The sequence below is a fragment of the Bufo gargarizans genome, chromosome 3 (genome assembly GCF_014858855.1).
Source record: "Bufo gargarizans isolate SCDJY-AF-19 chromosome 3, ASM1485885v1, whole genome shotgun sequence".
NCBI classification, from domain to species: domain Eukaryota; kingdom Metazoa; phylum Chordata; class Amphibia; order Anura; family Bufonidae; genus Bufo; species Bufo gargarizans.
The window spans coordinates 205,453,308-205,525,396 of NC_058082.1; the positions used below are offsets into that span (position 1 = coordinate 205,453,308).

Below are 72,089 nucleotides of genomic sequence, written 5' to 3' on the forward strand. Positions count from 1 at the left end.
TCCTCCTCAGAGGGGATAGAGACAGACTGAGACCCCTACGCACTGAATGAGACAGCCCCACTGTCCTTGGGCTGAATATGACAGTAAAGAGTAGTCTCCTCTCTTTCTCTAAGACGCCTGTCAATACGAACAGCTAGAGACATGGCAGACTCTAAGGACGCTGGTCTCTCATGAAAAGCAAATGCATATTTCAATCTTTCTGAAAGACCATGGCAAAAGTGCAGCATCATTCCAACCAGTATCAGCTGCCCATCTCCGAAATTCAGAACAATATATCTCTGCGGACTGTTTGCCCTGGCATAAAAGACGCAGTTTAGATTCAGCCAGAGCAATACGATCCGGGTCATCATATATCTGCCCCAGGGCTACAAAAAATTCATTCACCGATCGGAGGGGCCGTGCCCCCACCGGCAGCGAAAAGGCCCAAGACTGAGCGTTATCCGTGAGCAGCGAGATGATGATCCTCACCCTCTGCTCCTCATCACCAGAGGAATGGGGAAGTAGGTGAAAATGGAGTTTGCAAGCCTCTCTAAAGCAAACAAAATTCTCACTACCCCCAGAGAACGTATCCAAAAGCGAGATCTTAGGCTTGGAACAAACTCCATGAATGCCAGCAGAACCGGTCACCTGAAACTGAGACACAGTTTTACGAAGATCTGCTACCTTTAGCGAAAGACCTTGCATGCGGTCAATCAAGGCTGAAACCGGATCCATGCTAAAGACTTTTTGGCGGTTTATAATGTCACGGGTGAAGTTGCAGATAGCTGGAACTTATAAATAAATGACTGACTGGCTTGATCCCAAACTAAGGAGCATATAGGTGAGCCCTTTAAAACCCCAAGAGCTCTCCCTGACTGCTATGCACATGCAAGGGTCTCAATGGTAGATGATTGCATGCCCACGTACCTAAGACTGTGTGACACCTGAAAACCCTATAATAGTGAGGGGACACGACCACCGGCTCCCTGCACTTAATATGGACGGAGTCAGGGTCATGTAGAATCAAGCCAGCAGGGAAACACAATAAAGGAAAAGACTTATCTGAGCAAACAGCAGCAGCAGCCTCCATCAGTGAACACTTCATCCAGGAACTAGTATAAACCGCAAAGTGAGGCAGTATGGCAGGGAATATAAAGGAAGACGACTAGTCTAAATAAGTGACACCTGGCAGAAGGAAAGGAGATGACAAAGTGAAACCAAAACAAAGAACGTCATACAAGAGGTAGAGAAGAAGGTCTGTCAGACCTTCTCACAGAACTGGCGGTGACATCATCCTTCTTTTTCCTCCAAACACAAGTGAAGTTTAGACCAAAAAGTTTTACTTTGGTCTCATCTGACCACATGACTTTCTCCCATGCCACCTCTGGATCATCCAGATGGTCATTGGCAAAATGGCAAACTTCATACGGGCCTGGAAATGTGATGACTTGAGCAGGGGAACCTTCCGTGCAATGCATGATTTGAAACCATGATGGCGGTGTTCTACCGACAGTGACCTTTGAAACTGTGGTTCTAGCTCTCTTCATGTCATTGACCAGCTCCTCCCTTGTAGTTCTGGGCTGATTCCTCACCTTTCTTATCATCAGTGATACCCCACAAGGTGAGATCTTGCATGGAGCCCCAGTCCGAGCGAGACTAACAATTGTCTTTAGCCTCTTCCATTTTCTAACAATTGCCCCAACAGTTGATCTATTTTCACCAAGCTGCTTGGCAATTGCCCCGTAGCCCTTTCCAGCCTTGTGGAGGTCCATAATTTTGTCTCTGGTGTCTTTTGACAGCTCTTTAGTCTTGCCCATGGTAGTAGTTGGCGTCTGTTTGACTGTGGTGTGGACAGGTGTCTTTAAAGAGCTCAGACAGGTGCTACTAAGTTAGATTAATGAGTGGAGTAGAGGTAGACTTTTTAAAGGTACAGTAACATACACAGCAGCATGAGAGACTTGGCTCCAATTCCGAACCTCTTCACGCTTCTCGGCCTGGTTAAGAGACGGCTCTCTTTCCTGATCCTTTGTGCTTCTTGGACGTTATCATCTTTGATATGGCATATCTTGTCTCGCCGTATCCCCCCCCCCCCCCCGGTACCCCTGTTTCTTACCTAGTGTCTGAGTCCTGTCTCCCCCTCTGTTCTTCCTGTTTTCTTACTTCTCTCTTTTTAGTTCTTCTTATTATAATTATATTTTCTGATGTTTCATATACGGATACTAGACGATGTCACACGTGTCTTACATTATTTAAAAATCATACAATGTGATTTCCTGAATTTCTTTTTTTAATTCTGTCTCTCAGAGTGGGAATGCACCTACAATGTGAATTTTAGACCCCTCCATGATTTCTAAGTGGGAGAACTTGAAATATTGCAGGGTGTTCAAATACTTCTGTTCCTCACTGTATGAAAATACCACATGATCTACTGTGGTCAAGTGAACTGTGTAAAAAATAAAATAGAAAAATGACACCAAACAGCTTTATTTGTGACTTAACCTCCCAAAAAAGAGATAAAAAGCAACCATAAAGCCAAATGTACACCAAAAAGGGCCCAATAAAAACTACAGCTTGTCACGCACAAAATAAGCCCTCACGCAGCTCATTCAACAAAAAAAAAGTATTGCTCTTAAAAACCATGACAGAAAATTCCATGTTAGAAAATCCAGATGCCGCTCCTTCCCTTCTGAGCCCTGGCGTATCCCCAAATAACAGTTTACGGCCACAATCGGGGTGTTACTGTATTCAGGAGAAAGTGGGTAGCAAATTGGGAGGGGGGAAATATTCTCCTGTTATCTTTTGTGAAAAGGACAGTTTGGGCCTAAAGCACCATTTTCTGGTAAAAACAAAAAGTAATTTTCCATTTTCACACCCAAGTATTAAAAATTCTATGAAACAGCTGTTGAGTGAAGTGCTCGCTACACCCCTAAAATTCCTTGGGTGGTGTAGTTTTCAAAATGTGGTCACTTTTTGGGGGTTTTCACTGTGGGGTTACCACAGGGCCTCTTCAAATGCAACATGGTGCCCAAAGACCATTCCAGTAAAATCTGCCCTCCAAAAACCATATGGCGCTCCTTGCCTTCTGTGCCCTGCTGTGTGCCCAAACAGCGGTATACGACGACATATGGGGTGTTTCTGCAAACTGCAGAGTCAAGGTAATAAATATTGAGGTTTGTTTTGTTGTTAACCCTTGATGTGTTCCAGGAAAAAAAATTATTGAAATGAAAAATCTGAAAAAAATGAGACATTTTGAAATTTCACCTCTATTTTGCTTTAATTCCTGTGGATACCTAAAGGGTTAACAACATTTCTAAAACCATTTCTAAAATGGGGTCATTTATGGGTTGGTTCTATTATGTAATCCCCACAAAGTGACTTCAGAACTGAACTGGTCCTTAAAAAAGTTGACTTTGGAAATTTTCTTAAAAATTTCAAAAATTGCTTTTAAAAGTCTAAACCTTCTAGGGTGCTAAAAAATAAAATTACATTAATAAAAATGATGCCAACATAAAATAGACATATGGGATATGTTAATTAATAAATGTTTTATGAGGCATCACTATCTGTCTTAAAAGCAGAGAGATTTAAATTTAGAAAGTTAACTTTTGGATTTTTTTTTTTATAAATAAAAGGTAAAACATATTGACTCAAATTTACCATTAATATAAAGTACAATGTGTCACGAGAAAACAATTTCTGAATAGCTTGGATAAGTAAAAGCGTTCCAAAGTTATTACCATATAAAGTGACACATGTCAAATTTGCTAAATTAGGCCTGGTCAGGAAGGGGGTAAATTGCCCGGTCTGGAAGTGGTTAAAGAGGACCTTTCATGGATTTTTTTTTTTTAGTTTAAGTAAATACCTTTCCTTGCAGGGAACCCCCCGCTGATGCTGCCACCCTGCCTGTTTTGCTGTGCTCCCCTGCAGTTTTCGCTGAGCATCGGTACGAGGAGGAGGAGATGCCAGGGTTTTTCAATGCGCGTCTTCTTCTCCCTGGCTGTGCCGCGATCCAATCACATCGGAGAACGTCTAAGCCAGGGAGAAGGTGAAAAGTTTTTTCTCCCTGGCTGTACTTATCTAAACTAAAAAAATATACATGAAAGGTCCTCTTTAAAGGTGGAATCTGATTGGTTGCTATGAAAAAATAAGTCAGTTTTTCCGTACACCAGTTTTGATAAGTCTCCCCCTTTATCTACAAAATGTGGATCATGAAACCTTTGAACACAATGAGTCTGTTAATAAAATGTGGACGGCACACGGACAGTCACGTGAATAGGCCTTATTTAATCCATGGAATTTAATACATTAAAAACATTAGTGGCCACTTACACGTTTCAAGCACCCCCTGTGCTCTTAGGCTACATTCACACGACCTTATGTATTTTGTCGAACAGATGAAATCCGTGTGACATTCGTGTCGCATCCGTTTTTGGGGGGATTTATTGTAACAATGCTTATCCTTGTCCACAAAACGGACAAGAATAGGACATGCTCTATATTTTTTGCAGTGCTACGGATTGGAAATACAGATGCTGATAGTACACAGTGTGTTGTTCGCATTTTTGCGGACCCATTCAAAAAAAATGGGTCCTCATCCAATCCGCAAAAAAAAACCTGAATGGACACGGCAAATTTTTTTTTTTTGCGTGAATGAAAATTAGCTATGAAGGTTGTTGTTTAACAGCCGACAGACAACCCTTTTCAGAGCAAGGTCACCACCCTCGTTGCACCCAAGGGCTAATTGGTATAAAATAAAAAGCCAATTTTCTATACCACAGAGCCACCAATGGTTATAGAACAAAGACCATTAGGATCTTCTGACCAGTACATATCTAGCATGTAATGGCCCTTTTAAAAACACTGCTAAACTGAGCAGACAATTGTTGGGAAGGAAGCGTTCCTTCCTGACAATCGCCTGCACGTCAGTGGAGGAGACCGCTGCTATTACATGCAGTGATCTCCTCTACAGTATGGGGAGGAGTGATCACTAATGCCACCGCTCGTTCCCGGCAGAGGAGGCTGTTTAGACTCCACTATCTGCTTCCGGCAAACGATGATTGAGGTGACCACATGAAAGATCTAATTACCTAACGAAAGAGTGTTTCTATGAACGCCCGTTAGGGATGATCTGCCCGATGTTCAGGCAGTGTAAAGGGGCCTTAAGAAGGATTCATCACCAGATATGTGGCAACAGATTCCCGTTAAGGCTAGGGTTACACTGCGATCTTCAGAGCGATTTGGGGGTGCAGCAAACATGTGAAGATCTGTGGTTAGTTCTCCACAATGTTTGTTTCCAAGATGCCACGTTCCTTCAAAATCTGTGTGAAAGTGTACCTAGAACGGAGGATGTGATGAAGGCAAAGGGCGGTCACACCAAATATTGATGAGATTTAGATTTCTCTTTTGTTCATTCACTTTGCTTTTTTTAATTGATAAACATAAACTATTAACACTTCTATTTTTAAAAGTATTCTTAGGCTACTTTCACACTTGCGCTTTCTCTTTCTGCTATTGAGATCTGTCATAGGATCTCAATAGCGGGGGAAAATGCTTCAGTTTTATTCCGATTCATTGTCAATTGGGACAAGACTGAACTGAACCAAATGGAATGCACCAGAATGAATTCCGTTCATGATGGATTTGTCTTAGCTATGTTACAGATAATACAACCAGATCCGTTCATAACGGATGCAGACGGTTGTATTATCAGTAACGGAAGCGTTTTTGCTGATCCATGACGAATCCAGTAAAAACTCTGGTGTAAAAGTATCCTTACTTTGCAGCAGTGTTTCCACGCCTGCCTAAAACTTTTGCCCAGCACTGCCTCTGTAAACTGCTTATTTGATTTAAATTCTACAACACTATCTAAAATTAAATAGTAATTTGAAATTAGTTCAAATAAAAAATCCAAACGAGAACATCGGCGATGGTTGAAATTGAAACTTAGTGGAACAGGAGTCGCATCCTAAAGTAAAATCTGAGAATATCTTTACAGAAAAAAACAGGCAATACACACTAAAAAACAAAAAAACAATAATAATTTGCGCTGCTGATAAGGGAGGCTGTGGTTATTTTAGATATTCGGGTTTATGCTGATGGAATCTTGGAAGTATTAAATGATGAAACTATCTACCGTAAATTAGAAAGCAATCCCATTGCTGTTTTTTTTTTAAACATCCTTAAATGCACTTCTAATTCAAAGGGAAGTTAAAAGGGTTGTGTCCTCTCATACATTGGAGGCATATCACTAAGTTATGCCACCAAGGTCTGAAAGGCACAGATCCCACTTTTTCGGACCTGCACCTATCTCTAAAATGGAGGCAGCAAAGAGAAGGAGAGCGGACCGTCCATGTGTGGCTGTCCACCATTTATTTCTATAGGAGTGCTGAAACTAGCCGAGAAACGTATTTTCGGCTCCATTCATTTCTATGGGGCTGATGGAAATAGTGAAGCCAGTGCTCCGCTATTTTCGGCACTCCCATAGATATGAATGGAGGGCAACCGCACATGTGCCGTCCGCTCTCCTCTTTGCGGGCTCCGTTTTAGAGATAGCTGCAGGTTCCAGAGGTGGGATCTGCACCTATAAGATATTGGGAGCATATCCTTGCCATATGAGCCCAATGTATGAAGTGACACAACCCCTCTAAGTTGATTTTCCAATGGTCGCCATTAAATATAGACTTCCTAAAACGTACCCGATTTCCTTTAGACCCATTGTATCAGGAGTAAATTCTATATGAGCTGCCAAGTGCACTTTTAACAGGTCAGCCAGTATCATAGGTACAAATCTGCTGACAGATAACCTTTGAAACAATATATTTTGGTTGTCACATTTTTTATGTTATAACAATTATTTTTCTTTTGATCTCACTTTTTTTTTATTACTCATTTTATTGAACAAGTAAAGTAAATATGACATACATTATAATCTCAAGTACAAAAAGGCGACAGATGTTACCATAATACAATACAATATAGTCTCGTACAACATATTTGAGAGGAGTACAATGTCCCAACTGTCTCTCGTTGCAGATTATTGAGTCAGAATACAATACAAATATTTGCAGCCGTATAAGCATGTAACATACAGGCTGGGTATTTACCTATATATAAGGAAACAAAGGGTAAATGACAACATCCAGCAATTTAAGCGTCTGATAAAAATTACCCAGATACTAAGATTTAGGAACTGAAAGATAGATGGGTCCGTAGAAAGGACGGTGAGTATAGCGTGAAGGGAGATGAACACCAAATCCCCCACACCTTCTCAAACTTAGGGTCACATTTCCTATGTTTATAAACAATATGTTCATAGAGGATAATTGGGTTAATAAGTCCCTTCCATTGCGAGACGGACAGGATTACATCGCCCATCCATCTCAGAGCTATGGCTTTTCTTGCCAAAAAATAAGGTTTCCTGAAAGAAAATGCTTGTGTAGTAGGTGTATATATCATCATCCAGTATCCCAAATATACACACCTTAGGGTCTAGGAACCAGAATGTGGATCAATTCTGAAAGAAATCTAGTAACCTCTGTCCAGAACGTTTCAATATAAGGGCACATCCAAATGAGGTGCCAGAAATCAGAATTGTCTCTGGCACATCTGTGGCATCTAGCATGACTCAGCCTCCCCACCCTGTTCAATTTAACCGGCGAAAGATAGCTTTGATGAATAATACAGAGTTGTATGAATCTATTATTAATTGCCGGCGAAACATATATAGGAGACTCCAAGACCTCACCAATATCATCTTCTGTCAGGTCAGGAATCAAACTTCGCCACCTATGCATCACAGGCAATTGAGTAGATTTGATTTGGGTATTTAGGAGATGGGTGTATATAAAGGAAATTATTCCTCGAGGTCCCTGTGACTTCAGTACACCTATGAGGGGGAATTTGCATATGGATGGCAATTCCAGGAATTGGGTGTTGAGGGCATGTCTAAGCTGTGGGTAGGTAGCGGTAAAAAGTAGTGTGTGGGAGCTGGAGTTTAGATTGGAGACAGGTAAACAACATAACTACAAACCGGATTCCCAAAAAGTTGGGACACTATACAAATCGTGAATAAAAACTGAATGCAATGATGTGGAGGTGCCAACTTCTAATATTTTATTCAGAATAGAACATAAATCACGGAACAAAAGTTTAAACTGAGAAAATGTACAATTTTAAGGGAAAAATATGTTGAATCAGAATTTCATGGTGTCAACAAATCCCCAAAAAGTTGGGACAAGGCCATTTTCACCACTGTGTGGCATCTCCCCTTCTTCTTACAACACTCAACAGACGTCTGGGGACCGAGGAGACCAGTTTCTCAAGTTTAGAAATAGGAATGCTCTCCCATTCTTGTCTAATACAGGCCTCTAACTGTTCAATCGTCTTGGGCCTTCTTTGTTGCACCTTCCTTTATGATGCACCAATTGTTCTCTATAGGTGAAAGATCTGGACTGCAGACGGGCCATTTCAGTACCCGGATCCTTCTCCTACGCAGCCATGATGTTGTGATTGATGCAGAATGTGGTCTGGCATTATCTTGTTGAAAAATGCAGGGTCTTTCCTGAAAGAGATGACGTCTGGATGGGAGCATATGTTGTTCTAGAACCTGAATATATTTTTCTGCATTGATGGTGCCTTTCCAGACATGCAAGCTGCCCATGCCACACGCACTCATGCAACCCCATACCATCAGAGATGCAGGTTTCTGAACTGAGCGTTGATAACAACTTGGGTTGTCCTTGTCCTCTTTGGTCCGGATGACATGGCGTCCCAGATTTCCAAAAAGGACTTTGAATCGTGACTCGTCTGACCACAGAACAGTCTTCCATTTTGCCACACTCCATTTTAAATGATCCCTGGCCCAGTGAAAATGCCTGAGCTTGTGGATCTTGCTTAGAAATGGCTTCTTCTTTGCACTGTAGAGTTTCAGCTGGCAACGGTGGATGGCACAGTGGATTGTGTTCACTGACAATGGTTTCTGGAAGTATTCCTGAGCCCATTCTGTGATTTCCTTTACAGTAGCATTCCTGTTTGTGGTGCAGTGTCGTTTAAGGGCCCGGAGATCACGGGCATCCAGTATGGTTTTACGGCCTTGATCCTTACGCACAGAGATTGTTCCAGATTCTCTGAATCTTCGGATGATGTTATGCACAGTTGATGATGATAGATGCAAAGTCTTTCCAATTTTTTGCTGGGTAACACCTTTCTGATATTGCTCCACTATCTTTCTGCGCAACATTGTGGGAATTGGTGATCCTCTACCCATCTTGGCTTCTGATAGACACTGCCACTCTGAGAAGCTCTGTTTATACCCAATCATGTTGCCAATTGACCTAATTAGTGTTAATTGGTCTTCCAGCTCTTCGTTATGCTCAAATTTACTTTTTCCAGCCTCTTATTGCGACTTGTCCCAACTTTTTGGGGATTTGTTGACACTGTGAAAATTTGAATCAACGTATTTTTCCTTTAAAATGATACATTTAATCGGATTAAACGTTTGATCTGTCATCTACGTTCTATTACAAATACAATATTGACATTTGCCATCTCCACATCATTGCATTCAGTTTTTATTCACAAATTGTTTAGTGTCCCAACTTTTTGGGAATCCGGTTTGTACTCTGTCTTGGTATATGTCTCCTAAATAACGACTATCATGATTTTCCCAAAAGTGAGAATCATGAAAGGACAGCAAATCAGGAAACATAGGGTTATTCCATAGTGGAAGTTCCTCCATTATGTCCACAAATGCATGTATTTTCTTTATAGCCGTCCATACCTGAACAGCTATTTTATGAATGGGTAATAGTTGGCGCTGAAACAGTTGAGTCTCTCTAATACCGGCCACAAGTAATGTAAATTCAAATAAAATGCCAAATGGGCCTCCGAAATTGGCATCTGGTTTCTCGGCAGTAACCAGGACCTTAAGTATCTCGTCTGACCTGCCAAATAATATAAATGCATATCAGGTAAGGACATTCCCTCTTGTGCTCTAGGGCGAGTCAAAGTAGGTAAAGATAATTTGGATCTGTTGGAATCCCAAATAAATGGTGAGAACAGAGAGTTTAGCTGTTTAAAAAATCCATTAGAGACAGTATAGGGAGAATGTTCCAGGATATACCATATATCATCTTAATAGGATTTATGCGACCCGCTGCTGACAAAGGAAGTGAGCCCCAGAGTTTGAACTTATCTCTACAATATGCCAATAAGAGGAGTGTATTCAGTGAGTGAAAAGTCCCAGAGTCCTTAGTAATTATTATCCCTGAATATTTAAATTGTTGAACAATGGGCAACTCAAAAAAACTGTAGTTCTGTCTGGTATATCATAAAGTGGGAAGAAGAAGGATTTCGACCAATTTATACATAAACCAGAGTATCTACCGAAGTCATTGATAAGTAGCATTGCCCGAGGAAAAGTATCGTCCACATTAGACATAAACAGTACCATATCGTCTGCGTATAAACCCAGTCTGCCTTCCCTGTCACCCAGAATAATGTCAGCAGCGGGTCGCATAAATCTGATTAAGATGATAGTGCTGCCTAAATGCCTTGGTACATATCATCCTGCCTTATGCTGACCGCTAGGGGTTCAATGGCCAACGCAAATAATAAAGGTGACAATGGGCATCCTTGTCTAGTACCCCTACCTAGGGTGAAATAAGGAGAGGAGATGCCATTTACACTAACATTGGATCTAGGCTTTTTATACAAAATAGATATCCACCTGGTAAAGATCGGGCCAAAGCCAAATCATCTAAGGGTTTTTAGTAGGTATGGCCATTCGACAGAGTCGAAGGCCTTAGCCGCGTCAAGGAACGCGAAAGCCCACCGCCGTTGCTGTCTGATACCGATTTGTGCAAGAACCTGGACCCTCCTAATGTTTTCCGTGGTCGATTTCCCCGGCATAAAACCGGACTGATCAGAGTGAATAACACTCAGAACACATTTATTCAGTCTGTTCGCTAGGATTTTAGTTAAAATCTTATAGTCAAGATTAAGCAGGGAGATCGGTCTATACAATCCACATTCTAACAGGTTTTTATCTGGCTTAAAAATAACTACAATAGTAGCGTCATATAAGGACAAGGGTAGGGTGTCCTCAGCAAGCGCCCTGGTATACATTTGATTATGAGGTTCTAAAAGGGAGTCTATATATTTGGCATACACTTCTAAAGGAATGCCATCTGGGCCTGGTGATTTCCCATTAGACATAGAAGCAATCGCTAGTTTAAGTTCCTTAGTTGTAATTGGGGCATCCAGGAGATCCACATCCTGGGGGGAGAGTTGAGGCAAAGCCAAATTAGAGAGGTAGGCATCTATATCAACCAAGGGGACCTGTAGGTTAGAACTATAAAGCTCCTGGTAGAATTCATGAAAGCGAGTAACATCCCGTGATATCATTAATTTTCTGAACCGCAGGGGGACCGCTGGTGCTGAAGTGGAGATAACTAAATATAGGAGGGAGTGATCTGAGATACCTCTAACCCCATATTCAACTTGGACCATATGGGAACATAATATTGGAGTACTGAATGCATAGTCAATGCGAGAGAGAGTCTGGTGAGAAGAGGAATGACAGGAGTAGGTGTGATCATGCGGGTACTTGTGTCTCCAGACATCTACCCACCCCATTTCCTGCACCAAGCCAGCAAGCAAGGTAGGAGCAACACTGAGGGTATCTGACGACGTGCCCGCATTAAATCTATCCAGTGAGGGGTTTAGTACCATATTACAATCCTCTATACATAGGGTTTAAGCTTGTGGGTGTGCGGCAGCGAATGCCGCTGCTAGGTTAAGTGTCACCGCCAGCTCTGTGAAAAGATCTGGCAGACGTTCTTCTCTACCTGTTGTATGATGTTCTTTTTGTTTTGGTTTCACTTTCTCATCTCTTTTCCTTCTCCCAGCTGTCACCTATTTGCACTGATTGTCTCCCTTTATATTCCCTCCCATACTGCCTCACTTTGCGATTTATACTTCTTCCTGGATTGTGTTCACTGCTGGATCCTGCTTCTCCTGATTCCTCAGATAAGTCTGTTTCCTTTATTTGTGTTTCCTTCCTGGCTTGATTGTAGGTGACCCTGACTCCGTCCGTATTAAGTGCTGGGAGCCGGTGGTCGTGTCCCCTCACTATTATAGGGTTTTCAGGTGTCACATAGTAAAAGGTACGAGGGCATACAATCGTCTACCATTAAGACCTTTGCATGGGCATAGCAGTCAGGGAGAGCTCTAGGGGTTTTATAGGGCTCACCCATATGCTCCTTAGTTTGGGATCAAGCCAGTCGGATGTTTATTTATAAGTTCCAGCTTTCTGAAACACCATCCGTGACAGTTAAGTCCTGCCAAATTTGCAGGCAGAGAAATATAAACACCCATGATAACATATTGAATACAGTTAATAAAAGCTGAAACAAAGATGTACCATCCTTACGGGTCTATGACCAGATTCTCCACTTCCCATCTTAAAGACTTGTGAACCAATAAGGACACCCCTCTGGAATGTGTAGTGTGACAGGCATGACGTTCCTATTGGACCCATGGTTTTTGCAACCTACTGGAGAAATCAGGAATGAGATGGGTCTCTTGGATACATGAGATATGTGGGTTATAGCGCGTGATGTGTGAAAAAAAACATTGCTCTCTTTCCCAGGGAGCCCAATCCCCGGAAGTTTCAGGAGAGGATACGGATTTCAGCCATGACATTAGCTAAAAAAGACTCTCAGAATAATTAACCCATCCAGTTTTTTCATAATGGACAGTATTTCTTGTAGTAAAGACTGATATACATAAAAGTACATATCACAAGATAGTAACATCTGTATGTCAAATATACGTTGCCCTATTTGCAAAGAACTGCAATAAACATACAAACTTTCGCACATAAGTGCAGAGTAAGGTGAAAAAACTAAACAAATGCTGACTGATGTTAAGCTAGGAACTTAACAATCGTGGCTTCAAAGTATGTGGGGACTGCAGATAACCAACTTCAGTGTCTGCACTAACAGTGCCACGAGATAGGACAAAGGTCTATAATGCGGCTCCAGCTCTATATAGATCGTACGCCGCTCCAGGACCTAGTGGTATATCACATCATAATTTTATTACATTATGAGATCCGACCAAGTGAAGACCCCGTGAGGCCAGACAAATGGATAAAAGGGATAGGAAAGGAAAGGTAAACAGGAGGGAAGAGGTAGGGGAAGGAGAGAACAAAACACTGATCGAAAGAAAGAGGATAGAGACAAGCAATGTTAAATAACCTATCTCTAGGTACACAAACGTCCATAAGATAGCCTATAAAAGCATAGCCAAGTAGTCGGTTGCTGAGCAAACAGGTAATCCTAAAATAGCTTAGGAAGGAGGAGACTAAATAGTCTGCCGCTGAGTACACCTATGATCATAGAGTAGCTTAGAAGAGCAAAATTAGATAGCCTACTGCTGAGGACACATATAGACAAACGAGATTAAATATCCTACGGCTGAATACACAAAAGGTTCTAGAACAGAATAAGTAGCTAAACTTAATAATCTTCCGCCTGAGCATAAAGGAGCTCACACATTATCTCAGAAAAGCGACACTACAAAGTCAGATATTAAACGTGCTAGTGCCCTCAGGGGAGCACAACATAGCGATGCCTCACATATTTACGCAATACTGATGCAATGTCCCGACAGATCAAAACAGGCTCAGCTAACCGGCGTGCGTAGAGCTCAGGGTCTGATCTGTCATCTTCTGCCATCCAGTCAGGTAGTCGCCTCGGTAGGAGTATTGAATAACCTGGTGTGCTCTCCATTAACAACGCGTGACCTAGCGCGGTACGCCATGGAATATGGAGGTTTAATTTCACTGAGTCTTCTTTAAACCCCGGTAAAGGTGGCTCTTCTTTTCTGAAGTTCTGCAGAAAAATTGCGGAGCAACATGACAGTAGCATTGTCAAAGCGAATTTCCTGCTTCTTCCTGGCCAGTTGTAGAACAAGGTCCCGATCATTAGAATTCAGAAGCCTGGCAAGCAAGGGTCTAGGTGGAGCACCCGGAGGAGGCATTTTGGCAGGGACCCGATGTGCGCGCTCGATTGCAAACGCTGAGGAGAATGTCCATCAGCCACTTAAATACAAATTTGCCTGGGCTTGGGCCTTCCGCCCGCTCAGGTAACCCGATTATTCGCAGGTTATTGCGTCTCAGGAGATTCTCATAGTCATCGCACTTTTGATGCCAAAAGTCTACCTTAGCTTCCAGGTTAGTAATTTGTGTGGGCAGGGGAGCAGTACGATCTTCCAGCTCTGAAACCCTCGTCTCCACCTCTTTAACCCTGTCCCTCAAAGTGTGCATGTCCTGTCGGAGCAGTCCCAGGTCCACCCTGACCTCCTCCAGCTTACCCGACAGCGTGGACTTGCATATGGTAATGGCCTGCAGGAGTTTATTGGTAACTTGAGTCAGTGTGGGCTCTTCCTTATGTTCAGGATCTCCCGATGTTTCCACTCCGGCATCCGGAGATGAGGGTCTAGAGGGGAGGTCAGCGCCATCTTGGTCACTTGTTCGGGCAAAGACTTTCAGCTTGTCCGCGGCGCTAAGCGCTTTGTTCCTCGCCATACTGCGCCCCCGGGGTCTCCCCGATCTTTTCTCCTTGGGCTGAGGAATTATGGTGGTAAATAATACTCAGGATAATAGAATGAGAGCTAAACTGGAGCAGAGCTCACTCAGGCACGTCCGAGCATATCCGCGGCTGGCCACGCCCCCCATTGATCGCACTTTTTATTTGCAGTTGTCCAATGGGGGCCTGCTCCTCACTCACCTTGCCATACTATATATGTTCTAGTGTGAGGAAGCATACATATTTTCTACTGATGATTCTTTTTAGTATGGAATGATATAACTGCTACATTGATGATCTTTTTATTGAATATCTCAATGCAAATCTGTTTAACCCCTTCAGCCACAAAGACATATCTATACGTCATTGTGGCTGAGGAAATATATGGAGCGGGCTGCTGTTCTGTCCACTCAATGTGTGGCGGGCGCCAACTGTATAATGCAGCAGGCACTTGGCTGCCATGACCAGGATCGGTCACTTAACCTCTCAGATACCATGTTCACCTGTACAGTTAGGCAGAGGGAGCGGGCTCCCTCTTCTTTCATACACATACATATTTGGCTTGGCCAAAAATGTATGTGTATTTAATTGGGAGAAAGCAGCTGCCAGAAATGTTTTCAGTTTATATATCGGGGGAACAATGATTTTTCTCCTGATCCTTTTCTCCCCAACATCATTGGGGTGGAGAGGACGTGTTAAGCCTGTCAAGATACAATTGGCTACATCTCTATATAGTGGGTGTAAGTTTGCTTGCCTATTAGTAGTGAATATATCAGGGGTCAGCAACCTTCGGAACTTCAGCTGTTGTGAAACTACAATTCCCAGCATGCCTCATTAGGCATTCCTCCCAATCCCCCCATACATATAAATCTCTGTTGTACAGGCATGTGCTCTCAAAAGGGAAAGGGGAATAATCCGCTGCCATGTCTGACCCTTCTTTCCTCCAACACGTGATGTAAGATGGAAAATTAGAACACCCCCATACACATAAGGTGGTCAACCAGTCTAGTGAAGTCTCTTGGTTCTATCAACATTAGACTAATGTGTATGGCCACCTTCAGTCTGCAGCTTTCAGTCATGCTTATTTCATTGACACGCAGCATGAAGACTGTTCTCTGTAGGGATCATTCTTGCAGCTGCATCCTCAACCTGCAGTGACTGAGAAGAATCATCTCAGCAGTGATGTGTCCCCGAGCTTCATGTGACTACGGTAACTCAGTGGTCATTTGCCACTTTAGGAAACATCACTACTAAGGCCTGTGAATGGCTGCAGCGGTGCGTATGACCACGGATGGGACGTCAAACTTCTGGATTACAGGGGAACAGAAGAGGTGGGGACCTCACCACTGGTGAACAGGTAAGTGGCCTTCAAGTTCAAATAGCAAACGTCCATCTTAAGATAAAAATCTACCTAAAGAGTGGTGACCAAAGCGGGGAAGGACACATGATGATATATTCTATAACTGCAATATGGTCTAAAATTAATGAGAGGAGGCTATACAGAGCTGACATATCTTAAGGTACTTTACCTATGATAATTGCACGTCATTTCTTATATTTCATAATCTTGCTGATATGCTCAAAAACAATGTCAATTTGAAGCTCACCATAGGTATGCAATGTGGATTCTTGCTGCTAGCAGACAATATTGATCTAATTTACCGTAAATTGTGCTTAGGTAAAGTCGGGTATCATTTGAAGGGATCATCCTTGAAGTTCTACTTTTAGAATTTCTTTGAGATGCCATCTTGAAATGTTAAAAGTTAGAGCAAAATGATAAAAAATGCATTTGTACAATATCCCCATTCCATAGCCTTCTATAGGCAGCACGTGTAGATGTCTATTTAAATAAGCTCTTTTTGTCTCTTCTCATTCACTGCAGTTTACTCCTTTTCCCCATTACATGGGTTACCCCATGATAATGTAAAAAATGAAAATCAGACATCATATAGTACATGACAATCTCTTTGTAACAAAGCTCCAGAGATCTCCCCATTCATTGCTCTGCTAGATTTATACCAAGCTGCCAGCTCGAGAGCAGTGTCTTTTCTGCTGCATCTAAAGGGACGTGTCCATGCTCTCCCTATTACAGCTCAGGAGGTGTGTCCATGCTCTTCCTATCACAGCTCAGGAGGTGTGTGTCCAGGCTCTCCCTATCACAGCTTTATCACAGCTCAGGAGGTGTGTCCAGGCTCTTCCTATCACAGCTTAGGAGGTGTGTCCATGCTCTCTCTATCACAACTCAGGAGGTGTGTCCATGCTCTCCCTATCACAGCTCAGGAGGTGTGTCCATGCTCTCCCTATCGTAGCTCAGGAGGCAGCTGAAGGATGAAACTGAACATGTGCAGCCTTCTCAGTGAGCAGGTCAAAGAAACAAGAAAAAAAGACAAACAGCAGGTGGCGATATACAGATACATTTTATTGAATGACTCAGTGGCTATACTAAATGTTAAATTACATGAAATTACAAAAGTTTTCAGATCCAGGGGCTGGTTTGAAAACTGTAGAGTATTTTTCATTGGACACCACCTTTAACTCTCTATAGTCTTCTATGGGCAGCATGTAATCTGGTCCTTCAATGTGCTGAAAGCCATATTGTCTCTGAAGACAGACTTGGCAGAGAATGTTAGTTTAGGAGGAGCTAGGGGAAAGAAGCATTTTCTCTGATAAGATATATTAGAGTTTCTTATATTCACCTACAGTATACTACTGATTTATGCAGTTTGTTGAAATGACAGTGACCATATAAGCCTTTGGTGACCCTTTGTTTGGCATATACTACTGATGTATAGACTTTTTTATATTAGGGTACTTTCAAACTTTTCTGGTATTGAGTTCTGTCCTAGGGGCTCAATAGCGGGAAAAAACTGATCAGTTTTATCCTAATGCATTCTGAATGGAGAGCAATCTGTTCAGAATGCATCAGGAAGTCTTCAGTTCAGTCACTGTACGGTTTTTGGACGGAGAAAGTACCGCAGCATGCTGCAGTAATTTCTCGGTCCACAATTCCGGAACACTTGCCGGAATGCCGCATCCAGCATTATTTTACATTAAAATGCATTAATGCCGGATCCAGCCCCAAGTGTTCCGGAAAAATGGATCTGGTTTTGCGGTCTGCATATGCGCAGACCTTTAAAAATGTAAAAAATACCGGATCAGTTTTTCCGGACGACAACAGGAAAGATGGATCCGGTATTGCAATGCATTTGTGAGACGGATCCGTCCACAAATGGCATCCGTTTGCATACAGATTGGCGGATCAGGCAGGCAGTTCCGGCGACGGAACTGCCTGTCGGAATCCAGCAACGCAAGTGTGAACCCTTATAATGTGCTCATGGACTTCTATTAGCCAAACATACTATATGCTAAATGAATGTCTATTTGGCATATGTTTTGCCAGCATTCCTTTGTCTCAATGGTATGGCAAAGCTCAGTTGATAGGTTTAGAAAATTATCTATACTACATGGTATACTTTTTTGTGAAAGACAGATGCAGTGTCACAGTGTAAACCTTGTCTAAAGCTGGCTATACACAATAGATGTTCGTCGGCTGAACCCTCCAATTCCACTAACTAATGCGTGGAGGCCTCTCAACTTTCCCCAATGGTAGATGTAGGGGAGGTAAGACAATTTGGCTTTCAACTACCCATTCCTTTTGATCTTGGGGAGATAAGCCACTGCCATGGGGGTCTGTCAGTGACTTCCTCACCCTCTGCCTACTAAGAACATGTGCTTGTGTGGGCATGTGTATGAGGGGATAGGAAGTGATATTTGTTGGCCGAATGAGTGTTCAACTGACAGCTATTTTATGTGTATGGCCAACCTAAAATACAGAATAGCGTTGATTATATTATGGAGAATATTTCCAAAATGGAACATAATAAGTGCAGAAACAGGTATAGTGTGTACACATTACCACTTATAATGCTGTTATTGTGGAATTTCTTTGTAGTTTTTTTTTTTTTACATCTAGGATGTTGAAGCTTGTATTAAAGAAATCTATCAGGAAATAATATAATTTTAGCAACAAAGAACTTCTGTTGAATGATGACAATGAATCAATAGTTTTTGTTTTGTTTTATTTTACTGGCCGCTTCTCTTTAGGTTGACCTTTGGTCCTTATGTATCTTCCTAATAAGCTTCACTGTAATCACTTTCCGAACGTATTTTCTTTCTGTGTCCGTTCCATTTTTTTTTGCAGACTGTATATGGAACCATTCATTTTAATGGGTCCGCAAAAAAAAAAATGGAAGTTACTCCGTGTGCATGCCATTTCCGTATTTCCATTCCGCAAAAAAAAAATAGAACATGTCCTATTATTGTCCTCATTACTGACAAGGATAGTACAGTTCTATTAAGGGGAAGCTGTTCTGTAAAATATGGAATGCACGCGGATGTCATCCGTATTTTTTGCGGATCCGTTGTTTGCAGACCGCAAAATACATACGGTCGTGTGCATGAGGACTTAAGGTCACAGTACGATAGGATCCAATTGGGGGCCTGATCTGAGGCTGATGGAGCTTGGGGGTCTGATGAAGAATGGGGGGGGGGGATCTCCTCTGAGGTCTAATGGGGAAAAAAAAAATATCTTATTTTCCTCCTCCAAATCCTAGGCGTGTCTTATATAGTCCAAAAAATATATTATATATATTTTACAGTGCATGCTGAATGTCTAGTTTGCAGTTGTCTCAGATCTGATGGGTGGAGACTAGCTGCCAGCCACTGCAACAGAAAGTAGAGGAGAATCTGCTTCCTAACCTTCTCTTACTCAGGCTAGTTTCCTACCATCATTCAGGAGATCCGGCAGGCTGTTACATCAGGGAACAGCCTTCTGGACCTCTCTGTAACTGGCGTCGCTGGAGGCTACATTATTGCTGTACAGCCTCATTAAATAAAAATAATAATTAGTGAACAGACAATGATAAAGTGAAAAAGATATTTAGTGAAAGAAATCGCTGAAGCAATATTCTATAGCTAATGAGCAAAAAGAAAAATACTTCAATATATACATTTTATTAAGAATAAATGATTAAACTGAACAATTGTTCCTGATATTGCTCCCCACACTCTTCCATTCCAGGGAGGGCAGTCGTAGTAGTAGTAGTAGTACATCTTTAATGTGCACAGCCTCTACCTCTTCTAAATCAAGCCAGGACTGCAGCATTCACTTCATCTTCAGTAACCCTTCCTTCCACGGAAACGCGCTCTGTTGTCCAACTATGAAAAACAGATGAATTAGACATTGTGACAATGGAAGGAAGATACCACCTAATGCCACCCGCTGTACGATTCAACAGAATTTAGAGGTGCTCTCAGCATCAATCAAGGGGTGACGGGTTCAGAACCTAATGAACTTATTACGGTACATATTTATAGGATCAGTCGGGATCTGTTCCAAAAAACAATTCACCATGGCTCTTGCAAAAAGCAGAAGCCATGACACCAGTGAGAACAGAGCCTTACCCATGCCTCCACATTCGATTGACCAGACAGTCTTGTAGCTTTACCAGGTATGATACAGAACATATGTATATACTGTATTTTATGCCTAGGTTCCCTTCCATAAGCAGTTTTACATAACCTACTTTTGATTATTTCTGCTGATCAAAGCAAATAAGTGACGATTCTTCTGCACAGTAAAGTGAAAAGCATTAAAATAATGGACCTTCCTAAATAAGGTGAAAAGCATGGATATTGAGGAGGCACTTACTATGGATCTCTTACACTCAAAGAAGGTGACCTGCAGAGCCTTGCAGTGGCCTTCCTTCAGACACTCCTTGGGGGTCTTTCCTTCCTGTACAAGAAGACAACATTTAAAGGCGTTATCCAGATGTTTAAACTTGATGGCACCCCAGATGATCGGCCGTCTGAAGGGGCTGGCAAACAAGGTATGCAGATTTATCCCACTAACTTGAATAGGACAAAGATGTAATACCCAGAACAGCTACTACTAAAACTATGGTGGTGTGCTGTATGGAGCGATGGAAAGAATGGAACGGCCACAGCTTTCACCTGAGCGCCGCGGCAACCTTCACACAGCTGATCGGCAGCATATTTGGAGCTCACGCCGCGGCCCCTTCACACAGCTGACCGGCCGCATATTTGGAGCTCACGCCGTGGCTCCTTCACACAGCTGATCGGCAGCATATTTGGAGCTCACGCCGTGGCCCCTTTCACACAGCTGATCGGCCGCATATTTGAAGCTCACGCCGCGGCTCCTTCACACAGCTGATCGGCAGCATATTTGAAGCTCACGCCGTGGCCCCTTCACACAGCTGATCGGCAGCATATTTGAAGCTCACGCCGTGGCCCCTTCACACAGCTGATCGGCAGCATATTTGAAGCTCACGCCGTGGCCCCTTCACACAGCTGATCGGCAGCATATTTGGAGCTCACGCCGTGGCCCCTTCACACAGCTGATCGGCAGCATATTTGGAGCTCACGCCGTGGCTCCTTCACACAGCTGACCGGCAGCATATTTGGAGCTCACGCCGTGGTCCCTTCACACAGCTGATCGGCAACATATTTGGAGCTCACACCGTTGCCCCTTCACACAGCTGACCGGCAGAATATTTGGAGCTCACGCCGTGGCCCCCTTCACACAGCTGACCGGCAGCATATTTGGAGCTCACGCAGTGGCCCCCTTCACACAGCTGATCGGCAGCATATTTGGAGCTCACGCCATGGCCCCCTTCACACAGCTGACCGGCAGAATATTTGGAGCTCACGCCGTGGCCCCCTTCACACAGCTGATCGGCAGAATATTTGGAGCTCACACCGTGGCTCCTTCACACAGCTGACCGGCAGCATATTTGGAGCTCACGCCGTGGTCCCTTCACACAGCTGATCGGCAACATATTTGGAGCTCACGCCGTGGCCCCCTTCACACAGCTGATCAATCTCTACAAATGATTCTTTACTAGAACATTTTCTTCCCTTCATTATTCTTCCGGGAACGTCTCACCACCCTTAGATGTACTGTGGTAGATCTCCATAGGTCTAGAATGAGATTATTTCCTGAAAGAGCTAGTCTTTTTTGGGGAATAGTTCACCTATATTTCTTTTTAATTTTTACAACCAGATGCTGATGGACATTGTTTCTTATCCGTTTTTTTTTTTTTAGATCTTTTTATGCCTGAGCTATTGTTTACAGCACTGAGACATGATTTACAGCAGCCACATGGACGATAGGAGCCTGTACAATGATATTTTAGCCATGCTCTGGGACCTGTGCAGGGAGAATGAGGTCCAATGACATGTAAAGCGTCAAAGACACCTGTGCTTTCTTCCTCCTTCCCTTCACTCAGCCTCTTATCTATCCATCCTCATCTTCACACACTTAGGTCTATGGAGAGAGGAGGATTCGGCTTCTGCTGGCTGGTAAGTGATTTCCTACCTCACTCTGAACAGTGATAAAGACGTATCTTAGTAGATATAGCAGATTCAAAAGTGCTAAGTGTAGCAGAGCTAAGAAACTGCAGTGTGTGTCTCTCATGCAGCTGCCTCTGCCTCCTGCTCCTCTCTGTAGAAGTCAATGTCAAAAGCAAGAAAGAACAAAGCAGCCTAATAAAAGACAGACGCATATTTATTTAATAAAATATATAACAAAAGTTTTATCGTCATCTGTACTATTCATTTATGGAAAGTTGTTGTACAACTGGAGGTACGCTAATAACTCTGGCCTGATATCCTCAGCTCAATGTCTTATATTCTTCTCCTTACTGACAGAATATAGGCACATTTATTTTGGGTTTTTGCTCATTTCCTTCCAAACAACCAAGTCCCCCTTAGGCTACTTTCACACTTACGTTTGGTGCGGATTTGTCATGGATCTGCACAGACGGATCCGTTCAGAATGGATCCATTTGTATTATCTTTAACATAGCCAAAACGGATCCGTCTTGAACACCATTGAAAGTCAATGGAAGACGGATCAGTTTTCTATTGAGCCAGATTGTGTCATAGAAAACAGATCCGTCCCCCATTGACTTACATTGTGTGTCAGGACGGATCCGTTTGGCTCAGTTTCATCAGATGGACACCAAAACGGTGTCCGTCTCCAAAGAGGAATGGAGACTGAACTGAGGCAAACTGATGCATTCTGAGGGGATCCTTTTCCATTCAGAATGTATTAGGGCAAAACTGATCTGTTTTGGACCGCTTGTGAGAGCCCTGAATGGATCTCACAAACGGAAAGCCAAAACGCGGGTGTGAAAGTAGACACTAAAGTCAGCCCCAACCTAAAAATAAAATAAAAAATACTGAAATCCAGTAAATTCCAAAACAAAATGATCCATATGACAAGGGCTCACAAAGAGAAATATACCTTATAAAGCGCTAGTAGGAAACCCCTATTATATAGCACATGCTGAGATGGCAGTAAATACGAAGTAATAGACGCACACTATTCATCTTCCATGCTTCCTGGAATAAGCCACAAGATAGCAGTAGCATGTTGAAATGAAAGCTTACAAAAGCAGAAGCTGGAAGTCCTACACAATCTTTTATGATGCACCAAATGATTTTTTTTATGAAATGGTAAAATGTCTCACTTTCAACATCTGATATGTGTTCTATGGTCTACTGTGAATAAAATATGGGTCTGTTGAGATTTGCATTGTGTTTTTATTCACATTTTAGACTTCGTCCCAACTTTTTTGGATTTGAGGTTGTACACTGTGGTATTTGCCAGTTTTGGTCACGGCCATCAATGGAGAAGTGGTGCAGTGCACGTACGTACCTTCTCCGTTGTGATGAATGAGAAATGCAGAGGGTACTTTATCTGTAACCAAACTGCCTTAGTGTATATTTTCTGCGCATGCGAGGAAAGCTCCAGGTATATACATCAAACGCATCCATAGGCTATTTATACAGAGAAACTGTAATGCACCCTAAGGCCTCTTTCACGCAAGCTTTCGGTCCAGATGCGATCACTGTAGAGAACACGTTGCATCTGGACTAAATCCGACCCATTCATTTCCATGGGTCTGTGTACATGAGCGTCATTTTTTACGAATCATGATGGCTAACCACTGGCACTCCAGCTGTGGTGAAATTACGACTCCCAGCATGCTCCATTCATTTATAAATAGTTCTGAAAACAGCCAAGTAAGTGTGCATCTTGAGAGTCGTGAAATCTGCCGCATTGTACAGTATCAGAAAAGTGCATGAGATTTTAAAGGGAACCTGTCACCGGGATTTTGTGTATAGAGCTGAGGACATGGGCTGCTAGGTGGCCGCTAGCACATCCACAATACCCAGTCCCCATAGCTCTGTGTGCTTATATTGTGTAAAAAAAAAACTTATATATATATATATATATATATATATATAGTGTAAATGAGGCTACTAACGTTTCAAGAGCTCAGCCACGCCCATTGTGAAGGAGCCCAGCACCGCCCTGCATACTCCAAATCTCCTCCTTGCTCCCCGACGTCACAAAGCTAGAGCGCTGTAATCTTGCAATGCGCAAGCTAGCGCATGCGCAGTGTCGGCATAGTGTTCCTTCCCTGTGCTGGCATCAGGGCGCTATAGCTTTGTGGCGTCGGGGAGCAAGGAGAAGATTCGGAGCGGTGCTGGGCTCCTTCACAGTTGGCGTAGCTGGGCTCAGAGTCAGAGAACGCTGGACTCATCTCTGAAGCATTGAGGAGACAGGGCTCATCTACGGTTCATTTACATATCTATAAAATCGTTTTTTACACAATAAAAGCACACAGAGCTATGGGGACTGGGTATTGCGGATGTGCTAGCAGCCATCTAGCAGCCCATGTTCTCAGCTCTATACACAAACTCCCGGTGACAGGTTCCCTTTGAGAAATCTCACCCACACATTGCATATAAAATCCACAGCGTAAACTGACCTCTCTTCTGGATTTGAAAACTGTAGCATGTCAATTTATGCTGAGGATCTCCCCAGCAGATTTCACACTTTGCAGCAGTATTTGTTACTTATTTTGTGTGAAAAGGGGGCAAAAACCATAGTGAAAATGTTCTGCTGTATTTTCGGTCACACGTGGACATAAACCGCCATCGCCCCTAACCTCAAGAGGCAGTCAGCAGGCCCCTATTCCCATTATACTGCCAGATGTGTAGAGCAATGTGACCTCAAACATGGAGTAGTGTGCACCTGCCCAGAACCGTCTTACTCCTGGAGCACACCTACCAAGTATGTAGGTAAGTATCCTGCCCCACTAAACCGAGCACTGCCTGGGACATGGTGCATGGGTGCCACTATTACAGGGCACACTATGCGAGCCCGGAGCCCTCTGATAGATGAATGTGAAGGACTAGATGGACAGACTAATGCCCAGCACTATAGGGAAGGTACACACCAGGACACAGGCACTCTCCAGCAGGCAGCTCTTCAGATCCTCCTTCACCCCGGCACAAGGGTGCCTATCCTCCTCTTTATCCTCAAAATATTTCGGCATGGCTGCTGCTACATCTGACACTTCACTGACACCTCTGCATGAGCAGCGCCATGTTTCTCCCGAAATGCAATTCTCTGTCTTGCGCCTCCAACATACGTCACAACTGTGCGCCAAGGACTACGAAATGCAGGCGGAAGAACTACATTTCTGGGCAGTTCCTGCACCGGAAGCCCCAGCCTCCACACTTCCTCCTGCTCATGACGTCACTGGGCACTACGTGTTCTCTGTTGCAGGAAGCTTGTCAGGTGAGATGGGGAAAGTGTCGCACACCGCAGCAGTGGCGGTATGACGTCATGCTCCCGCTAGGGCCACAGTGGGGGGCCACAGTCACATGGGTTGTCTATAGGGTCTCTGTGTAATGGCAGGGAGTCAGAAGTATTTTTGGCCCATAGGAGTAGCAGTGTGGTCCTGTCACCGGTGGGATGGGGCCCCTGCTGGCATGTTGTGTATTGGTGATATTCTCCATGTTTTCTGTCAGTATCAGTTGTGCCCATACATTACATTAGTGGACACTTTGGTTCATGTGGGGTCCCAGGTTGACACCTTATCACCGATCCACAGAATACTGATAACCAGCGGGTCCTGTGCCCCCCATATGATCGGAGTGGTGGGTGATCATGAGCACCGCCGCTCCCTACACTGGACGGTCAGAGGAAGGTACAGCATTTGGCTGCTGTCAGCCCCCCAGAGTCTGATTTCCAGCCACCACTCCTTGTAAACAGGGGAGACGAGGTCCCTATTTTCGTGACTGATGTGGGACTGTGCAGTGTGACATCGCCCTGGCGATCGGACACTTATCCTGTGGATAGGCGATAAGTTGGCATTCTCCTCCTGCAGTCCTCTCCATTATGTGCGCGCTCCCCGCAGTCTCACTATGCAGCCTACTGCTGGTTTGTGGAAACGGGGTGAGGTACATCATCCGTGAGCGTTACACTATACAATGCTTACTGTCTTTTATTCCCTGTATCTGTTCCTTTAACAATTATTTGGTCTCTTCCCTGCTCTGCTGGGCCTGTAGAGGGAAGAATACTTACCCGCTTCCTGCCTTCACCGTGCTCCAGCCCCAGCTTGTCGACTTCCAGAATGGATGTGGGTTATGTGTGCCACTGCAGCCAATGACTGGCTGCAGCAGGGACGTGTCCCCTCAAGCAGCACCTGACCCAGTGACGTGCCTCCTGGGATGTATGTCACTGTTGCGATCAGTCATTGGCTACAGTGCCATGCGTGGTCACGGTCCATTCTGGAAGTTAACAAGCTGGGCTCCTTCAGTCCACCACTGGATCAAGCGACGGGAAGCAGGTAAGTATACGTCCCTCCACATGTCCGACGGGAAGGGTTGACCAAAAATGCTGAACAACCCCTTTAAGGAGCCAGTTAAACCAACCAATGAGCCAAATAGCTATCCTGGAGTGCAACACAAAACAACTTAGGTACTTGTCCAGCCCTGGAGTGGATGTATACCTGTGCACTACTGGGCACACAACGCATCGACACAATGGTTGCTGAGTAACAACTATGTGCACTAGTGTTGTGTCACTGTTACTATAGAGCTGCATCAAACAGTAGACTGCACACAACTCACTCGCCTCATGACCCTCGAATCCCTGGATTATATTAGGCATTATATAAATACCTGATCTCTGGAGTCTTGTCACTGGGTTCTCACCATTCCCAAGATCATGTGTCCATCATGGTGATCGGGGGAAATAGAAACAGCTAAAGTGTTTCATCCCCAACACCTCGGCTCAAAATCTGGAGCAAGACGCCTGCTGTTGGAGGGTGCCATTGGAGATCTCACAAGGAAGACGAGATCATCACGTTCCTGGGGTGGCGTCCGGTCCGTTTATGTTGATGGCCTATCCTCAGAACAGGCCATTAATATTTGATTGGAGGGGGTTTGACACCCTGCACCCCTGCCAATCAGCTGTTTCACAGTATCTTCAATGCAAGTGCTGGAACTATAAGGGTACTTTCACACTAGCGTTTTTGTTTTCTGGTATTCAGTTCTGTCAGAGGAGCTCAATACCGGAAAATAACTGATCCGTTTTATCCCCATGCATTCTGAATGAAAAGCAATCCGTGCAGGATGCATCAGGATATCTTCAGTTCAAGAGAGTCTTTCACCTAATCTGAGCGTTTTAGACCGCTCAGATCAGGTTATAGACTCTTTGACCCTCATTACAATGGTACCTTTCTCTTCTGTGTCCCTCGTCCAGATAATGAAAATAACACTTTTTAAACTTCTGCAAATGATCTTCTGAAGGTGGACGTCACGAGCGGCACCAGAGGACGGCGGGCTGGGAACTGGCCCGCACCTGCGCACTGCTCTGCCCATTATGGGCAGCGGAACAGCTTTTTTTATATTGCGCTTGCGCTGGCCAACTAAAGACAGCCGTCCGGCGCATGCGCAATATGAAAGGATGTTCCTCTGCCCATAATGGGCAGAGCAGTGCGCAGGTGCGGGCCAGTTCCCAGCCTGCCGTTCTCTGGTGCCGCTCGTGACGTCCGCCGGCTGGAGGTGTGTTTTTCTGGGCACACCGCCCAGTAACGCTGCCCCCGGGCACCTTCAGAAGATCATTTGCATAAGTTTAAAAAGTGTTATTTTCATTATCTGGATGAGGGACACAGAAGAGAAAGGTACGATTGTAATGAGGGTCAAAGAGTCTATAACCTGATCTGAGCGGTCTAAAACGCTCAGATTAGATGAAAGACTCCCTTTAAGTCACTGATCGGCGTTTTGAACGGAGGAAATACCGCAGCATGCTACGGTATTATCTCCGTCCAAAATTCCGGATCAGTTGCCAGAATGCCGGCATTAATTTACATTAAAATGTATTAGTGCCGGATTTGGCATTAAAAATACTGCAATGCTGGATCCGTCCTTCCGGTCTGCGCAATAGAAACTGATCCGTTTGTCCGTATGACATCCGGAGAGACGGATCTGTTCTTGCAATGCATTTGTAAGACAGATCCACATCCGGATCCGTTTACAAATCCGTTTGCATGCAGATTGCCGGATCACTCTGCCACAAGTGTGAAAGTAGCCTAACTCCATCCATCGTTGGTAGTGGATGGAGCTGGTTACTGCAATGCTGCTCTTGTTCACTTCTATGAAATTATCATGTTTTTTTTATTTTTTTCCGCGTGGTGTTTTTTTAGTCAATCAACATTTATTTCCCTGTGGGAAAATGTCTGAAGAACAACCAAGAGTTTGCTGTGATAAAAAAAAAAAACTAAGTGACAATAACAACAAAGCATAAAATTGTAGGATGGTTTCTCATTTTCTATTGGCCAGTCAGCTTGGCTGATGGTGAATAGGAGGAAGCCTCTGGCAGACACCACTGACAGTGTCTTATTTCACCTGAAGGTAAAAAGATTAGGCATGTTGAAATTTAACAACCCAATCCTTTTCCCCCCGATATCTGATGTCAGGAGAAAGACAGCACAGCCCCATATACGTTAAATGGTCGTCAGGTTCTGCTGTCATTAATGGTCATTGAATGCCTTTACTACACAAAGTAATCTGATTAATCCTCTTTAATCTGAAGTTATGTTTCTTTCTTTGATGATTAGGTTTACTCCTCATGAGCCTCCACTGAGCCCCTGCTGGGAGTTGTTGTTCTTAAAACCTTAATAGGTGAGTTACAATAACCCTGTGCTTTGGGGGTTGATATATTAGATTAAGATGTAATAAAATGATGAGCTCTGAGTATATACGTAATGAGGTGGAGATGTCGGAGAATGTAACACTTAGTCGCTCACTTATTACAGGAGGTTGTATATGTCTTGTGTTGTAATACCAGCCTTCTTGTTCTACCTGTAGGCTTTATGTGAAGCCATTCCATTGCCCTCAGGATGCTGCCTACCACCTCAGTGAATTCTCGGACACAAGGCAATGGCACGCTAAGCTCTCGAGATGCGGCACGACACACAGCCGGAGCCAAGCGCTATAAGTACCTGCGGAGGCTTGTTCACTTCAGACACATGGACTTTGAATTTGCACTCTGGCAGATGTTTTATCTTTTTACTTCACCACAGAAAGTGTACAGGAACTTCCAATACAGGAAACAGACCAAAGACCAGTGGGCGAGAGACGACCCAGCGTTCCTCGTCCTCCTCAGTATTTGGCTATGTGGTATGCTATATCAACAAGCAGAGTCAAGCATTTTTTCATATAAGTGTCATTTCTCTAAAGTTGCACAGGTTCTCCCATCTACTACCTAAAAATCCGCCTTCAGCTAACCTGTGGAGAGAAGACACTTTGAGCAGTACTTACCCTTCCTTCTCTATGCCAATTCCACAGTCCAAACTCATAATCACCTGACTGGATGCGCGTTCTTCCTCTGACATAGTGACTGGGTGTTCTTCTTTTTCCTCCTGTTCAGCTACATGCGCTTTATGTAAAGAGGAGCACATCCAGTTGGGTGGTCTTGTGATACCAGCAGGGGTCAAGGCATTGACAGAGTAACAGAAGGTTAGTTCTGCTCAAAGTATCTTCTCTCCACAGTTTAGCTGAAAATGGCTTTTTAGGTTCAGTTCTGGAGAACCTGCTTTAAGGCTGGGTTCACACCTGAGCGTTTTACAGCGCGTTCAAACGCGCTGTAAAACGCTCAACACATGAAAACCAATGCTTCCCTATGGCCCTGGTTCATACTTGAGCGTTTCTGAAAAACGCCCTACGCTCAAAAAAGTTCTTGAGCTTCTTTGGGGCGTTTTGTCACGCGTTCCCGTACATAGACTTTCGGGAACGCGCGACAATGGGCGTTCGCTTGTCTCTGTATGCACGATTGTAAACGCCGGTACAATCACGCATACAGAGCGCTCCTTTCAGAACGCTCAGGTGTGAACCCAGGGTGACTATTCCTGGCACAATTTTTATTTAAATTTTTTGTTTCAGTAGGAAGTATTCTTTTGTAAAGGTTTATTCCCATCTTAAGTATTTATTACATATCTACAGGATATGCCATAAATGCCCAGTAGTTGCTTGTCCCACCAAAGGGACCTTGATTAGGTGGCTACAGCAACTCCCGTTAACTCATTTTTGCCTGCCATATGTTCCATTCAAATCTGTGGGAGCTATGGAAAAGCCAAGGAAGAAGTGTCTGGATAAATCTTCTGTTACTTCTCTTGTTCTCATTATATACTTGTATATATCATTTGTATTTGAAGTCAGAGATGGTCGCAGAACTTGGTTCTTGTGTAAATCTATACATTTAGTATATATAATATGTATTTTTTTTTTGCACAGTGTCTACTGTAATGTTTGGGCTTGTTCTGCAAATGGGGTTTGTGGAAACCCTGAAGCTTCTCCTCTGGATTGTGTTTATTGATTGTGTTGGTGTGGGGCTACTGATTGCAACCCTTATGTGGTAAGTTATTCTCAGAGTACAGTGTAGAATCATGTCGCACGCCATACTGACTTCTAACGCCTTTGCTTGCCTTAACGAGAACCTGTCATGTGGATATTTGATTATAATCTAACTAATTATATACAATCATTAACTACTAAAAAAGTGCCTTAGATGTATTCACTTACTGGTGTGACAGATGGTTACCTCATAATATACACACAAAGATGCCAGATGCCGCATGCTAATGAGCTGATTCGAGTCCGGCGTGAGGTCATCGAGTCCAGCGTATATTTAATTCAGAGCTGTAGCCACTCCCCTGCCCACCTGCTGCTGATTCCTATGGAAACAAACTGTCATTCAGCAGCAGGTGGGCGGGGAGAGTCAGAAGCTCATGAATATGCATGACTCATCATTATCAGCTGGAGCTTTTCAATACAAGATGTTGGCAGATTGACTGGGTCAATTAAAGAAAGTGACCCAGCATTTTGCTAAGAGAATCAGTCACTTATTTATGTTGCCCTTACTTAGGACACCATAAAACTTTAAATACAATATTATTGCTTGCATTTGGTATCTGTCAGATAATCAGCACGTGAAGGCACACCACCACTGTATAGCAATATCAACAGGTGGGGAGTATACCGGCATACCGTATCATAAAATGATTAAAGGTTCGCTGCCTGATACAGGTTACATCCAAGTTTGGTCAAATAAAAGTTCAGTTCTGTAAAGCGATGCTAGCGAACACTAGAAAATGTGATGCTTTAATGATTTAACATGTCTGTTCTGTGCTCTATATTTTAGGTTTATTTCTAACAAGTACCTGGTAAAACATCAGGGAAGGGATTATGATGTGGAATGGGGTTATGCGTTTGATGTCCACTTGAATGCGTTCTATCCTCTTCTGGTCATTCTGCATTTTATCCAGTTGTTCTTTATCAAATGTAAGGCGATTGCATGTTGGACATGTGTTTTTGGAATGCATTCGTGCCACTGTACATAATTGCTGAATATTTTACAATTCCTATAATGAACTGATGACAGTGCTCTGTAGTGTCCTGGTGACATCATGTGTCGGATACAGTGCATTTGGAACGTCTTCAGACTCTTTTCACATTTCGTTATGTTGTGGTCTTATGCTAAAATAAATTCAAGTTTTCCTCCATTAATCTGTACTCAGTGCCCCATAATGAGAAAGTAAAAACAGCATTTTGAAAATGTTAGCAAATGTATAAAAAAAAAAAAAAAAAAAAAAGTGAAAAACTACTATCTTGCATGGACATAAGTATTCAGACCCCTTACTATGACATTTGAAATTTAGCTCTGGGGCCTCCCATTTCTCTTGACCATCTTTTCAAATGTTTCTACACCTTGATTGGAGTCCACCAGTGGTAAATTCAGTTGGTCATGACGTGGAAAGGAACACCTCTATCTATATAAGGTTGTTGACAATGCAGAAGGGAGAAGGGTACAAAAAATGTCTCCTGTACTGAAAGTTCTGCAGAGCACAGTGGCCTCCATTATTCTAAAATGGAAGAAGTTTGGAACAACCAGGATTCTTCCAAGAGCTGGATACCAAACTAAGTAATCGGAAGTGAACGACTTTGGTAAGAGAAGTGAACAAGAACCCAATAGTCACTCTGGATGAGCTCCAAAGATCCTGTGTGCAGATGGGAGAAACTTTCAGAAGGTCAACCATCACTGCAGCACTCCACCAATCTGGACTCTATGGCAGAGTGTCCAGAAAGAAGCCTCTCTACAGTAAAATACACATGAAAGCGAGCCTGAGGTTTGCAAAAAGCACCTAAAGAACTGGCTGTGAGAAACCAGATTCTCTGATAGGATGAAACCAAGATTAAACTTTTTGGCCTCAATTCTAAGAGGAAATGAGGCACTGCTCATCATCTGCCCAATACCTTTCCTACAGTGAGTCATGGTAGTGGCCTGCATCATGCTATGGTGGGTTTTCATTTTCAACAGATAGACTGGCCAGGATTGAGAGAAAACATAATGAAAATCCGATCCAGAGTGCTCTGGACCTCACACTTTGCTAAAGGTTTACCTTCCAACAAGGCAATGACCCCAAACATACAGCCAAGACAACACAGGAGGGGCTTAGAGACAACTCTGTGAATGTCCTTGAGTGGCCAGAGCCTGGGTTTGAACCCAATCGAACATCTCTGGAGAGACCTGAAAATGGATGTACACTGATGGTCTCCATCAATCCTGACAGGGCTTGGGAGGATCTGCAGAGAAGAGTTGCAGAATGTCCCCAAATCCAGGTGTGAAAAACTTGTGGCATCATACTCAAGAAGACTGTAATGGCTGCCAAAGGTGCTTCCACTAAGTACTGAGTAAAGGGTCTGAATACTTTTGTCAGTGCAATATTTTACTTTTTCAATAAATTAGCAAAGATTTCGAACAGTCTGTGTTCACTCTCTCGTTACAGGGTATTGAGTGCAGAATGATGGGGAAAACCTCTAACATAAGAAAATATAAAAAAAAGTGAAAGTGTTTGAATTGAAGACTTTTACAATGCTCTGTACGTCATTCTCTAGGTGTCCTGGACATCATAAAGCTCTGCCAAAATCTGTGCCATACTTCTTTGACCTCTTGGGAGAAATCTTTTTTAAGCAGTGTTGAAATATCTGGCACAACACTAATGATTAATTTATGAGCCAGATTATTACTAGTTCCGTGTGAGATTCTCTGCAGAGTCAAATGGGGTATGAGAGAATCTAAACAATTCCGCCGCCCATTTGTGGAATCCCAGTTAATGGATTCCCAGTGAGATTATTTAACCAATGTATTTAACTCACAAAATCGTTTCTAGTGCAGATGTCCAGATATAGCAAGGTAGTTACTCTGCTTAGTTTCTCAGCCCAGTAACTAATTGAGCTTCACTTCCCATTTCCCCCACATCTCATGTAATCTGAGGTTTATTGTAAGGCATGATAACATGTGAAATACAGACTTATTTAGAGATGTTGCTTTATAATTACTGTACTTTTCAGATCTTAAGACGCACACACAATTAGAAGCTTAAAAATAGAAAATACAATTTTTCTGTATATAATTTATGGGGGATATACAGTTGATATGGTACAGACAGTACAAAAGCCAATGTCTTATAACACTGCCAGCCACAGTGCTCCCTGACTATACCAGCCACAGTGCTTCATCACATTAGCAGCCATAGTGCCCCCTGACTATGCCAGCCATATTGCCACATTACATTGCCAGCCATAATGCCCCCTGACTATGCCAGCCACAGTACCTCATCATAGTTCAGTGAGCAGATACCACACAGTTTATGTGCACAGTACATGCTGCGTCCTCACAACTGGGAGGACCTGTCAATAATGGAGCTCAGAGTCTCCTGCTTCTAATGCCAACATGTAGACTATTAGGGCTGTTTCACACGAGCGTGTCCATTGCGGGAATCGTGCTCGGTGTGTAAGTGTGATCCTCCGCTGTGGACTTGCAGGAGCGCACGGCATTATCATGATTTATAATGCTATGTGTCTCTGCTTGGCCTTTTTTCCACAGAATAATAGTGACATAAAGCTGTCAGTATGATTCTGTAGAAATAAGGTCATGCAGAGACACATAGCATTATAAATCATGATAATGCTGTGCGCTCCTGAAAGTCCAGAAAGAAGGATCACACTCGCACAGGGAGCGTGATTCCCGCAATGGACTCGCTCGTGTGAAACAGCCCTTAGATGCACCAGAAGATCGAGAAGAAAAAGTGCGTCTAATAGTCTAAAACTACAGCACAAATATATTTCTATTACCTAATTTTCTCTTATGTTCTCTTTGAATCCCTCTGTGTCGTGAACATAGGGTTAAACACTCTCCAATTTTTGTATTTTGTATTTTTTTTTTTTGCAGATGTCGTCTTGTCAGATTGGTTTATTGGATACTTTGTTGGGAACACATTCTGGTTGATTGCAATTGGTTATTACATCTATATAACATTCCTTGGATATAGTGGTAAGTTACAGAATCAGGTTTTTATTTTATTGTGTGCATTAGTTAAAATTGTAACCTCTATTGAGTTAGGTGTAAGTCTCACAGCATTTGGAAATAGGATTAGGAACCAGTTAGGTCCCTAAGAACAGTACAATCCTGTCATTATGATGTGACATTATGGAAAGTATCGGCTCATCCATTGCTCTTCTTTTACTCTTGTGAATTCATTGTGCAGTTGAATAAAATCTATTTCAACCCAAGGCAAAAATGATGGAATCATCACACTCAGAGAGTGTTCACCCAGGGTTTTATTTTTTGTATCATACCATATATTCACCTCGCCCATTTCCTGCTGCTGTCAAGACAGGAGCAGAAAGTGGAGCACAGTAGGGGAGATAAGTGCAAGTTCTGTCTTTTTATTTTTTTATGGTATGTGCAGCCTTGGGGAGAAGGTTTTTCTGTGCTGGAATACCCGTATAGAATCAAGAAAGAAAACAAAAAAAAAAAAAAATATATATATATATATATAACATAGCTCAACGTTAGGTAAAAAAAATGATTGAATCATTTTTAATTTGCAGATTTAAAAGTGTAATAAATGCAAATTAGTCTGCAGTAAAAGTGAGTGTTGCCGGATTTTACTAATTGAAAGAAAACATGGCCCCAAACAAGAGAGTTGTCAATCAAAACAGAAGGGATAAAAGATGTTGGCTGTTCTCAGTCATTTGTATGTAAAACTTCTTTGACCTCTTGGGAGAAATATAAGTGCAAATATAAGCAAAATTGGAATGTTATAAAAAGGGAAACACGTTTGTATATAGAATAGCTAAAAAAAAAAGCAGCACTAACGCCTAAACGGAAGAAAACTAGGCTACATTGGGCTAAAAGGAAGCAGTCATGGAGTGTGGATGAAAGTGATTCAGTGACGAAGGGGAGAGCCGGGGCAGCCAGTCTCATCGGACTCCTCACCGTCACAGCGCTGGAGCGCGTTGTGGGGTTCGGCATGCCAGTACTCTAAAAGTACTGACTGCCAGCCCAGAAGTGACAGCATGGTAGAGGTGACAGGTTGCCTGAAAGAAAGTATAGCTGTGTCAAATGTATACAGCAACAGACACTATGGGGGGAATTTATAATTTCCCCAATGCCACTTTTCTTGTGTAAAGTCGCAAACCCCCTGTCACAAGTAGAGTTTCTATACCGGCCTCACTGCTTTCCAAAAAGGGGGTTTGGAGAGGGCAGGGCCGATGGGCCCCACGCATTCACTTTCATTTACTCCAGTTTCCTGGCGTAAATAAAAACAGAAATCTACGGCAGCTCAGAGCTGTTTAGACACACGGGCTGCTGGATGATGTATGATGAGGCCTGCGCCTTGTCATAAATTAGGTGCACCCTCTGACAGCACAGGATATCATAGACCAGCATAAAATGCCAATCTATGATAAATTTCCCCTCTTTTAAAAAAATAATAATACAGGTTTTAAAGGGGTTGCCTCTCATTTTATATTTATGGCATATCCTTTGATTAGGCCATGAATATCTGATTGTGGAAGGGACCGACACCCTGCAACCTTACCGATGAGCTGTTTGGGAGTAGCTTAGGCTTGTGTAGTGGATGGCCCTGGTTGCTGCAGTGTTGCTCCCATTGAAGTAAATGACCATAGGCTAGGGGTGGGGAATTCCATCCGGCCCCCGACTCCCTGCACCGCACACTGTAAGGGTCCATTCACACGTCTGAAACGTGTTTTGCGGATCCGCAAAACATGGACACGGCAATGTGCGTTCCGCATTTTGCGGACCGCACATTGCCGGCACTAATAGAATATGCCTATTCTTGTCAGGACTTGTTGCGGACAAGAATAGGACATGGGTCCGCAATTCCGTTCCGCAAAATGCGGAACGAAACTACGGACATGTGAATGGGGCCTAAGAAGCGCTACCTACAGTGTATGTGTGTGTATATATATATATATGTATATATACATACTGCAGGGGCCATCTTGTGTTGTAGGAATACAGCACATTTTTTCATTAAGCACCTATCGGTGTCGAAGTGGTTTATTTTTAAAAGCGCTTTTTGTCCTGCAAGTAGTAGCGTCACACATTTATTCCTTGGAGTGTAAAAGCACATTAACCGTCTGCTGAGTCATTTCTCTTATCCCTGAGAATATAGCGCTCTTGTTCATAATTTTTTATTTTTTTTTGTTTTATAATTGAAGTGCAATTTCTGTCTTAGTGCCAAACCAGTTTGGTGAGTTATATATGCGACCCATGTGTCGTTTCTATCTTTACAAAAGCAATTGTGTGCCTCGGAGTGAACTGTAATAAGGCACATATTTTTTGTCTACATTTGTATATTAAAATATAACTACTGATCCTAAATCCTAAAATGGCGCTTGCAAAGAAATCCCACACCTCAGGTCGGTTTCCTCTGTGGATTTTATTTGACGTGTGTGAATGAGATTTTGTGCATCTACTTTGTAGCTGCTGTAATATGCTGCAGATTTTCCGCTCGCAACTTTGTGTTCGATAATCTGCAGCATATCTGCCACATGTGAACATTCCCTAAGGCCTCTTTCACACGATCGATACGGATTGTGTCAGGATGCGCTCAGATTGTGTTTAGTGAAACTCGCACCATTTCACAAGCAAGTTCAGTCAGTCTGTCTGCAATTGCATTAAGTGTTTCCGTTTTTTCCACGCGGGTGTGCGGATCAGTTTTCATGGGATTTTGACGCATGTGAGAAAAACTGAAGATTTACAAACAACATCTTGCAACAATCAGTGAAAAACGCATTGCCTCCAAGTTACATGCGGATGCAATTAATTTTTCAATGAAGCCCCATCCGCTTCTATGGGGCCACAACTGCGTGGAAAACATAGCATATAGAACATGCTGTGATTCTCACGCTTATGCAGAATTGATGGGTGAAAAAAGGGCAAAGACCAATTGAAATGAATGGGTCAGGATTCAGTGCAGGGGCTATGCGTTCACTTCATGCATCGCACCCACGCAAAAAACTTGCTTGTGTGAAAGGGGTTTAAGAGAGATTTGTGGAGCTGCCAAAGTATTCAGCTCAAACAGCATTGCCTAGACTGCACGCAGTTGTATCCGCTTCTCAGCTAAGGGCAGAATAAGGTCTGGAAGGGTATGTTCGCACAACTGGCCATTGGATAAAATAGAAATGATCTCCGGTGCAGATTACAAGTGAATTTTGCAGAGATATTGCAAAGGTTGACAATCCTTATGAAATCCACAACATAAATTGTGGAAAAATACCCCACGTGAAGGTAACACAATTGGTTTAACCTCCTTAGGCCCCATGCACACGGCCGTGTTTCATAGCCGTGTGCGGGCCGTGGAACCGCGGCCTGGATCCCTCCTGAGAGCAGGAGCGCACGGCGTCACTGGTTGCTATGACGCCGTGCGCTCCCTGCTGCCGGCACAGTACAGTAATACACTGGTATAGATCATACCAGTGTTTCACTGTATTGCGGCGGCAGCAGGGAGCGCACGGCGTCATAGCAACCAGTGACGCCGTGCGCTCCTGCTCTCAGGAGGGATCCAGGCCGCGGTTCCACGGCCCGCACACGGCTGTGAAACACGGCCGTGTGCATGGGGCCTAACAGTCATGTTAAAATTGGAAAAACCCTCCCAAAAATGTCACCTTTTTTATTGTAGATTCTTAATCTGTGTCTGCAGTAAATCTCACAACTCAGGGGACACTAGTGCATTTTTAACCCCTTAGTTACTAAGGACGTCACTAATTTTAGCCTTAATAATATTTCCCCTTTGTGTTCTAGTAGTCATAACTTTTTTATTTTTTCTTCAATTTTTATTTTTGTGGATTATTTTTAGTTGCAGTTTTTTAGGAACCATTTTGGGATCTTTATAGTGCAGGCATGCTCAACCTGCGGCCCTCCAGCTGTTGCAAAAATACAACTCCCATCATTCCCTGACAGCCTACAGCTATCATCCTACACAAGGGCATTGTGGGAGTTGTAGTTTTACAACCGCTGGAGGGCCGCAGGTTGAGCATGCCTGAAATAGTGTATTAGATAACTTTTTAATTATTTAATTTTTAGGGGGAAAGATTAAAAAAAATGTTTTACATTATTTTGTGTCATTTATTTACAGCATTTACTGTTTTTTACAATTTTTTTTTTTCTCTCCTCCTGTCAGCTCTGTAGCTGGTCCCTTATTCTCCTCCACACTGACAGAGGGGGGGGGGGGGGGGGGGGTCCTGTTTTATTTGCTCATATCTCTGTTGTGGTACCAGCTAGAGATATGGGCTTTGTATTGTTGGAAAGCTGACATTCCAAGCTTCAGACAATACCAGAATGACAGCAGTATGTTCTGTACAGGGGACTATATCACTGATAGAAATGGGGATGCAGTGAATACAGCTGAAAGTAAAAGCTGTTCTTTACCCCTCTACGTTTCTTGCCAAGCTCAGCTCGGGCAGAACAGTTAAGTACTTTTCCCTCTGCCGGAGCTGGACTCGGGCAAAACAGTTAGGTGGGTAATATGTAAAGGCTATTGCTGATTACACTTTTCTGTTCTCTCTCCTCAGCACTGCCATTTTTGAAAAACACGGTCGTATTACTTTATCCATTTGCTGCGTTGATAGTACTGTATGTCCTGTCATTGGCTCTAGGATGGAACTTCACCGCCATGCTTTATGCCTTCTACAAGTACAGAGTGAACTGAAGATCTGCTGGCGTTCATGTTGATTTTGTATAAATTGTAAATATCCCTTTTCCTTGTCAAATATAAAGTCTCTGGTTTAAGAATTTGGATGTTTGTTTCTTGTCACGTAGAAGCTCAGATAGTTGAAAACGAAACAGAACTCCGAAGACTCCACCATTTTTAAGTATTCAAGAAATTGTGGGATCTGTGCACTTTCTATACTACAGCATCAGACATGTTATCCATTATCCCTTATATCGTATGCTGCAATAAGGGTACACAGAGCTGTGGCTGCAATTTGTTGCAAACATTTTTCTTGCCTTTATAAGTTAAAGTTGGGGGCTTTATTTAACCCCTTCACACAACATAACAGTGCATCATGGTAAAGATTAACTTTTGCTCACATCAATGTACAGTTACATTATGGGGTTGGAGCAGGCACATCAGTTTTACCCATGGCAGCAGGAGCCAGCTACAATATACAGACACGTTCCCACTTTAAGGGCTGAGATTGGAGCTAGCTTTAATCCTGGCCATTTATCCATTTAGATGGTGTGGTCAGTAACAACTGCAGCATCTAAACAGTTAGAAGATGGGGACTCCCTCTGGCACTCCCTCTGTCACGCCATCGGATGTCAATGGTTGACAAAGGCCTATGGGTCTGCCAAGTACAGAAGCCTACTAGACTGTGATTTGTTTTTTGTAAGAGAGATTGGTAAAACATAAAACACTATATAAATTGGTAACCCGTGATCATACTGGACCTCAGAATAAACTAAGTGTGTCAATTATACCGCACTCTAAATGGCTTTAAAAAAAATCCAGATTTGCTTTTTTTCTTGTTCTGTATTGTCAGATTGCTGCAGATTTCAGCTCTGCGTTGCAAAAGGTGAAAAGTCAAAATCTGGACCTCATCTTAAGTTACATGCAGATTCCAGTATGGACACTCTCCACAAGATGTGGATGAGATTTTTTAAAACCTCAACCACAGCAGTTACACCACATGTGGCCGTAACCTCCATCGATAAACAACTAAAATGTTACAAAGTACAACAATAAAATTGCAGCATTGTGACAACAGCATATGTGGTATGAAGTCTGCACATGCTTACATCTTCTGTGTAACCAGATACATTTTTGTTTTTTAGTATATGCCGCTTTAAAGGAATAACATTTTTCATTTGGTTACTTTAAATATTATATTTTTTTTTTTATGGAACACAATTTTTCACATTTTCTTTCTATATAATTTTTTTTAATCGCACAAAGTGTAACTAAAATACTTTTATAAATAGTGTCCCCCTTACCGATACAGATTTTGGTTATATAGTTTACAGTTACCAGTATTGGGAGCTAGTAGCTGTAGTGTGGGCTAGTGGTGGCATTGTTATTTTAATGTATTTTTTGTTTTGTCTGTTTTTTATTTTTACTAATTACACTAACTTGGCTATTTTCAAAAGTCCCATAGAAGTGAATGGAAAGAGAATGTCTGGCCACCTCTCCGTTCATGGTAGTAGATTTGGGGCCAGCACCTATTGGACATTTATGACATATTCTCTGCAATACCCCTTTAACATTACATTCCCCCCCCCCCCAATCACCCTGTAACTGGGGCTGACATTAGCTCCAGTTTCAGGAGGTATAAAGCCTCCAGAGCGTAATGTGAAAAAATAAGTACTGTATTTTACAGACTATTAGATACACTTTTTCTCCTCGATCTTGTGCCGCCAGCTTCTGGTGCGTCTAATGGTCTAAATGTTGGTATTAGAAGCAAGTTACTCTGAGCTCCATTCAGGGGTGTGGAATTCCTATCGCCCGACGCCCGGGACATGCAGTTCCGGGCTCCAGGCAGGTAGTTTGTGCAGGCAGCTTAGCCCTGCGGGCAAGTAGCAGGGCTAGGGTTGCGCCGGGTTTTCCTTTAATACACAGCCCGGTGCAGCAAGTCCGGGCTGCTTTTCGCAGTGTTACCAGCGCTCCTGTCAGCAGGCCAGACGGCCGCGGAAGCAGTCATTGAGTGAGGTCTGAGTGACTGGGAGCCGGAGGCGTGGTTTCCGGCTCCCAGTCATACACTGAGAAGCAGCAGGCGGAAGCGGCAGTGACGCGCGAGGTGAGTTTTGACTAGCCTCGGCCCTCCTCTCTCTGAGTGACAGGCGGCGGCATCGCAGTGAGCAGAGCCCAGCTTGATGATCGGATGGTAACTCACTCAGTCTCAAGAAGGAAATGCAATATTAGCACACAGTGTATAGAGTGGGTAATCCACAATGACATGGAATAGTTTCAGATCTTTTTTATTTACTGTAGTGCCTCCTCAGTCACAGGTTTTGGTCTTTTAATAAAGTGCCACATAAAAATAAAACTAACCCTTTAGTGTCAGTGACAACTGTGGTGCTGATTCTCCTTGCCGGTGTGGGTAGCCTTACAGGTAAGGCCTCTTTCACACTTGCGTTGTCCGGATCCGGCGTGTACTCCACTTGCCGGAATTACACGCCAGATCCGGAAAAACGCAAGTGTACTGAAAGCATTGGAAGACTGATCCGTCTTCAAAATGCTTTCAGTGTTACTATGGCAGCCAGGACGCTATTAAAGTCCTGGTTGCCATAGTAGGAGCGGTATACTTACCCACTTCAGCCCCGCTAGGTGAAACCCCCTTCATGACCAGGCCACTTTTTACACTTCGGCACTACATTCCTTTCACCGTTTATCGCTCGGTCATGCAACTTACCACCCAAATGAATTTTACCTCCTTTTCTTCTCACTAATAGAGCTTTCATTTGGTGGTATTTTATTGCTGCTGACATTTTTACTTTTTTTGTTATTAATCAAAATGTAACGATTTTGTTTGCAAAAAAATGAAATTTTTCACTTTCAGCTGTGAAATTTTGCAAAAAAAACGACATCCATATATAAATTTTTCGCAAAATTTATAGTTCTACATGTCTTTGATAAAAAAAAAATGTTTGGGCAAAAAAAAAAAAATGGTTTGGGTAAAAGTTATAGCGTTTACAAACTATGGTACAAAAATGTGAATTTCCGCTTTTTGAAACGGCTCTGATTTTCTGAGCACCTGTCATGATTCCTGAGGTTCTACAATGCCCAAACAGTAGAAAACCCCCACAAATGACCCCATTTCGGAAAGTAGACACCCTAAGGTATTCGCTGATGGGCATAGTGAGTTCATAGAACTTTTTATTTTTTGTCACAAGTTAGCGGAAAATGATGATGATTTTTTATTTTATTTTTTTTCCTTACAAAGTCTCATATTCCACTAACTTGCGACAAAAAATAAAAAATTCTAGGAACTCACCATGCCCCTCACAGAATACCTTGGGGTGTCTTCTTTCCAAAATGGGGTACCTTGTGGCGTAGTTATACTGCCCTGGCAATTTAGGGGCCCAAATGTGTGAGAAGAACTTTGCAATCAAAATGTGTAAAAAATGACCGGTGAAATCCGAAAGGTGCACTTTGGAATATGTGCCCCTTTGCCCACCTTGGCTGCAAAAAAGTGTCACACATCTGGTATCGCCGTACTCAGGAGAAGTTGGGGAATGTGTTTTCGGGTGTCATTTTACATATACCCATGCTGGGTAAGAGAAATATCTTGGCAAAAGACAACTTTTCCCATTTTTTTTATACAAAGTTGGCATTTGACCAAGATATTTTTCTCACCCAGCATGGGTATATGTAAAATGACACCCCAAAACACATTCCCCAACTTCTCCTGAGTACGGCGATACCACATGTGTGACACTTTATTGCAGCCTAGGTGGGCAAAGGGGCACATATTCCAAAGTGCACCTTTCGGGTTTCGCCGGTCATTTTTTACACATTTTGATTGCAAGGTACTTCTCACACATTTGGGCCCCTAAATTGCCAGGGCAGTATAACTACGCCACAAGTGACCCCATTTTGGAAAGAAGACACCCCAAGGTATTCCGTGAGGGGCACTGCGAGTTCCTAGATTTTTATTTTTTTTGTCACAAGTTAGCGGAAAATTATGTTTTTTTTTTTCCTTCTCTTTTTTTCCTTACAAAGTCTCATATTCCACTAACTTGCGACAAAAAATTCTAGGAACTCGCCATGCCCCTCTCGGAATACCTTGGGGTGTCTTCTTTCCAAAATGGGGTCACTTGTGGCGTAGTTATACTGCCCTGGCAATTTAGGGGCCCAAATGTGTGAGAAGAACTTTGCAATCAAAATGTGTAAAAAATGACCGGTGAAATCCGAAAGGTGCACTTTGGAATATGTGCCCCTTTGCCCACCTTGGCTGCAAAAAAGTGTCACACATCTGGTATCGCCGTACTCAGGAGAAGTTGGGGAATGTGTTTTGGGGTGTCATTTTACATATACCCATGCTGGGTGAGAAAAATATCTTGGTCAAATGCCAACTTTGTATAAAAAAAATGGGAAAAGTTGTCTTTTGCCAAGATATTTCTCTTACCCAGCATGGGTATATGTAAAATGTCACCCGAAAACACATTCCCCAACTTCTCCTGAGTACGGCGATACCAGATGTGTCACACTTTTTTGATGCCAAGGTGGGCAAAGGGGCACATATTCCAAAGTGCACCTTTCGGATTTCACCGGTCATTTTTTACACATTTTGATTGCAAAGTTCTTCTCACACATTTGGGCCCCTAAATTGCCAGGGCAGTATAACTACGCCACAAGTGACCCCATTTTGGAAAGAAGACACCCTAAGGTATTCCGTGAGGGGCACTGCGAGTTCCTAGAATTTATTTTTTTTTGTCACAAGTTAGCGGAAAATGATGATGTTTTTTTTTTCTTACAAAGTCTCATATTGCACTAACTTGCGACAAAAAATAAAAAATTCTAGGAACTCACCATGCCCCTCACAGAATACCTTGGGGTGTCTTCTTTCCAAAATGGGGTCACTTGTGGGGTAGTTATACTGCCCTGGCAATTTAGGGGCCCAAATGTGTGAGAAGTACTTTGCAATCAAAATGTGTAAAAAATGACCTGCAAAATCCGAAAGGTGCACTTTGGAATATGTGCCCCTTTGCCCACCTTGGCATCAAAAAAGTGTCACACATCTGGTATCACCGTACTCAGGAGAAGTTGGGGAATGTGTTTTGGGGTGCCATTTTACATATACCCATGCTGGGTGAGAGAAATATGTTGGCAAAAGACAACTTTTCCCATTTTTTTATACAAAGTTGGCATTTGACCAAGATATTTATCTCACCCAGCATGGGTATATGTAAAATGACACCCCAAAACACATTTGAGTACGGCGATACCAGATGTGTCACACTTTTTTGCAGCCTAGATGCGCAAAGCGGCCCAAATTCCTTTTAGGAGGGCATTTTTAGACATTTGGATCCCAGACTTCTTCTCACGCTTTAGGGCCCCTAAAAAGCCAGGGCAGTATAAATACCCCACATGTGACCCCACTTTGGAAAGAAGACACCCCAAGGTATCCAATGAGGGGCCTGGCAAGTTCATAGAATTTTATTTTTTTTCGCATAAGTTAGCGGAAATTGATTTTTTTTTTGTTTTTTCTCACAAAGTCTCACTTTCCGCTAACTTAGGACAAAAATTTAAATCTTTCATGGACTCAATATGCCCCTCAGCAAATACCTTGGGGTGTCTTCTTTCCAAAATGGGGTCAGTTGTGGGGTGTTTGTACTGCCCTGGCATTTGAGGGTCTCTGCAATCATTAGGCTGCTTTCACACTAGCGTTCGGTATTCCGTTCGTGAGCTCCGTTTGAAGGAGCTCACGAGCGGACCCGAACGCAGCCGTCCACCCCTGATGCAGTCTGAATGGAGGCGGATCCGCTCAGACTGCATCAGTCTGGTGGCGTTCAGCCTCCGCTCCGCTCGCCTCCGCACGGACAGGCGGACAGCTGAACGCTGCTTGCAGCGTTCGGGTGTCCGCCTGGCCGTGCGGAGGCGTGCGGATCCGTCCAGACTTACAATGTAAGTCAATGGGGACGGATCCGTTTGAAGATGCCACAATGTGGCTCAATCTTCAAGCGGATCCGTCCCCCATTGACTTTACATTGAAAGTCTGGACGGATCCGTCCCAGGCTATTTCCACACTTAGCTTTTTTTTGCTAAAATAATGCAGACGGATCCGTACTGAACGGAGCCTCCGTCTGCATTATTATGGGCGGATCCGTTCTGAACGGATCCGCCCGAACGCTAGTGTGAAAGTAGCCTTACATGTATGGCCAGCATTAGGAGTTTCTGCTATTCTCCTTATATTGAGCATACAGGTAATGAGATTTTTTTTTTCCATTCAGCCTCTGGGGTGAAAGAAAAAAATGAACGGCACAGATTTCTTCATTCGCATCGATCAATGTGGATGAAAAAATCTCTGCCAAAAAAAAAAATTGGAGGGGAAAGGCGTCTGCCAGGACATAGGAGCTCCGCCCTACATCCATACCCACTTAGCTCGTATGCCCTGGCAAACCAGATTTCTCCATTCGCATCAATCGATGTGGATGAATAAATCATTGCCGGGATTTTTTTATATATATATATATATATATATATATATATATACACAAAGTGTTTGCCAAAGCATAGGAACGCCGCCTCCTCCTCAGCTCGTATGCCTCGGCAAACGTATCTGTCACTGCAGAGGAGAAAATCCCGTCTTGCAGCGCCGCATACACTGACTTGCGTGTAATCTGACAGCAGCGCAATGCTTCTGTCAGAATGCACATCGGTGCTGCAGCTAGTCAATCGGTTGGTCCACCTGGAAGGTAAAAAGACAAAAAAAAAAAGAAAGAAAAAACCAGGCCACAACGCAATAATTTTATTAACTTTGGAACAGAACCTGTAAACTTTTTTTTTTTTTTTTTTTTTTTTTTTTACCTTTATAGAACAAACCTCTCCTTCCCCATGGGTCAATGTGCAAAGCGCAAATCGCCCAAAGATGTGGCGAAGTGCGTTAGACACTTTGTCCCATGTGAAAGGAGACGTTTGCAGCAGCTGTGAGTGAATGGGCCCTAATAGCCCTGTGTGCCTATCCTGGTGAGATGATCCCTATGCTAGGTGTACCTGTGTGTGGTACTTTCGGAAACACTCCCCTAAGCATAGGGCAGGGTGGTCCGGACAGTCAGGACAGAAATAGCGGGTGTCACGCCTTATTCCACTCCTGCTACAGACACGACATTTTTTTCGGGGTGGCGGTCGGTTTGAGGTACCAGCAACGACACTGGGGAAGTGTCGCTCGTGTAGACGGCTAACTACACTGGTGGATGGGGCCATGGAACCTCCTGGATACAGGAGGTTCGCGATGATCTCTTCCTGAAATTTGAGGAAGGATCCAGTTCTCCCAGCCTTACTGTAGAGAACAAAACTATTATACAGAGCCAATTGAATCAAATATACAGACACCTTCTTATACCAGCGTCTGGTGCGTCGGGAAACTAAATACGGAGCCAACATCTGGTCATTGAAGTCGACCCCTCCCATGTGGAGGTTATAGTCGTGGACTGAGAGGGGCTTTTCAATGACACGGGTTGCTCGCTCAATTTGTATTGTCGTGTCTGCGTGAATGGAGGAGAGCATGTAAACGTCACGCTTGTCTCTCCATTTCACCGCGAGCAGTTCTTCGTTACACAGTGCGGCCCTCTGCCCCCTTGCAAGACGGGTGCTAACGAGCCGTTGAGGGAAGCCCGCGCGACTAGTTCGCGCGGTACCACAGGCGCCAATCCGTTCTAGAAACAAATGCCTAAAGAGGGCCACACTTGTGTAGAAATTGTCCACATAAAGATGGTACCCCTTGCCGAATAAGGGTGACACCAAGTCCCAAACTGTCTTCCCACTGCTCCCCAGGTAGTCAGGGCAACCGACCGGCTCCAGGGTCTGATCTTTTCCCTCATAGACCCGAAATTTGTGGGTATAGCCTGTGGCCCTTTCACAGAGCTTATACAATTTGACCCCATACCGGGCGCGCTTGCTTGGGATGTATTGTTTGAAGCCAAGGCGCCCGGTAAAATGTATCAGGGACTCGTCTATGCAGATGTTTTGCTCAGGGGTATACAAATCTGCAAATTTCAGGTTGAAATGGTCTATGAGGGGCCGAATTTTGTGGAGCCGGTCAAAAGCAGGGTGGCCCCTGGGACGGGAGGCGGTGTTGTCACTAAAGTGCAGGAAACGCAGGATGGTCTCAAATCGTGTCCTGAACATAGCAGCAGAGAACATGGGCATGTGATGAATCGGGTTCGTGGACCAATATGACCGCAATTCATGCTTTTTTGTCAGGCCCATGTTGAGGAGGAGGCCCAGAAAAGTTTTGAGTTTGGAAACTTGGACTGGTTTCCACCGGAAAGGCTGGGCATAAAAGCTTCCCGGGTTAGCGGTGATAAATTGTGTGGCATACCGGTTTGTCTCTGCCACGACTAAGTCTAAAAGCTCCGCAGTCAAGAACAGCTCAAAAAATCCCAGGGCCGAATCGATCTGAGCTGTCTCAACCCGAACTCCAGACTGGGCGGTGAAAGGGAAAACTACAGGTGCGGCTGAAGTTGGGGACTGCCAATCAGGGTTTTCCAGCACCTCAGGGACTCTAGGGGCTCTACGGGCACGTCTTTGCGGTGGCTGCGACGGGGTCACTACTGCACGTGCCACCGTACCAGCTTCAACTGCCCTTCTGGTGCTCGCTACTTCACCAGGTTGTACGGCAGTGCTGGTACTAGGTCCAGGAAGGGCTGGGCTGCTGGTGTATGCCTCACCACGTAATCCGACAGCACCAGCCCCACTCTGCTGCTCTTGAAGCGGATCCTGCGCAACCTGCGGTCTAGCGACACGGGGCCGGGTACGCCTGGTGGTATCAGGGACCTCAGCCTCCTCGTCCGAACTTTGGGTCAGAGAGCCACTGCTTTCTACAGGTTTGTATTCTGACCCGCTGGATTCATCAGATGAGGGTTCCCACTCCTCATCCGACTGGGTCAGAAGCCTGTAGGCCTCTTCAGAAGAATACCCCCTGTTAGACATGTGGGCAACTAAATTTAGGGGTATTCCCTGAGACTACCCAAGAAAAAAAAAGCAAGCCTGTCTTACAAATGGGAGGCTAGCGAAGTACCGGAGGCTGCTGCGGTTGATAAAAAATATCAAAACTGATTTTTTTTATCGCCGCAGTGCGTGTAAAGTGAATGTGCAGCGATCAAAAAAAAATATATTTTTTTGTCACTGCGGTGGGGCGGGCGTGGGTGTACGCACGTGTGGGCGACCGATCAGGCCTGATCGGGCAAACACTGCGTTTTGGGTGGAGGGAGAACTAAAGTGACACTAGTACTATTATAGATCTGACCGTGATCAGTTTTGATCACTTCCAGATACTATAAAAGTACAAATGCTGATTAGCGATACGCTAATCAGCGAATAAGGGACTGCGGTGCGGTGGGCTGGGCGCTAACCGATCCCTAAACTACCTAACCAAGGGGCCTAAACTATACTGAAACCTAACTGTCAATACCAGTGAAAAAAAAAAGTGACAGTTTGCACTGATCACTTTTTTCCTTTCACTAGTGATTGACAGGGGCGATCAAAGGGGTGATCAAAGGGTTAATTGGGGTGATCTGGGGGCTAAGTGTGGTGTAGTGGGTACTCACAGTGATGATGTGCTCCTCTGCTGGAACCAACCGACCAAAAGAAGGAGCAGAGGAGCACAGCAGCCATATAACCCCATCATATTTACTGATTGGATTTTTTAAAAATCAGCAACCTGCCAGCCAATGATCGTGGCCGGCAGGCTGCTGACGAAATACTGTGCTGCGAAAAGCCGGCCCGCGATGCGCATGCGCGGGCCGGCTGTGACGTAATCTCGCGTCTCGCGAGATGACGCGCCGATGCGTCCAGGAGGAACAAATCAACCACCTCCCGGACGCATCGGTGCGTACAGCGGTCGGGAGGTGGTTACAGTCCGCATGGCTCCCGGGGCGCTCCAGAGTGACGTCAGAGCGCCCCATGCGCATGGATGACGTGCCATGCGAGCACGTCATCCATGCGCGTGGGGCGCCCTGACGTCACTCTGGAGCCGCACGGACGGTAAGTATGCTGCTCCCCACTACACTTTACCATGGCTGCCAGGACTTTAGCGTCCCGGCAGCCATGGTAACCATTCAGAAAAAGCTAAACGTCGGATCTGTCAATGCGCCGAAACGACGTTTAGCTTAAAGAGGACCTTTCACCAGAATTAAACTTCGAAAGTTACTATACAGGCATTTAGAGCGGCGCCCAGGGACCCCCCTGCACTTACTGGTATACCTGGGCGCCGCTCCGTTCTCCCGTAATTGCCTCCGGTATCTTTACAGTTAGGCTCCACCCAGGGGAACCTGCCGGCGCCTCCTTCTCCCATGCTGCAGCGCTGGCCAATCACAGCGCTCAGCTCTCTCTCAGGCTTGAGCTGAGCGCTGTGATTGGCCAGCGCTACCGCATGGGAGCATGAGTCAACGGCAGGTTCCCCTGGGTGGAGCCTAACTGTAAAGATACCGGAGGCAATTACGGGAGAACTGAGCGGCGCCCAGGTATAACAGTACGTGCAGGGGGGTCCCTGGGCGCCGCTCTACATGCCTGTATAGTTACTTTAGAAGTTTAATTCTGGTGAAAGGTCCTCTTTAAAGGGACTCTGTCACCAGTTTCTAACCCCCACTTTTAAAAATATTGTTCTGTCCATGGAGCCCTTGTGATTACTATGGTGTTGTTATAAGCTAAATCTGCTGGCTCATTTTGTTAAAAAAAAAACGTTTTATCTAACCTGTCAGTCATATTGTTAAGGTGCCCAGGGCGTTGCTCATGGCCTGAAGATGCCGCCCGCCGCTGTTGGTGCCCAGCTCCTCCTCTGCTCTCGTCAGCGCCGCCTGAAAATACTGAGATACGCCTCCGGCTCTCCCTCACTCCCCCCTCCTTCTTTTCTAAGATCCCGCGCGTGCGGCAGTGTTCGCGTTATCGGGAGGTTGAGCGAAGTGCGCGCACTTCGCTCAATGAGGCTGAACCAAAAAGTGCACACGGGCGCATCAGGCACATGCCTGTGCGCACGCGCAGGATCTTAGAAAAGAAGGAGGGGGGAGTGAGGGAGAGCCGGAGGCGTATCTCAGTATTTTCAGGCGGTGCTGATGAGAACAGAGGAGGAGCTGGGCACCAACAGCGGCGGGCGGCATCTTCAAGCCATGAGCAACGCCCTGGGCACCTTAACAAGATGACTGACAGGTTAGATAAAACGTTTTTTTAACAAAACGAGCCAGCAGATTTAGCTTATAACAACACCATAGTAATCACAAGGGCTCCATGGACAGAACAATATTTTTAAAAGTGGGGGTCAGAAACTGGTGACAGAGTCCCTTTAAGGCCGGATCCGGATCAATGCCTTTCAATGGGCATTAATTCCGGATCCGGCCTTGCGGCAAGTGTTCAGGATTTTTGGCCGGAGCAAAAAGTGCAGCATGCTGCGGTATTTTCTCCAGCCAAAAAACGTTCCGTTCCGGAACTGAAGACATCCTGATGCATCCTGAACGGATTTCACTCCATTCAGAATGCATTAGGATAAAACTGATCAGTATTCTTCCGGCATAGAGCCCCGACGACGGAACTCTATGCCGGAAGACAATAACGCAAGTGTAAAAGAGCCCTTATACTGAGAAAGGTATGTGAAATACCTCATCAACAGAAAAAAGAAACCTGTACCTCTAGTGCCACCTATAGGTAGCTACCCTGTAAATTATTGTCCAACCCATTATAGAAACTTTAGATATGATTAGGTACATCAGGAAAACAACAGACACCTCTCTGTAGACATCACTGTTTTGGTTTTTTTGCTGCTATAGGGAGTATTACAGGCAATCCTCACTGGGGAAAGTATGCAAAACAGCTCTTTTCCAGAAGGAGAAAAAAAACGGAGCCCTAGTCTAAACTGATGAGGAGCTGCAATTCTGAAACAGTGCCGTCTACAGATGAGTGTCTCTGGGTTGACTGTTATACCTAGTCTTGTATCAAGGCTCTATAATGGGTCTGACAGTAGCTCACAGGGTTGCTACCAGGGACATAGCTCTAGGGGGTGCAGAGGTAGCAGTCGCTACCGAGCCCAGGAGCCTGAGGGGGCCCAAAGACCCTTGTGTTGGAATTTTAAAAATGATAAATTAGCATTTTTGTTGCTGATCCCCCAAGAAAAATGTAAAATCCAACAATCTCATTAGTTTTTCAGATTCATGGGATGCAAAATTCAGGAGTGTGGAGGTCTAGAAATAGAAGTCAGTTTTCCTAGGAAGGCAGGATTCATAGCTGTTGAGAAAGAGCATCATGTCATCTCAAAGTCTTCTTAATTTTGGCTTTAAGAAAACAAGCAAACAAGATGGGGCCAATGTGTCTCGAAGTCATAGCCCCTGCGATAGTAGAAGCTCAAATCCTACTGCTCTATCAAAAGACAAAAAGTATGATACCGAGAAGAGAAAGAGAGCATTTCTACCTCACTGGAAGGATTCTTGGCCTTGGCTTGTTTTGAAGGAGAGCGATGGGGAAGAAAAGATGTATTGTGAAATTTGCTTAAAATACCCTACCATAGCAAAGAGTCACTCTGGATCTGGTAGGAATGCCTTTGTAAGTGGCTGTGATAAATTTCGCACTGAACCAATTAAAGCTCACGAAACAAGCAAAGCCCACATGGCATGCTGCTCGTGGTTCAAACAAGAAAATAAAAAAGCACCTGTGCAGTCTGAGGGATCAGCAAGTAGAGCAACTAGCAGTGCCAGTTCTGCAGTTCAGTCAGCGCAGCCCATTGTAAAGCACTACAAAAACTGAAGGCGGTAGAGAGGAATAGACTAACTATTCTATTTAACAATGCATACTTACTTGCAAAACAAGGGAAGCCTCTTTCAGACATGGATATGTTATGCCGAGCAATGATAAAGGCAGGTGTGGACTTAGGAAAAAACTACACTAATCGTGAAAAAGCTGCTGAATTCATCAAATGTGAAGCAGAAATTATTAGACGGGACATCAAAGAGATTGTGAGAAATTCAAGGTTTATCAGTATTATTGCAGATGGCAGCACAGATAGTGCCATAATTGAACAGGAAACTGTGCTGGTCAGGGTTGTTAATGGAGGGAAACCTTATACAGCATTTGTAAACCTTGTCCCAGTTGAGCATGCACATGCTGCAGGTGTGCTAGATGCAATTGTTAAAGGTCTTAAACACCTGTCTTTGGATATGGACCATCTGAGGTCTCCAGAACAGCCTGGTCCAACACTTGTCTCCGTAAATTTTGATGGTGCTGCTGTAATGATGGGTTCAAAAGGGGGTGTAGCAGCACTGATAAAGAATGACATTCCATATCTGCTGCCTGTACACTGTGTAGCACACAAGCTTCAACTGGGGATTCTAGATGCAGTAAAGAACAATCCTTACATTGTTCGTTTCGAAGAAACTTTGAAATGGGTTTTTAAATTCTACTGGAATAGCCCTAAAAGGCGAAGAGATGCAAAAGAAATTGCAAAAGTAATAGAACAAAGTTTTGCTCACTTCAGTGACATTAAGCAAGTGAGATGGGTTTCAAGTAAAAAAAGGGCCCTAAAAGCAATGCAACAAAACTTGCAAACTGTTGTTTTACATCTTGGCCAAGTTGGTACTGGGACTGATGAGTCTTCAGCTAAGGCAAGGAAATATCTAAAATCAATCACAAGTGTGAATTTTCTCTCTAACCTGTACGTTTTGAGAGATATTCTTGAACCTGTATCTCAGCTGTCAGAATTTTTTCAGTCAAATGACCTACTGTTACTAGATGTGAAGCCTGCTTTAGAGAAATGTGCAATGAGACTGACTGGCTTAAAGCTTGATCCCGGAGAGAACATGAAGCAGTTTAATAGACTGTACCACCCAGAGGAGAGAAAATTTGAAGATCAATCTACTGAGGGGTGGGAGATTCAGTTGTCAGGCCAGTGCCCACCAGCTTCACACGAATGTAATATACAGCTCATTGAAAACATTGTAGATTACATTGATGAAAGATTCTCCATTTTTGATTCTATGCCATCCCGTGGATTCCAAGTGTTTGACTACACACTATGGCCAGAAGGCAGAGAGGACCTATATACATATGGGAGAGCTGACCTTACGGAATTGTTGGATTATTACAGCATTCTTTTCTCGGCTGAAGAAAAGTCCGCTATCCTCGAAGAGTTTTGTGGACTAAAGGCACACATGAAAAATTTTAAAAAAGATAAAAACATAAAAGTTTTGCTAGCATATTCTTCTATGTTGTCATCAAAACCATCTACTCTGTGTAGCATATTGAAGGTTGTGGAGATGATGTTCACAGTTAGTGTTTCAACAGCTGAGGCAGAACGGGTGTTTTCTGCCATGAATGTAGTTAAAAACCCACTTAGAACAAGACTTAGGGAGGATATGCTGCAGGACTCCATGCTCATTAAAATGGAGGGACCTGAATATGAGGAATATGACCCCAGCAGAGCCATTGAGTATTGGCTTACATCTGGCGGAACAAAGCATGTGGGTGGACATAAGAGGCCTCATGAGGTTGATTCTGCTTAAAGTGTACTTGTCATAACAGAGAGGCACTGTCATTTAATTTTCCTTTATGTGTTATGTTCAGTTCAAGCTCATCTAGCATTACCAAGCATGTCCATGATGGGTCATGAGGGTGCCTCTGTTAACTTAAGTTTTTTGACAAAGTAAGCTACAGTTCTGGTTTGGAAATCTGTTCTGTTTAAGCTAACAATCTATTTTGGGGCTTGTTTGATTGAATTACAGTACATTTTGGGCATGTCTTCTAAGTTGCTATCAATAAAGACCTTATTTAAATATGGTTTTGATTTAAAATTTATTTTTGTATCAGGACAAGTAGATTGTCATGAGGGACAAGTAGATTGAGACCCCGCTTTAGTCCTTCGACAAGTAGTTTTTTTTTTAAATTTCCACACCCCTGTCCATTACTGAGAGGTCCTGGCAGTGCAGTTGTGAGAATGCAGCATGTACCTTGCTCTGTGTACATCATTTGTGTAGTATGTGCTCACTGAATTGTCACATCTTACACACATAAGGGGTAATTTATTAAGACTGGTGTTCGTCCATGCTGGCTTACATTTAGACTATTTTATACATAGAAAATGATGAATTAGATGGGCCAGCTGTCCCACCCACGCCACATACACTTTTTCAGACCTGGCGTGAGCGGGGTTGCCAGAAATACGCCAAAATAGAAAATGACCCCCATAGTTCTGTAAAGTGTGATTGTTCAGTGTGCAAATAACACACACACTGGTACACACAGCAGAGGAAATATGTGCAGTGTCTGCCCTGCCAGGACCTTTGTAGCCATGCCCCCCTCCATGCTGTGCACGGGACAGAACCATGGAAGTACTCCAGACTCCTGCTTCTGCTTCTGATCGGGAAGGCTTAGGCAGCAAGGCTGTCTCTAATAATGATAGTGGTATGGGACTGGAATAGTCAGGGGGGCACTGTGATGAAACACTGGCTTGCAATGTGATGAAGCACTGGCTGGCATAGCCACGGGGAAATGAGACTGGCATAGTCAGGGGGCATTATGGCTACTAATGTGATAAGGCACTGTGGCTGGCAGTCAGGGGTCACTCTGGTTGGCAATGTGAGGCATTGGTTTTTGTACAGTGTCTGGACTGTATAAACTGTATATCATCCATAGGATATATACAGTAAAAATAGTATTTTTTATTTTTATGCTTTTAATAATCTGCGTGTCCTATGGTCCTGTGTCTCTTATAGTCCAAAAATACGATAAGTCACAGACTATTATGCCAGGATAAATACAATGCATCAGTCTTGCATTCCCCCAAGTCACCACCTAGCAAATAAGTATGAATCTAAACCAGGCATCCTTAAACTGCGGCCCTCCAGCTGTTGCAAAACTACAACTCCCAGCATGCCCAAACAGCCTACAGGTATCAGCCTACAGCAGGGCACTGTGGGAGTTCTAGTTTTACAACAGCTGGAGGGCTGCAGTTTGAGGATGCCTGACCTAAACACTTTACCTAGGGAGGAATTTATCATGAGTGGAATATATGAAGTCCATTTTGCTTGAGTCTGTGTTGGTGTACTTTATGCCACATTTATCAAATGCTGCATGTTTGATAAATTTGTTTCATCCTTAAGGCCTCATGCACATGACCGTTCCATTTTTTTTTTTAGCAGTCTGCATCTTTTGCAGCCCCATTGAAGTTAATGGGTCCGCACCCGAGCTGCAAAAACTGTGTGCATGAGGCCTAAACCTAACACTTGTCTTGGAATGTTACTCCAGTTTTCCTACTCTACCCTGCTACTGGAGTGAGATTGTGACTTAAAAAAAAAAAGTCTTGATTATAAATCTGGAGTGAAACTTATTAACCTAGCTATCCACACCCTCTTCCACCCACATTTCAAAACTGGAATGAGTGGTGCAAAAAGTTGCAAAAACCCCTTTTTTTTTTCATTTTAAAGTTCTAGAGTGAAAGCATGATAAATCACGGCCAATAACCGTACATGATTGCACCAAGGGCCCATGCCCCCTGAACTTGTGTTTCTACAGTCAAACAGCTGTCAGCTCATGATCATAATACAGTATTATGACACCATTGCTTCTTCATATCTATTAATGCTAAGAATGGCCTAGACCTATCTTGACCCAGGTATAAAGTGTGTATTAAAACTTCACTTTTAATTCGACATAATGATAAAACGGCTGTGAGCCATAACAAACAATTAAAACACTTTGTTTCCACCCCAAAGAGTTGACGACTTAGTGCACATCTCCCTCACCTTGGCAGCAACTATCTTCTATTTACCACAACTATATCTGCAGCGCTTGAACATAAGGGGCAATGTGTGGCTGGACTAATGTACGCAAACTACCTGTAGTTGCCTGCAAAAACGGATTAAATGGAATAGGTGCCTGTGCTCCTACACACAAACGTCACAGCATAGCACACTTGTCTGACACTACGTCAGTAGCTGTCAAGACGCATTCGCGCACACACACACACAAAAAAAAAAAAAATTTTTTTTTTCTCTCCGCTAGTGACATTATATCTCTCCCTTACCGTAGTTAAAGTGATAGCGCAGGCCATCTCATATCTTATTCTGCATGGGCAGCGGAGCACTTTCTTAAGACATTTTATTTTTTGGTAACCAAGTGCTCACGCATTGGCTGCTGGCGCACCGAACATGTCTTGATTTCCCTTACTTTTTAGTTGGTGCGTACGGGTAAAGGGACTCAGTGTCTCGACTATTAGAGACTGAGTGCTCACGCACCGGCGGCCTGCGCAGGAAATGCGCTTTGGAAAGCAGAATCTTGCTGATTTTCTAAGTTGGAGCGCACTGACGGCTTGCGCATGATGTCACGAGGAGACCTCCTCTGTCCTGCTTTCATTTGTCAACAACAAAATAGGGAGGGCAGCTATTCCAAGTCTCTCGCGTTCTCATTTGTCACTTGGTGTAGCTTGCTTAATAGCAATTGGCTACCACACAAATCAATCACAGAATTGCAGCATATACAGTATACCTCCATCATGTCTGTTGTCTTCAATTCTGCCCAAACCCCTGAAGAAGCCAGTGATCTGGTGAAACATGTTGGGGGGTAGTTGATTGTTTTAGACAATTGTTGTCCACTCCAATGTTGCTTATTAGCTTAGAAGTCCTTGTGTAGGACACTTTATTCAATCTAGCAAGGTTTTTTGAGCTAGGGGGAGGACTTAGCAGCGTGTGTGCAGTGTGTGAATGCGTCTTGACAGCTACTGATGTAGTGTCAGACAAGTGTGCTGTGCTGTGAACTTTTGTGTGTAGGAGCACAGTCACCTATTCCATTTATGGAGAGAAGTCGGCCGGCACACGCTGAGATGCACGCCGCTCAGGGATAGGATTGATTCCACGTATAATTGAAAGAAGATCCCAGCAGACGTGACTTCAATGCTCGTGAAATTTATTAGCACATAACAATATGTCCCATAGAAAAGGACGCGTTTCGGCTAAGTCGCCTTTTTCAACAGGTAGATGTACATAGTCAGTAGCTCATATATATACACACATCAATGATTAAGGAAAGGAACCTCCCTATGACGTCAACGCCCAAAAGGGGCAGTACATACATGGTAACATGATAACAAGATCAAGGTAGTCAATCAAAAAAGCGGAACAGGTATCAGAACACATGTCAAATGATTATTTACTAAATACCAATGCAGCAGAGATATTCCTTCATTATGTAGTCGATGTCTAGAAAATAATAATACGGAAAAATTAATAACCATTAATAAAAATTAATAAAAATTATTAATGTTTGGTGGTGGACAGAAAACACAGATTGACTTCAGATATGCATAATTTCGTAGTCTCTATTAAGACCCCTTGGATGCAGGGTATCAAGGGTATGAATCCAGTAAGCCTCGCGGCGCAAGAGGAGTTTTTTAATATCACCGCCCCGCCTGGGTCTAGTGATCTGCTCTATGACTTGGAACTTTAATTGAGCTATTGTATGATGATGTTTTTCAAAATGAGAGGGAACTGGTAAAAGTAGGTTCTTAGTCCTAATGGTGGATTTGTGCTTTCCAATGCGATCTTTTACACTCTGTATTGTTTCTCCAATATATAACAACCCACAAGGACATTTTATTAAGTATATGACATTGGCTGATTCGCATGTAAAAAAGCCATTCACTGGGTATGTCTGTCCAGTATGTGGGTGGTAGAAATTGGGCCCTTTGATTACGTTAGAGCACTGGAAACAATGCAGACACGGAAAAGTGCCCTTCCGCTGTGTAGCCAGTACTCCCTGTTTGAGGGTACCACGATTACTCCCAATATCCGCACGTACTAACTTGTCTCTATAACTTTGATTTTTCTTGTTACAAATAAGAGGCGGATTATGAAATTCTTTGATCTGAGGATATGCTTTTCCTAACAAATACCAATGTTTCTTCACAATATTATCCAATTTAAGATTGAATGGATAGTATTTATGAATCAACACCACTCGTGAGCCTTTATCTTGTTCTTTTTCAGAACTACAAGGGGTTTCTAATTCATGAAGGGTTTTTGTTAGGATAGATGGCGGGTACCCTCTTTCTTCGAACCTCGTGGTCATCTCTTGTATTCTACATTCACGTATTGAGGGATTAGAAACTATCCGTCTAACCCTCTGATACTGGGACTTAGGGATAGCTCTTTTCAGAGACGGTGGGTGGGCACTGGTGAAGTGGAGGATACTGTTCCTGTCTGTCTCTTTACGGAATAAGTCAATGGAAAGGTTACCATTTAAATCTTTGATTACCCTTGTGTCTAAGAAACTAACCGTGTGGTAGTCACTTGTAACTGTGAACTGTAAACCAGTGCGCGCATGGTTCAGATGTAAGACGAAAGACGTAAGGGTCTCATGTGGCCCCGCCCATATGCAAAAAATGTCATCGATAAATCTTTTCCACAATAAAATGTGGTTGTGATGCCATTCACTGTTGTATACAAAGTCATCTTCAAATTTCGACATATATGCATTTGCATAGGGCGGGGGCCACATTCGACCCCATCGCGGTCCCCCGTTTCTGCAAATAGTAGGAGTCTTCAAACATGAAATAGTTCTCATACAGTACAAGGTGAAGCAGTTGTGTGAAGAATTCACGTTCTAAATTGGAGTAATTGCTCTTTTCCAAGAATGACTTAACAGCCTGTATACCTCCACTATGTTCTATGGAGGTATACAGGCTGACCACGTCAATTGTCACCAACAGACTTTCCGGTGGAACTGGACCCAATTGTGCAATAGTGCTTAGAAAATCTTGTGTATCTGCCAAATAGGATGGAATATCTCTTATCAAAGGTGTAAGAATCTTCTCAAGCACTATTGCCAATGGAGACAAAATGGAACCCACTGAGGCCACTATAGGGCGACCTGGGGGGTCAATTAAGGTTTTATGCACCTTTTAGGGAGCACGTAAAACACAGGTGTTATTGGTGTTTGATTAATCAGAAAAGTATACATCTTGCTATCAAAAACACCTAATGTAGCAAAGTGATCTATGACCTTCATTATTTTTCGTTTTATACAAAAAAACGGATCTGCGGTTAAAAGTTCATATGTATCATGATCAGAAAGTTGACGGTTCACCTCTGCTACATATTTTGTCCTATCCATGAGGACAATGGCGCCCCCTTTGTCTGCTGGCTTCAAAACGATTCTCTTGTCATCCATTAGTAATTTAATAGCAGTCCTTTCTTCAGATGTTACATTATGTGTGAACCGCAATTCACCCATCTTGATTCCATCTATGTGTGCCTTAATATCCCTGTACACCAATTCAATGTAAGTCTCAACCGGGTGATAGAATTTGGGGGGCATATATTTACTAGGGTTCTTCAGACCTAAGTCTCTTAGACATAAGCTAGGTCTCTCGCCATCATCCGGACCAGCAGTTCTGTCACCATGGTCCAAAAAATGAGCTTTCAGTCGGAGTTTGCGGAAAAAATGGTTTAAATCAATATCAAACTGGAAAGTGTCAAAGTGAGTTGAAGGACTAAATGACAGTCCTTTCTGGAGGGCCGACATCTGTATAGGACTCAATATCTGTGACATCTTAATCGTGTCTACAAATGGCAAGACCCGTCGTGATATCAGAAACCAGGTTACAGACGTCCCCCAAGACCCAGATCTTTCACCTCCAGCTCCAGAAGCGAGTCCATGGATTCCCGGTCCGCCCCGTCTTCTTCTTTTTCTCGGAAAGGTCAGCGTCCACGAGGAGGAGGAGGCGCGCGGGACGCAAGCACCGCAGCCGCCGCACCGATGTCGGGACCGAGTCAGGCTGTTCAAACCCGCTCGCAGGTAAGAATCAGTCGCTCCTGATTAATCTTTCCTCACAGATATTGAGTCCTATACAGATGTCGGCCCTCCAGAAAGGACTGTCATTTAGTCCTTCAACTCACTTTGACACTTTCCAGTTTGATATTGATTTAAACCATTTTTTCCGCAAACTCCGACTGAAAGCTCATTTTTTGGACCATGGTGACAGAACTGCTGGTCCGGATGATGGCGAGAGACCTAGCTTATGTCTAAGAGACTTAGGTCTGAAGAACCCTAGTAAATATATGCCCCCCAAATTCTATCACCCGGTTGAGACTTACATTGAATTGGTGTACAGGGATATTAAGGCACACATAGATGGAATCAAGAGGGGTGAATTGCGGTTCACACATAATGTAACATCTGAAGAAAGGACTGCTATTAAATTACTAATGGATGACAAGAGAATCGTTTTGAAGCCAGCAGACAAAGGGGGCGCCATTGTCCTCATGGATAGGACAAAATATGTAGCAGAGGTGAACCGTCAACTTTCTGATCATGATACATATGAACTTTTAACCGCAGATCCGTTTTTTTTTATAAAACGAAAAATAATGAAGGTCATAGATCACTTTGCTACATTAGGTGTTTTTGATAGCAAGATGTATACTTTTCTGATTAATGAAACACCAATAACACCTGTGTTTTACGTGCTCCCTAAAAGGTGCATAAAACCTTAATTGACCCCCCAGGTCGCCCTATAGTGGCCTCAGTGGGTTCCATTTTGTCTCCATTGGCAATAGTGCTTGAGAAGATTCTTACACCTTTGATAAGAGATATTCCATCCTATTTGGCAGATACACAAGATTTTCTAAGCACTATTGCACAATTGGGTCCAGTTCCACCGGAAAGTCTGTTGGTGACAATTGACGTGGTCAGCCTGTATACCTCCATAGAACATAGTGGAGGTATACAGGCTGTTAAGTCATTCTTGGAAAAGAGCAATTACTCCAATTTAGAACGTGAATTCTTCACACAACTGCTTCACCTTGTACTGTATGAGAACTATTTCATGTTTGAAGACTCCTACTATTTGCAGAAACGGGGGACCGCGATGGGGTCGAATGTGGCTCCGCCCTATGCAAATGCATATATGTCGAAATTTGAAGATGACTTTGTATACAACAGTGAATGGCATCACAACCACATTTTATTGTGGAAAAGATTTATCGACAACATTTTTTGCATATGGGCGGGGCCACATGAGACCCTTACGTCTTTCGTCTTACATCTGAACCATGCGCGCACTGGTTTACAGTTCACAGTTACAAGTGACTACCACACGGTTAGTTTCTTAGACACAAGGGTAATCAAAGATTTAAATGGTAACCTTTCCATTGACTTATTCCGTAAAGAGACAGACAGGAACAGTATCCTCCACTTCACCAGTGCCCACCCACCGTCTCTGAGCTATCCCTAAGTCCCAGTATCAGAGGGTTAGACGGATAGTTTCTAATCCCTCAATACGTGAATGTAGAATACAAGAGATGACCACGAGGTTCGAAGAAAGAGGGTACCCGCCATCTATCCTAACAAAAACCCTTCATGAATTAGAAACCCCTTGTAGTTCTGAAAAAGAACAAGATAAAGGCTCACGAGTGGTGTTGATTCATAAATACTATCCATTCAATCTTAAATTGGATAATATTGTGAAGAAACATTGGTATTTGTTAGGAAAAGCATATCCTCAGATCAAAGAATTTCATAATCCGCCTCTTATTTGTAACAAGAAAAATCAAAGTTATAGAGACAAGTTAGTACGTGCGGATATTGGGAGTAATCGTGGTACCCTCAAACAGGGAGTACTGGCTACACAGCGGAAGGGCACTTTTCCGTGTCTGCATTGTTTCCAGTGCTCTAACGTAATCAAAGGGCCCAATTTCTACCACCCACATACTGGACAGACATACCCAGTGAATGGCTTTTTTACATGCGAATCAGCCAATGTCATATACTTAATAAAATGTCCTTGTGGGTTGTTATATATTGGAGAAACAATACAGAGTGTAAAAGATCGCATTGGAAAGCACAAATCCACCATTAGGACTAAGAACCTACTTTTACCAGTTCCCTCTCATTTTGAAAAACATCATCATACAATAGCTCAATTAAAGTTCCAAGTCATAGAGCAGATCACTAGACCCAGGCGGGGCGGTGATATTAAAAAACTCCTCTTGCGCCGCGAGGCTTACTGGATTCATACCCTTGATACCCTGCATCCAAGGGGTCTTAATAGAGACTACGAAATTATGCATATCTGAAGTCAATCTGTGTTTTCTGTCCACCACCAAACATTAATAATTTTTATTAATTTTTATTAATGGTTATTAATTTTTCCGTATTATTATTTTCTAGACATCGACTACATAATGAAGGAATATCTCTGCTGCATTGGTATTTAGTAAATAATCATTTGACATGTGTTCTGATACCTGTTCCGCTTTTTTGATTGACTACCTTGATCTTGTTATCATGTTACCATGTATGTACTGCCCCTTTTGGGCGTTGACGTCATAGGGAGGTTCCTTTCCTTAATCATTGATGTGTGTATATATATGAGCTACTGACTATGTACATCTACCTGTTGAAAAAGGCGACTTAGCCGAAACGCGTCCTTTTCTATGGGACATATTGTTATGTGCTAATAAATTTCACGAGCATTGAAGTCACGTCTGCTGGGATCTTCTTTCACCTATTCCATTTAATCAGTTTTTGCAGGCAACTACAGGTAGTTTGCGTACATTAGTCCATCCACACATTGCTCCCTATGTTCAAGCTCTGCAGATATAGTTGTGTTGAATAGGCGATAGTGCACATCTCCCTCACCTTGGCAGCAACTAAGTTTTCAACTCTTTGGTGTAGAAGTGTTTTAATTGTTTGTTATGGCTCACAGCCGTTTTATCATTATGTCGAATCAAAAATGAAGTTTTAATACACACTTTATACCTGGGTCAAGATAGGTCTAGAGTTCTAGACGATTCTTGGCATAATGTGTATACAAATACCTTTACCTAGGTCACCCCCCCCCCCTTTTTTGTAAACGACCATTGCATCTTAAAACATTAAAATAGTAATTATAAAATACATTATTATGACACCAAAAGACATTATGACATAAAAAGGTGATCATAATTTTTTCTTATACCCAGGAAAAAGGTAAAAAAAAAAAGTTTTATAAAAAAAAATGAACAAAACTGCAAAGCAAAGTGCAACTAAATTGTCCCCTTTTTGTAATGGTCATTTTGATATAGGGGGGATATATAGTGTAGATCAGTGATGGTGAACCTATGGCACGGGTGCCAGAGGCGGCACTCGGAGCCCTCTCTGTGGGCACCCGCACCTCTGGAAAAAGTCTATGGTGTACCAAATTGCCTTAGACTTTTCCTGCCCTTCATCAGCGCAGGGCTCGCTCGCTATGAACAGCATAGTCAGAGCACTGAATGTAGGCAGTTATTATAGCTAAATGATAAAGTACATGGAAGATACACTATACTGGTATTCAGGTTAAATTGCTGTGTTGGCACTTTGTGATAAATAAGTGGGTTTAGGTTGCAGTTTGGGCACTCGGTCTCTAAAAGGTTCGCCATCACCGGTGTAGATCATCGTGGGCTGGGCTAAAGTGTTTTTTTATTTATTTATATTTGTCTTTATTTTTTATTTTGTCTTTATTTTACACAATTGGTGTGCAGCTGCCATTTCTGACATTCACAAACGTCATTGCAGAGTTAAACTTGGACACATATAGTAAACAGGTGGTCTACAACTGGTTACATTGTGATGGGTAGAAAACAGGGTGAAAGCATCTCCAAAATAAGTCATGTGGCTGCACCTAGTATGTAGTGGTTGGTACCTACCAAAAGTGGCCCGAAGAAGGACAACAGGTGAAACGTCAGCAAGGGTCATAGATGCCCAAAACTAATTGATCCTTGGAAAGGCTAGTCTGCCTGTTCAGATATGGCAGAAGAGGTACAGTAGCACAAGCTGCAGAAATAAATGTTGCTGACCATGATGTAAACATGCAGACTGCTCAGAATGCCCACACCAACTCCTCCTCTGCTAAAAGTGCATGTGAACATCAGATCTGAACCATAGTGCAGTGGAAAAAGGCAAATCATGCTTTCTTTTACATCATGTGCATCACTTACCTGGGGCAGAGAGCATGAGGGTACACTATGGAAAGAAAACAATCTAGCAGAGGCAGCATTGATCCTCTGGGCAATGTTCTGCTGGAAACTTTTCGGGTCCTGGCATTCATGTGAATATTCGTCTATATGCACACGACCAGATCCATTTTGCGGTTTGTGGATAAGTAAAATACGGATACCTTCCATGTGCAAGCTGCATTTTTCCCTCAGTCCCTATTATAGAAAATGGCTATTCTATTTGGCAAAATGAACAAGAATAGGACATGTTCTATAAATTGTGGAACAGCCACATATATGCGGACAGCATACGGATCACGATAATCGGCCTGCAGGCGATCCGCAAAAAATATGGAATGTATGCGGACCAAATCTATGGACGCTAGCATGAGTCCTTACCACTTACCTTAAGGCCTTATGCACACAGCCATTGTGTGGCCATTCCGTGCATTGGGGACTGCACATTCATGGGCAACGTCCGTGCGGCGGCTGGGACGGATTGAGACCCATTCAACTTGAATGAGTCTGTGATCCGTCCGCACCGCAAAAAATAGAACATGTTCTATTTTTTTGCAGTGTGGAGGCACGGACAGAAACACCACGGAAACACTCCGTACTGCTTCCGTGGGGTTCCATGCCTCCGTTCCACACCGCAGCTCCGAATTGCAGACCCATTCAAGTGAATAAGTCCGCATCCGTGATGCGGGGAACACACGGCCGATGCCCGCATATTGCGGACACTCTGTTTGCGAGCCACAATACGGGCACTGCCGGGCAACGGCCGGGTGCATGAGGCCTATCATTGTTGCAGATGAAGTACATCCCTTTATGGCAACAGTATTGCTTAATGACCTCTTTCAGTATGGGAGGCAAATCCCGCCAAAAAAATTAAAATAGAAAAAAATTAAATGAAAATGCAATTACCTTTTTGACATTTCTTTTGCCACTCGTGTGAAAATGTCATGTCAAAATGTAAAATTAAATCACTTAATTTGCTATTTAATTTTTCAATCAAGCATGGTAAGGGAGAGTTTTGATCACCATTATTTTTTGTTCCGTCAGAAGCGAAAAATAGCTGAAAAATAAAGAAAAACAAACATCCTATAAAAAAAAAACGGATCCTGTGCATCAGTTATGCACATTTGGCACCCGTTTGAGCCATTTCTGTCTAAGGACTTTTTTTCCTATCTAAAAAAAAACGGACCTCAGAAGTAAATGGCTCAAATGGATGCTAAAAACTGATGCACGGGATTGTTTTTTTCTGTTCTGACGGATCAGAAGAACAGAAAAATAACAGTGATGTGAACTCTCCATAATATGTGACAAAAAGGAAATTTAAATTAAAAAAAGCCTTTTGTCATTTAATTTTCATTACCCATACTGGTAGTTTCTCCTTCTGTATTTTAACTTTTAGGCTAGGGTTAGACGGTGACACTGGTCGTGGCCAGGATCCCAGAGTAGCAGTGATCCCATAGAAATGAACTGGATCACAGTGCAAGTTGCAAAAAAAAATCCAACAGTGTTGGCTTTTTTGCAACTCATGCTGCGACCCCATTAATTTCTATGGGATCATCTCTACACTGCGATCCTGGTTGCGACAGCTGTCGCCATAGCCTACAACTGAAATAGCCTACAAAATGCACTGAACAGGATACTGGGCAAGCCTTGATGAATATGGACGCATTACAGCACATGGAGCTGACTTACATTACTGTAACTGATCGTTACCTATACAATTGTATGTTTAATATGTTCCCTAAGCACAATAGTGGAAAATATTTATAGTTATCATCAATAACAGAAACCATGACACATGATCTGTTTCCTGACTGATACCAATAGCAACCAAAAAGCCCACTGAGTAGAACCTTCCCGATATATGTTCCTAGTCTATTGATACAATCTTGACCTTCCCTGAAAGAACTGCATATAAACAGCATGTGTGAATGCACCCATAACAAATGTTCAGGTGAAGTATTCCTTTTCTCACTGCCTCCTCATTCTCCCTTCCTGAACCAAAATGGAGGTGGTGCTGGCAGCATCTTGACCTCGGCTGCATTCATTTCTTGTGATATGTGGGTATCACAGTGGTCAGACCCCCCTCTGATCATTGACTCTGGGTTCAGACCTGGGTGTTCTGAAAGGAGCGCTCTGTATGCGCGATTGTACCGGCGTTTGCAATCGCGCATACAGAGACAAGCGAACGCCCATTGTCGCGCGTTCCCGAAAGTCTATGTACGGGAACGCGCGACAAGACGCCCCAAAGAAGCTCATGTACTTCTTGGGGCGTCGGGCGTTTTACAGCGCGATCGTACGCGCTGTAAAATGCCCAGGTGAGAACCATTCCCATAGGGAAACATTGGTTTCTCCTTGTTGAGCGTTTTACAGCGCGTAGGAACTCGCTGTAAATGCTCAGGTGTGAACCCAGCCTTAGCTTCTGTGGCTAGGTGATTAATTTTGATTATGGGAAACCCCTTTAATTCCTGGTCATTTCACTAACAGCTCATTATCCTCAGTAAATACAGTAGAAGACACTGAATAGATTAACTTTATCATCATCTCTCTGAAATTCCAGATTTCTTTTTACTATTTAAAGCATTGAGTTTGGTGTATTTCCTGGGCAACACATCTCTCTGTTTCCAGCTTTGCTGCCTTTTTTTTTTTTTTTCCATAATATTTGTAGATGTTTTATTATCTCATCACTAAAATCTTGTTTTAGTCATTTAACTCTTTCTCCACTAAGACCATATGCAATACATCTTACCTTGAAACATTTAATGGGGCTAGGTGTTTCACGTGTAGAGATGTCGCGAACATAAAATTTCCCGTCGGCGAACGTGAATTTCCGCAAATGTTCGCGAACGGGCGAACCGCCATAGACTTCAATAGGCAGGCGAATTTTAAAACCCACACGGACTCTTTCTGGCCACAATAGTGATGGAAAAGTTGTTTCAAGGGACTAACACCTGGAATGTGGCATGCCGGAGGGGGATCCATGGCAAAACTCCCATGGAAAATTACGTAGTTGACGCAGAGTCGGGTTTTAATCCATAAAGGGCATAAATCACCTAACATTCCTAAATAGTTTGGAATAACGTGCTTTAAAACATCCAGTGTGTGTATACCATCAGGTATGATGTTGTATCTATCAGGTAGTGCAAGGGTTACGCCCGCTTCACAGTGACAGACCAAACACCCAGTTTAATGCACCGCAAACAGTCCATTTGCACAACCGCAAACTCCCCATTTGCACAAGATTGGAGACCCACCTAGCCATGTCCCGTTCCTTGTCCTCACTGACGTCATTGAAGGTCTCTTCCTCCACCCAGCCACGTACAACACCAAGGGTCCCTGAAAGGTGGCAACAAGCCCCCTGGGACGCCTGCTGTGGTTGGTCTTCCACCTCCTCAAAGCCACCTTCCTCCTCTGACTCCTCTTCTTCAGACTCCTCTCTCTGCGTTGCCGCAGGTCCAGCAATTGACGACGACAAGGCTGCTTCTGGTGGTGATGGTGACCACAACTCTTCCTCTTCATGCTCATCTACGGCCTGATCCAGCACTCTTCACAGGGCACGCTCCAGAAAAAACGCATATGGGATGAGGTCGATGATGTTGCCTTGGGTTTGACTGACCAGGTTTGTCACCTCCGCATAAGGACGCATGAGCCTACAGCCATTGTGCATGAGCGTTCAGTAACGTGGCCAAAAAATTCCCAGCTCCGCAGAGGCTGTCCTCTTTTTTTTTTTTTTTTTATAAAAAAAAAAATCTGTTCTTAACAGTTTAATCTCTGTTTTGTCCCCTATCCGGGCCCGGTGTATGGAATAGATTTTAGGAACCGGGAGATGGAAAAAGATGCTTGGTCGGTCCTCTTACTTCCAATTTGGGGCACTGCCCGTGCGCCGTGCAATGTACTGTGCAATCCCAATATGAGTGGTATGTTAAGTAGTACTATTTCTATCAGTTTAATCCCTGTTACGTCCCCTATCAGGGGATGTGTATGGAATAGATTTTAGGAACCAGGAGATGGAAAAAAATGTTTGGTTGATCCTCCTACTTCCAATTTGGGCACTGCGCGTGCGCTGTGCAATGTACTGTGCCACCAGATATGAGTGGTGTGTTAAGTAGTACTATTCCTATCAGTTTAATCCCTGTTACGTCCCCTATGAGGGGACATGTATGAAATAGATTTTAGACAACCGCAAAGAGTTGTCAATAGTTGACACACTCATGACATAAATTTTATTCTCTTGCACATGTTTGGGAGATTGCAGGCAACGGGGTTTTTTCAAAGCCTATGGTCGTGCTGAGGTAGTTCAGTGACAGTTAAGTGACCCAGAAAACAATGATTCTGCAGTGTGGGCCCATTGTAAGCCTAGTAGGCTTTAAGGATCACCTTAGATTATCACAAAGAAAATTAATGTTTTTTCTATGCAAAATTATCCAGCCGATCGCTTTTGGTCTGTTCACAATGAAGCAACGACCTTATCATCTGGGGTGTGCCAACATTGCCATTGCCAACACACTCATAGAGGTGGTCGCTTCATTGTGGTACGCAAGCCCCTTCACCACAGGTAACGATCACGAAGGGGAATTGACACATGTATGTGCCTTTTTTTTGTTTTGTTTTTGCAGCCACAGTGTAGCAGCGGCCAGAAAATTTATGTTTTCCAGGCAGAAAGTGCACTAAAACATTGCAGCTTGAACACTAGTTGGTGGCGGAGAAGTCACGCAAGTCATCCGGCATGCAGAGATAAAATACAGCAGCATGTGGACCATTTTTAGCCCAAGGCAGCTCATCTCATCAGCATGTGGACCATTTTTACCCCAAGGCAGCTCATCTCATCAGGCCTTTTTTAGTCAAATGTATCGCCCACTGTCAGTCCCTTCGGGATCCATGCCTCATTCATCTTAATAAAGGTGAGGTAATCTAGACATTTTTGACCTAGGCGACTTCTCATTGACAATACCTCCTGCTGCACTGAAGCGGGGCAGGCCAGAAGTTCTATCGCAAATTGGGAGAGCTCAGGCCACAGGTCAAGCCTGCACACCCAGTAGTCAAGGGGTTCATCGCTCCTCAGAGTGTCGATATATGCAGTTAAGGCGAGGTAGTCTGCTACCTGTCGGTCGAGTCGTTCTCTGAGGGTGGACCCCAAAGGGGTAGGACTTAAAAAGCTCTGCATGTCCTCCATCAACAACACGTCTGTAAAGCGTCCTGTCCTTGCCGTCATGGTAGGAGGAGGATTACTTTCACCTCTTCCCCTGTTAGATTCCCGTTGTGCTGTGACATCACCCTTATACTCTGTGTAAAGCATACTTTTAAATTTTTTTTTGGAACTGCTGCATCCTTTCCGACTTCCGGTAATTTGGTAACATTTCAGGCACTTTCTGCTTATACCGGGGGTCTAGTAGCGTGGCCACCCAGTACAGGTTGTTCTCCTTCAGCCTTTTTATACGAGGGTCCCTCAACAGGCACGACAGCATGAAAGACCCCATTTGCACAAGGTTGGATGCCGGGCTACTCATGTCCCGTTCCTCGTCCTCACTGATCTCACTGAAGGTCTGTTCTTCCCCCCCAGCCACGTACAACACCACGGGTACCAGATAGGTGACAACGAGCACCCTGGGATGACTGCTGTGGTTGGTCTTCCTCCTCCTCAAAGCCACATTCCTCCTCTGACTCCTCTTCCTCAGACTCCTCTTCCAGCTTTGCCGCAGGTCCAGCAAGCGATGCTGATAAGGCTGTTTCTGGTGGTGATGGTGACCACAACTCTTCCTCTTCACGCTCATCTACGGCCTGATCCAGCACTCTTTGCAGGGCATGCTCCAGGAAGAAAACAAATGGGATGATGTCGCTGATGGTGCCTTCAGTGCGACTGACTAGGTTTGTCACCTCCTCAAAAGGACGCATGAGCCTACAGGCATTGCGCATGAGCATCCAGTAACGTTGAATTCCAACGTGTCGGGCTGTCTCAAATCAAGCGCCTCACTGGCATGTTGTTTCGCCGCTGAATATCTGAAAAGTGCGCCATGGCTGTGTAGGAACGCCTGAAATGCGCAGTGTAGGTGATATACCTGCCCTGACTGTGCTTTGCAGACCAGGTATCAGTGGTCAGATGGACCCTTGCCCCAACACTGTGTGCCAGACATGCCATGACTTCCTTTTGCACAATAGACTACAGGTTGGGGATTGCCTTCTGTGAAAAGAAATTTCGGCCGGGTACCTTTCACTGTGGTGTCCCAATAGCTACAAATTTTTTGAAGGCCTCAGACTCCACCAGCTTGTATGGTAAAAGCTGGCGGAATAAGAGTTCCGACAAGCCAGCTGTCAGACGCCGGGCAAGGGGGTGACTCTGTGACATTGGCTTCTTACGCTCAAACATTTCCTTGACAGACACCTGACTGTGGGCAGATAAGCAGGAACTCCTCAAGGCGAGAGACGGAGTGGCGGATGGTTGAGAGGGGGCAAGGAGGACAGCAGTGGTTGACGTGGCTGAAGATGCTGGACCAGGAGGAGGATGGTGGCTTTGAGATTGTGTGCTGTTTTTACTCGTCATCATGTGTTGATCCCATAGGCGTTTGTGATGTGAGATCATGTGCCTTCGGGTGTTGTATTTCCCACGACTCAGTTTCTTTTGGCACAGGTTGCAAATGGCATTGCTGTTATCAGAGGCAGACACACAAAAAAAATTGCCACACTGCTGAGCTTTGCAATGACGGCATTCTGGTGGTGGCAACAGCATGCGTTGATTGGCGTGCTGTCTGGCTGACCCCAGGTGCCGATACATGCTGTCTGACTGTGCCACTAGCTCCTTGCGACGACCTCCCCCTGCTTCCAACTCGTCTCCTCCTCCTCTCTGTCTCCCCATCTGAACTTTCCCCCTGTTCTTCTTCTCTTCGAGCGGGCACCCACGTGACATCCACGGACACATCGTCATCATCAACCGCTTTACTTGTATCTGACAACTCAGCAAAGGAAGCAGCAGCGGGGTACAATATCATCATCATCACACCGTACGTCCATGTGTGTAATGCAGCCTGACTGAGACATATCCCTGTTTTCTACATCCTCTGGCAATAATGGTTGCGCATCACTCATTTCTTCCAACTGATGTGTAAATAACTCCTCTGACAGATCAAGTGAAGCAGCTGTGGTGCTAGTGTTGGTGGTGGCGGCAGGCGGGAGAGTGGTAACTTGAGAGGTGCCCGAAGCTGAGCTGGAGGAGGATGGTGCGTCAAGGTTCCGACGGAAGCTGTAGAAGATTGGGTGTCCTGTGTTAGCCAGTCAACTATGTCCTCAGAACTTTTCGAGTTCAGGGTAAACACTGGACATTATTCTAGGGCCAAAGGGAATCACAGCACCACGACGGCCCCTGCGGGGTGGCCTGCCTCTGCCTGTCACTTTTTTAGATTAGTTTAGTTGTACTATGCGTGCAAGGTACTGTGACACCAGATATGAGTGGCATTGTGCACTGGCAGTAGTTGGCAGAGTAGACGCTCTAGCCCTGACACACACGCTTGCAGACAACTAACTGCTATTATATTACAGTCAAATTTTTATTTTTTTAAATGTAATCTACTATGACACCAGATATGAGTGGCACTGGTGACACTGGCAGAAGTTGGCAGAGTAGACGCTGTAGGCCTGACACACACGCTTGCAGACAACTAACTGCTGTTATATTACAGTCAAAATTGTTTTTCTTTTTTTTTAAATGCAAGCTACTGTGACACCAGATATGAGTGGCACTGGCAGAAGTTGGCAGAGTAGACGCTCTAGGCCTGACAAACACGCTTGCTTGCAGACAACTAACTGCTATTATATTACAGTCAAATTTTTTTAATTTTTTTTAAATGTAATCTACTATGACACCAGATATGAGTGGCACTGGTGACACTGACAGAAGTTGGCAGAGTAGATGCTGTAGGCCTGACACACACGCTTGCAGACAACTAACTGCTATTATATTACAGTCAAAATATATATATATTTTTTTTAAATGCAAGCTATTGTGACACCAGATATGAGTGGCACTGGTGACACTGGCAAAAGTTGGCAGAGTAGACGCTGTAGGCCTGACACACACGCTTGCAGACAACTAACTGCTATTATATTACAGT

At 43.7% G+C, this 72,089-nt stretch overlaps 2 protein-coding genes across 2 annotated transcripts; one reads left to right on the top strand and one right to left on the bottom strand.

Moving 5' to 3' along the window:
• Nucleotides 1-19,564: 19,564 nt before the first annotated feature.
• Nucleotides 19,565-25,093, bottom strand: LOC122932017 (cytochrome c oxidase assembly factor 5). The gene is made up of 3 exons (XM_044286161.1): nt 24,902-25,093; nt 20,281-20,364; nt 19,565-19,787 (listed from the first exon to the last, which is right to left on the bottom strand). The coding sequence occupies exons 1-3, from the start codon at nt 24,998-25,000 to the stop codon at nt 19,746-19,748; spliced, it is 225 nt and encodes a 74-aa protein (XP_044142096.1). The 5' UTR covers nt 25,001-25,093; the 3' UTR covers nt 19,565-19,745.
• A 60-nt stretch (nt 25,094-25,153) lies between these two features.
• UNC50 (unc-50 inner nuclear membrane RNA binding protein) lies at nt 25,154-39,117 on the top strand. The gene is made up of 7 exons (XM_044287906.1): nt 25,154-25,245; nt 28,574-28,637; nt 28,824-29,135; nt 30,249-30,369; nt 31,156-31,295; nt 34,246-34,347; nt 38,898-39,117. Exons 3-7 carry the CDS (start codon nt 28,856-28,858, stop codon nt 39,032-39,034), a joined length of 780 nt encoding a protein of 259 aa, XP_044143841.1. The 5' UTR covers nt 25,154-25,245; nt 28,574-28,637; nt 28,824-28,855; the 3' UTR covers nt 39,035-39,117.
• Nucleotides 39,118-72,089: the final 32,972 nt, after the last annotated feature.

Coding starts and splice junctions, on each gene's coding strand:
- UNC50 (XM_044287906.1), top strand. CDS start 28,856: ATGCTGCCTACCACCTCAGTGAATTCTCGGACACAAGGCAATGGCACG. Junction 29,136..30,248: donor CCTCAGTATTTGGCTATGTG/GTATGCTATATC, acceptor TTTTTTGCACAG/TGTCTACTGTAATGTTTGGG. Junction 31,296..34,245: donor CCAGTTGTTCTTTATCAAAT/GTAAGGCGATTG, acceptor TTTTTTTTGCAG/ATGTCGTCTTGTCAGATTGG.
- LOC122932017 (XM_044286161.1), bottom strand. CDS start 25,000: ATGCCGAAATATTTTGAGGATAAAGAGGAGGATAGGCACCCTTGTGCC. Junction 20,365..24,901: donor TGGAGAGTGCCTGTGTCCTG/GTGTGTACCTTC, acceptor CTTCTTGTACAG/GAAGGAAAGACCCCCAAGGA. Junction 19,788..20,280: donor TTGAGTGTAAGAGATCCATA/GTAAGTGCCTCC, acceptor TGTTTTTCATAG/TTGGACAACAGAGCGCGTTT.